This window comes from Triticum urartu, chromosome 6A, assembly GCF_056163025.1.
Source record: "Triticum urartu cultivar PI428250 chromosome 6A, HENAU_Tu73, whole genome shotgun sequence".
Taxonomy (NCBI): Eukaryota; Viridiplantae; Streptophyta; class Magnoliopsida; order Poales; family Poaceae; genus Triticum; species Triticum urartu.
The window spans coordinates 577,481,571-577,553,659 of record NC_141878.1 but is presented as its reverse complement, the minus strand read 5'-3'; the positions used below and the strand labels follow the sequence as shown (position 1 = coordinate 577,553,659).

The 72,089-nt window shown below is 44.2% G+C and overlaps 1 protein-coding gene and 1 long non-coding RNA gene across 2 annotated transcripts; one reads left to right on the top strand and one right to left on the bottom strand.

Moving 5' to 3' along the window:
- Nucleotides 1-29,372: 29,372 nt before the first annotated feature.
- On the top strand, nt 29,373-30,005 carry LOC147966571 (uncharacterized). Its single transcript, XR_015607800.1, has 2 exons — nt 29,373-29,617; nt 29,731-30,005. It is a non-coding gene; the product is annotated as an uncharacterized LOC147966571 (long non-coding RNA).
- Nucleotides 30,006-35,489: 5,484 nt separating this feature from the next.
- LOC147966570 (F-box protein At3g07870-like) lies at nt 35,490-36,056 on the bottom strand. Its single transcript, XM_087530877.1, has one exon. It carries the CDS (start codon nt 36,054-36,056, stop codon nt 35,490-35,492), a length of 567 nt encoding a protein of 188 aa, XP_087387003.1.
- Between the last annotated feature and the right edge of the window lie 36,033 nt (nt 36,057-72,089).

Sequence of the window (72,089 nt, the reverse complement as noted above, 5' to 3'; positions counted from 1 at the left end):
TCATATTAGTCTCCATCACTTTATTATTGCTTTGCTTTTACTTTTTACTTTGCATCTTTATACCAAAAATACCAAAAATATTATTTATCATCTCTATCAGATCTCACTTTCGTAAGTGACCGTGAAGGGATTGACAACCCCTAAGTGCGTTGGTTGTGTTGAGCTATTGTTTTTGTGTAGGTACGAGGGACTCGCGTGTAGCCTTCTACTGGATTGATACCTTGGTTCTCAAAAACTGAGGGAAATACTTACGCTACTTTGCTGCATCATCCTCTCCTCTTTGGGGAAATCCAACGCAGTGCTCAAGAGGTAGCATCGACGCAGACGCGTAGCTCAGCACCCTCACCTGGATGGTGAGCCGCACTCCGTGAGCGGCTGTCGCCGTGCATGGCTCTTGCGTCTTGTAGCTCTTGGATGGTCTCGGTGATGAACTCCTGAGCGGTGGGCACTCCTTGCCCTGTGCTCTCCTGAGGGTCGCGTGCCGCGAAGCACGCCTTCAAGTGGTGCCCAAGCGCCTCCCTCGTGAGGTTGACAAGGTCCGAGGCCCTCCAGAAGAGAGCCCCCGAGTCCTGCCTGAGGAGGGCGCCGGGTACGCTTTCCTATGCGGTGGAGGGAGGCGCCCCTAGAGTGGGCGCTGATCCTGACGAGGCTCCTGTCGTTACGCCATCTACTTGGGGTCCTGCGCGGCATGGCAGCTTCTTCTTGGGGATGGTCTCCCGAGGGCCTTCACTTCTGTTGTCAGGGTTGTCGATTGCTGCGGCTTGGAAGGCGCGCTCAAGGGAGCACACCGCATCCCTTTCTTCACATGGGACTGTGATGATTCCACCGCTTCCTGGCATCTTGAGAACATTGTAGCCGTGGTGAGTGACTGCCATGAACTTGGCCAGGGCTGGATACCCGAGGATGGCATTGTACGGCAGGCGGATGTGCGTGACGTTGAAGTCGATGAGCTTGGTGCGGTAGTTCTTGCGCTCCCCGAAGGTGACAGGCAGGCGGACTTGCCCTATCAGTGTGGTGGAACCGTCAGTCACTCCTGAGAAAGGCTTGGTTGGCTGGAGCTACTCATAGGGCACTTGGAGGTTGTCGAACGTGTCGACGGATAGGACGTTGAGCCCTGCGCCACCGTCGATGAGAGTCTTGGTGACTTGCACATTGCTGATGACTGGGGAGCACAACATAGGGAGTGCGCCAGCGGTGGCTGCGCACTTGAGCTGGTCTGCCGAGTCGAAGGTGATGGCACATTGGGACAACCTGAGCGGGCGCGTGGCCTCGAGCTTGGGGAGCACCTCGTTCACCTCGCGAGCGAACTGTTTGAAGATGCGCTGAGAGGCTGGGGCCTGAGCACCGCCCAAGATGCAAGCAATCGTACGCGGCTCCTGGAAGCCCCCAGCTCCCTCGTCCTGGTGGTGGTCCTCGCAGACGAAGGTGACGTGGTCAACGATGGCGATGGGGGCGTTGCCGACGGCGGCGATGATTCCGACGAAGATGATGACGATGCGAGCGAGTGACGCGTCCATGGACGATGCAGCGAGTGATATCTCTGGCTGATCCCATATTCTCCTGTTGTTTTATTCTGCATGCAAAACTCGGGTGTGGCCCTTGGAAAACTTGTAAGAGCATTTTGAGAGGGGGATCCCCTCATGTAAGCAAATCGCAGTTTTTACTTTCTTACGTGGCATGGGTATGTGTCCTCGTGAACTCATGAAGCCGGGGGTGTGCTCCCCAACGCGGTTTACCTTAACCAGCGCCAGCTTAGGGCAGGGTCGTGAGGCGGCGGGTTCCTGAGGATCCCGCAGAGCTTGTCGCCCCGTTCGAAGGGGCCCCGTAAGAGGTGAGCGCCAGGCGCAGTGTTAGCTCGTGCTTGACGAGCCTGCGCTCTCCGCGATCCGGCTTGCGAGGAGCTTGCGAGGGAAAGGCGATGGATGCGAGTCCCAAACCAAATGAGATCCAGAAGGCAAGAAATGGCTCGAACAAGAAAAGGCACCCCCGCGCGCGTGATAAAAATTCAGCTTCAACTTAAATCAAGATCCAGAAAGCAAAGCCACAGAAAGAGAGATCCAAAGAAAAAGGCCGCATCCGGCACCTATCTAGTCTTCTGGTCTTCAAGTCTTCTCACCAGCGCGGAGCTAAGTGCTGCCAGTAGGCGTGGGAGGGAGCCCCAGGGCCTGAGGCCGGCACCCCTGAGACTCCGGGGTGTGTACAACCCCAAATCATTATTACGTGAGAGTGTCATGGGCGGCGAGCTTCACAGGCATTGGCCTTCTTCACAGGTACCGGCTTTGCTTCATATCGCCAGACGAGGGCCCCGCCTTGCGCCACCCTTGACCTCCTTTGAGCCGACCGGAGACCAGGACGACACAAAGGAGGGAAAGAGGACACTAGGCGGTTCCCTCGGCGACCACGGGTCCTCTGCCAGGGGAAGGGTTCTTGAAGCCACCCCGGCAGAGGGCCTACCTCCGAGTGTCCCCTAGTTTCACGTGCCTTGGGGAGGGGCCTTGCTCTTGGCTCCCTCCCAGCGGCCCCCAGCGTGTCTCCCTTGTCGAAACGGGTTCCGCCGTGCCAGGGTCGTCGATCGATGCTGCAACCTAATTCATCTGCAGCCCATGGTTAGCATAAACCTGTTCCTGAGAGGTTAGCGGTACCCTGTAGTTGCCCCTGCTGGCGCGATCGTTGTGGTTCTCCGTTGGCTCTTGGAAGGCTTCAGCTCCCAGCGCCCCTTCTCCCCAATCTTCTCCAACAAATGAGCCAACGTCGTCCTCTAGTGCGTACCCTTGGTACATCATGCGGGGCACGTAGGCTTCCGGGGTCGTCACCACGAACACCTCGCCGTGGTGCCCCACGCTCCATGTTGCTCCGCCCGTGATGGCGTCCTGGGGATGATAATATGGCATCCGGCCGGGACCATGGGGGGTGACGCTTGCGCTCGTGTCTATCGAGGGCGGCATGGGGGGGGGGGGGGGTCGGAGCCCCCTATGCCGCCGGCCGTGCTGATGTTGACGGAGCCCACGGGCGTAGTCGATGGCGCGCAGATGTGGTGAGGCTCGCCACGCGACCTTGAAGTGGCCTGAAGGGAGTCGATAGCAGAAGGGTGGCGCTCCCGACGCTGCTGCGTCCAGCAGCTCAGCAACACACTCAAGCAGTGTGTCCCGGCCGCTCTCCATCAGCCTGCATCACAGCAGCTCCCTTGCCACTATGAGTGCCGCCCGCATGTTCGCTTGCTCCCGCCGTGAGTGCGGCGCTGTTGCTGCGGCGTGACTCGCTGCTCTCGCCGTGGCTTGTACCTGCCGCAGGGCGAGGGTGGATGACACCTGGCCGTGCTGTCCACGCCCGGCGGGGCTTGGTGGCACCCGTGCCGCTTGGGGTGCAGGTTCGAGACCCTCATGGGTAGGTGGCGCCGTTCGGGTCGGCCAGGCTGCCCAGCGGTCGGAGCCGGCCCTTGGGTCGCCAGACATCGTAGTCGGTGAACGTCGGAGAGCTGATCGGCGGAGAAGAAGCTCCGGCGCACCCCTACCTGGGGCGCCAAATGTCAGATGTGGGGTTCCGGCAAACCCTTAAGGTTCGAACACTGGGGTGCGCGCGAAGTCTTTCCATCCTACCGATCTATGCTCTAGCTCGCTAAGGTCTTGCGGGCGAACTCGATAAACTCACAACACAGAAATACACGGGGTTTATACTGGTTCGGGCCACCGTTGTGGTGTAATACCCTACTCCAGTGTGGTGGTGGTGGATTGCCTATTGGGCTGATGATGAACAATACAAGGGGAAGAACAACCTCCTGAGGTTGAGGTGTTCTTATGCGTATTAACTTGTGGTGTGTAGATTCCCTCAAGCTAAGATGAGATGCCCTCAAGCTAAAATCAGATGCCCGTACTATGGTGGTAGCTAGTCCTATTTATAGAGGCCCTGGTCCTCTTCCAAAATATTGAGCGGGAAGGGAGCCAACAATGGCGAGCTAATTTGAAGGGGGATAGCTAGTACAAGCTATCCTCACAAAAGCAGTCTTTGCCTGTGAAAGGCTTTGGTGGTGACGCCGTCTTGGGCTCCACGATGACCTCCGTCTTGCCGTCCTTCTGGTCTTGGTCTCGTTGCACCAAAATGGCAACCTTTGCCTGGGGCCTCGGTACTCTTCGCCTGCGCTTGCCTCCTTAGCACCAAATAGGAAATGAGGACGCTGCGCGCGCTGGCGCCCGCCTGGTATTGTGCGTCATGGCTCACGTCACAAGAGTCTCGTGAGGTTCGCCCCGCCTTGATATCTCCGCTCCTCGTGAGCCTGCCTGACCAGGCTGCTCCAGAGGAGGTCTTGCGTCGTCCGCCTCGCGAGGGTCTTGGGTGCCTTGTTGACGAAGATGGGCCGTACGGCCTGCTGGCTCAGCCACGCTGATACGTCTCCAACATATCTATAATTTTTGATTGCTCCATGCTATATTATCTACTGTTTTGTACTATATTGGGCTTTATTTTCCACTTTTATATTATTTTTGGGACTAACCTATTAACCGGAGGCCCAGCCCAGAATTGCTGTTTTTTTCCCTATTTCAGTGTTTCGAAGAAACGGAATATCAAACGGAGTCCAAGCGGAATGAAACCTTCGATAACGTGATTTTCTCACCGAACGTGATCCAGGAGACTTGGACCCTACACCAAGGCATCAAAGAGGCGGTCACGAGGGTGGGGGGCTCCACCCCCCCTAGGGCGCGCCCCCTGCCTTGTGGGCCCCTCGGAGCTCCACCAACGTACTTCTTACTCCTATATATACCTACGTACCCCCAAACGATCAGAGCAGGAGCCAAAAACCTAATTCCACCGCCGCAACTTTCTGTATCCATGAGATCCCATCTTGGGGCCCGTTCTGGAGCTCCGTCGAAGAGGGCCGTCATCACGGAGGGCTTCTACGTCATCATAGCCTCTCCAATGAAGTGTGAGTAGTTTACCTCAGACCTTCGGGTCCATAGTTAGTAGCTAGATGGCTTCTTCTCTCTTTTTGGATCTCAATACAAAGTTCTCCCCTCTCTTGTGGAGATCTATTTGATGTAATCTTCTTTTTGCGATGTGGTTGTTGAGACCGATGAATTGTGGGTTTATGATCAAGTCTATCTATGAATAATATTTGAATCTTCTCTGAATTCTTTTATGTATGATTAGTTATCTTTGCAAGTCTCTTTGAATTATCCGTTTGGTTTGGCCAACTAGATTGGTAGTTCTTGCCATGGGAGAAGTGCTTAGCTTTGGGTTCGATCTTGCGGTGCCCTTTCCCAGTGACAGAAGGGGCAGCAAGGCACGTATTGCATCGTTGCCATCGAGGATAACAAGATGGGATTTATTTCATATTGCATGAATTTATCTCTCTACATCATGTCATCTTGCTTAAGGCGTTACTCTGTTTTTAACTTAATACTCTAGATGCATGCTGGATAGAGGTCGATGAGTGGAGTAATAGTAGTAGATGCAGAATCATTTCGGTCTACTTGTCACGGACGTGATGCCTATATACATGATCATGCCTAGATATTCTCATAACTATGCTCAATTCTGTCAATTGCTCAACAGTAATTTGTTCACCCACCGTAGAATACTTATGCTCTTGAGAGAAGCCACTAGTGAAACCTATGGCCCCCGGGTCTATTCTCATCATATTAATCTCCATCACTTTAATCTTGCTTTGCTTTTTTACTTTGCCTTTTACTTTTCACTTTGCATCTCTATACCAAAAATACAAAAAATATTATATCTATCAGATCTCACTTTTGTAAGTGACTGTGAAGGGATTGACAACCCCTAATTGCGTTGGTTGCGAGTAGCTATCGTTTTGTGCAGGTACGAGGGACTTGAGCGTGGCCTCCTACTGGATTGATACCTTGGTTCTAAAAAACTGAGGGAAATACTTACGCTACTCTGCTGCATCATCCCTTCCTCTTCGGGGAAATCCAATGCAAGCTCAAGAGGTAGCACACGCCGTGGGTTGCAGGCAGGAAGGTCTGGGGACCCCCGTTCCCAGAACGCCGACAAGAACCACCAGATCCAATCTAGACACCATCACGGAGGGGTTCACCACTTCCATTGGTGCCTCTCCGATGATGCGTGAGTAGTTGTTTGTAGACCTTCGGGTCCGTAGTTAGTAGCTAGATGGCTTCCTCTCTCTCGTTTGATTCTCCATACAATGGTCTCTTAGAGATCCATATTATGTAACTCTTTTTGTAGTGTGTTTGTTGGGATCAGATGAACTTCGAGTTTATGATCAGATCTAGCTTTTTATATCCATGAAAGTTATTTGAGTTTCTTTGATCTCTTATATGCATGATTGCTTATAGCCATGTATTTCTTCTCCGATATTTGGTTTTTGTTTGGCCAACTTGATCTATTTATCTTGCAATGAGAAAAGGTGCTTTGTAGTGGGTTCGATCTTACTGTGCTTGATCCCAGTGACAGAAGGGGAACCGACACATATGTATCGTTGCTACTAAGGATAAAACGATGGGGTCTATCTCTACATTGATGGAACTTTTCTACATCATGTCATCGTTCTTATTGCATTACTTTGTCTCCCCATGAACTTAATACACTAGATGCATGCTGGATAGCGGTTGATGTGTGAAGTAATAGTAGTAGATGCAGGCAGGAGTTTGCTACCTCCTGAGCACTGTGTTGGTTTTCCCTTGAAGAGGAAAGGGTGAAGCACCAAAGTAGCGTAAGTATTTCCCTCAGTTTTTGAGAACCAAAGTATCAATCCAGTAGGAGACTACACGCAAGTCACCTCCCACCTACACAAACAAATAAGAACCTCGCAACCAACGCGATAAATGGGTTGTCAATCCCTTCACGGTCACTTACGAGAGTGAGATCTGATAGAGATAATAAGATAAATATTTTTGGTATTTTTATGATATAGATTGGAAAATAAAGATTGCAAAATAAAATAGATTGGAAACTTATATGATAAAAGATAGACCCGGGGGCCATAGGTTTCACTAGTGGCTTCTCTCAAGATAGCATAAGTATTACGGTGGGTAAACAAATTATTATCGAGCAATTGATAGAAAAGTGCATAATTATGAGAATATCTAGGCATGATCATGTATATAGGCATAACGTCCGTGACAAGTAGACCAAAATGATTCTGCATCTACTACTATTACTCCACACATCGACCGCTATCCAGCATGCATATAGAGTATTAAGTTCATAAGAACAGAGTAACGCATTAGGCAAGATGACATGATGTAGATGGATAAACTCAAGCAATATGATATAAACCCCATCTTTTTATCCTCGATGGCAACAATACAATACATGCCTTGCTGTCACTAGGAAAGGACACCGCAAGATTGAACCCAAAGCTAAGCACTTCTCCCATTGCAAGAAAGATCAATCTAGTAGGCCAAACCAAATTGATAATTCGAAGAGACTTGCAAAGATAACAAATCATACATAAAAGATTTCAGAGAAGAATCAAATATTGTTCATAGATAAACTTGATCATAAACCCACAATTCACCGGATCTCGACAAACACACCGCAAAAAGAATTACATCGAATAGATCTCCAAGAAGATCGAGGAGAACTTTGTATTGAGATCCAAAGAGAGAGAAGAAGCCATCTAGCTAATAACTATGGACCCGAAGGGCTGTCATAAACTACTCACACATCATCGGAGAGGCTATGTTGTTGATGTAGAAGCCCTCCGTGATCGATTCCCCCTCCGGCGGAGCTCCGGAAAAGGCCCCAAGATGGGATCTCTTGGGTACAGAAGGTTGCGGCGGTGGAAATAGGGTTTCGTGGTGCTCCTGGATGTTTTTGGGGTATATGGATATATATAGGAGGAACACGTAGGTCGGTGGAGCTACGAGGAGCCCATGAGGGTGGGGGCGTGCCTCCCTGCCTTGTGGCCTCCTCGCTCCTTTCTTGACGTCTACTCCAAGTCCCTTGGATCACGTTTGTTCCAAAAATAACTCTCCCGAAGGTTTCATTCTGTTTGATATTCCTTTTCTGCGAAACACTGAAATAGGCAAAAAAACAGCAATTTTCATTGGGCCTTGGGTTAGTAGGTTAGTCCCAAAAATAATATAAAAGTGTATAACAAAGCCCATTAAACATCCAAAACAGATAATATAATAGCATGGAACAATCAAAAATTATAGATACGTTGGAGACGTATCAAGCATCCCCAAGCTTAATTCCTGCTCCTCCTCGAGTAGGTAAATGATAAAAACAGAATTTTTGATGTTGAATGCTACCTAGCATAATTCTCAATGTAATTTTCTTTATTGTGGCATGAATATTCAGATCCGAAAGATTCAAGACAAAATTTTAATATTGACATAAAAACAATAATACTTCAAGCATACTAACTAAGCAATCATGTCTTCTCAAAATAACATGGCCAAAGAAAGTTCATCCCTACAAAATCATATAGTTTGGTCATGCTCCATTTTCGTCACACAAGAATGCTCTCATCATGCACAACCCCGATGACAAGCCAAGCAATTGTTTCATACTTTAGTAATCTCAAACTTTTTTCAACTTTCACGCAATACATGAGCGTGAGCCATGGATATAGCACTATGGGTGGATTAGAATATAATGTTGGGGGTTATGTGGAGAAGACAAAAAGGAGAAATTCTCACATCGACGTGGCTAATCAACGGGCTAGGGAGATGCCCATCAATTGATGTCAATGCAAGGAGTAGGGATTGCCATGCATCGGATGCACTAGAGCTATAAATGTATGAAAGCTCAACAAAAGAAACTAAGTGGGTGTGCATCCAACTTGCTTGCTCACGAAGACCTAGGGCATTTGAGGAAGCCCATGATATGTCTCCAATGTATTTGTAATTTATGAAGCATTCATGCAATTATATTATCTGTTTTGGATGTTTATGGGCTTTATTAAACACTTTTATATTATTTTTGGGACTAACCTATTAACCCAAAGCCCAGTGCCAGTCCCTGTTTTTCCCTTGTTTCAGTGTTTCGCAGAAAAGGAATATCAAACGGAGTCCAAACGGAGTGAAACCTTCGGGGGCGTGATTTTTGGAATGAACGCAATCCAGAAGACTTGGGGTGTACGTAAGGGAAGCAACGAGGAAGGCACGAGGTAGGTGACGCGCCCACCCCCCTGGATGCGCCCTCCACCCTCGTGGGCCCCTCATGGCTCCCCTGACGTACTTCTTCCTCCTATATATATCCACATACCCTAAAAACTTTGCGGAGCAGAATAGATAGGGAGTTCCACCACCAGAAGCCTATGTAGCCATCGAAAACCAATCTAGACCCATTCCGGCACCCTGCCGGAGGTGGAACCCCTCACTGGTGGCCATTTTCATCATCCCGGCGCTCTCCATGACGAGGAGGGAGTAGTTCACCCTCGGGGATGAGGGTATGTACCAGTAGCTATGTGTTTGATATCTCTCTCTCTCTCTCGTGTTCTTGAGGTGGTACGATCTTGATGTATCGCGAGCTTTGCTATTATAGTTGGATCTTATGATGTTTCTCCCCCTCTACTCTCTTGTAATGGATTGATTTTTCCCTTTGAAGTTATCTTATCACATTGAGTCTTTAAGGATTTGAGAACACTTGATGTATGTCTTGCGTGGGATACCCGTGGTGACAATGGGGTATTCTATTGATCCACTTGATATATGTTTTGGTGATCAACTTGCGGGTTCCGCCCATGAACCTATGCATAGGGGTTGGCACACATTTTCATCTTGACTCTCCAGTAGAATCTTTGGGGCACTCTTCGAAGTACTTTGTGTTGGTTTGAATAGATGAATCTGAGATTGTGTGATGCATATCGTGTAATCATACCCACAGATACTTGAGGTGACATTGGAGTATCTAGGTGACATTAGGGTTTTGGTTGATTTGTGTCTTAAGGTGTTATTCTAGTACGAACTCTATGATAGATTGAACGGAAAGAATAGCTTCGTGTTATTTCACTACGGACTCTTGAATAGATCGATCAGAAAGGATAACTTTGAGGTGGTTCCGTACCCTCCCATAATCTCTTCGTTTGTTCTCCGCTATTAGTGACTTTGGAGTGACTCTTTGTTGCATGTTGAGGGATAGTTATATGATCCAACTATGTTATTATTATTGAGAGAACTTGCACTAGTGAAATTATGAACCCTAGGCCTTGTTTCAATGCATTGCAATACCGTTTGTGCTCACTTTTATCATTAGTTACCTTGCTGTTTTTATATTTTCAGATTACAAAAACCTTTATCTACCATCCACATACCACTTGTATCACCATCTCTTCGCCAAAATAGTGCACCTATACAATTTACCATTGTATTGGGTGTGTTGGGGACACAAGAGACTCTTTGTTATTTTGTTGCAGGGTTGCTTGAGAGAGACCATCTTCATCCTACGCCTCCTACGGATTGATAAACCTTTGGTCATCCACTTGAGGGAAATTTGCTATTGTCCTACAAACCTCTGCACTTGGAGGCCCAACAACGTCTACAACAAGAAGGTTGTGTAGTAGACATCAAGCTCTTTTCTGGCGCCGTTGCCGGGGAGGTTAGCGCTTGAAGATATATCTTTAGATCTTGCAATAGAATCTTTTAGTTTCTTGTTTTATCACTAGTTTAGTTTATAAAAGAAAATTACAAAAAAATGGAATTAAGTTTGCCTCATACGCTTCATCTTTTTAATATCTTTCGTGAGTATGATGGAAAGGAAAATTGTGCCAAAGTGTTAGAAGAAGAATGCATTAAAATGTTTGGCACTAAATCTTTGAATGATGAGCATGATTGCAATGTTGTTAGTATGAACTCCTTGAATATCCATAGTACTAATGATGATTGCACTAGTCATGATGAAAATGTCTCTTATAAACATGTCAATTTTTGTGGAGTGCATTGGGTTTGCAAGTACACACCAAATAGGGAAGATAGATATTGCAAGAGGCATAAGCATTTAGAAACTAAATTGTTGCAAGAAAGGCTAGATGTTTGTGCTGAAAGATTCAATATTTATCGCCATCCTTGTGAACTTTGCAATGAACATGGTCATTTAAAGCTCCAATGCTATTTGTTTCATGATCAAGTCGTGTCCAAAAATTGTGATAACTTGATTACCGTTGAGCATCATAAAGAGATTAGTCTTCTTTTGGGTTATGAAGAAATGAAACATATAACTGAGGGTATTCCACAATTTAATCTCGATAAATTTCTTGATTTTGATCTAGAGGAATTTATATGTATTGTGCGGTGAATTGCATTGAAAACCCTTAAATTTCCAATTACATAAAGAAAAGAAAACAAATAGAGGATGAAGAGAATACTAACGAAAGGGAAGGGACTTCCCAATATCCTCCTATTATTTCTTATGATGAATCAGGTAACGAGGAAGAGCCTTCTATTCAACCAATCTCATTAATAAGGAGCTCCAAAAAGAGGATTGAACCCACACATGATGTGAAGAAAAAAAAGAAAAGACGGAGAAGCAAAGGTAGAAAGGTATCTCTCCCAAATGATGTTGCTCCTATTACTCATTGTGATGATGATAATTGCTATACTATTGGTGCCATCCATACTATTAATGATGAGAGTGATTATGCTTATGATATGAAAAGTCCCAAGCTTGGGGATGCTATGTTTGATGAAGATGATGTTTTTGAGAATATATTTGCTGCAATTAATGTTTGTCCCAAGCTTGGGGATGCTACAATTAATGAAGATGATATTTTTAGTCTCCCAAGTTTTGATATGCAAATTTATAATGATGATAGCATGCCTCCTACTTATGATGATTATATTGATGAAAGTGGGTTTGGAAGAGTGTCAACTTTATGAAGTAATGATCCCACTATTTTGGAGGATGTTGAATCTTATTGTGATAATTATGAAAGTGGATTTGGAGAGGTCATGACTTTATTTAGTAATGATTCCACTATCTTGGAAGAGGTTTCAATTGATTATGATGAGAACAAAGTTGCTACTTATGATGATTATTGTGATGACACGTATGCTATAAAAAGTAGTGATGATTATATTTATAAAACTTGCCATGAGTATGATTACCCCTTTTCTGAACATTACTCTTTTAATATGGAAACAATTTATAGTATTCGAGTTTCTTATGATACTCCCACTATTCCGAATAAGAAGAATTTTGCTTATGTGGAGAGTAATAAAATTTCTATGCTTCTAGATCATGAAAAGAATGCTCTATGTGATGGTTATACTGTTGAATTAATTCATGATGCTACTGAAAATTATTATGAGGGAGGAATATATGCTTGTAGGAATTGCAATAATATCAGGTTCCCTCTCTATGTGCTTAAAGTTTTAAAGTTATGCTTGTTTTGCCTTCCTATGCTAGTTGTTTATTGCTCCCATAAGTTGTTTGCTCACAAAATCCCTATGCATAGGAAGTGGGTTAGAATTAAATGTGCTAGTCATATTCTTCAAGATTCTCTCTTTATGTTACAATTCTTATCTTTTATGTGAGCATCGTTGAAATCATCATGCCTAGCTAGGGGCATTAAACAATAGCGGTTGTTGGGAGGCAACCCAATCTTATTCTTGTTCTTTACTTTTTTCTCCTGTTTAGTAATAAATAATTCATCTAGCCTCTTTTTATATGTGGTTTTATGTTTTAATTAGTGTTTGTGCCAAGTAAAACCTTTGGGAAGACTTGGGGGAAGTCTTTGTGATCTTGCTGTAAAAAACATAAACTTTAGTGCTCACGAGATTAGCTGCCATTTTTTACTGGAGACTGCTATTTAGTTAATTCTTTTTGCAGAGGATTAAAAGACAAATTCCTCAGGTCCACAAATTTATTTTGGAATTTTATTAGTTCCAAAAGTATACGTTTGATCCAGATTACTACAGACTGTTCTGTTTTTGACAGATTCTGTTTTCTATGCGTTGTTTGCTTATTTTGATGAATCTATGAGTAGTATGGGAGGGTATGAACCATAGATGAGTTGTAATACAGTAGATATTACACCAATATGAATCAAGAATGAGTTCATTACAGTACCTTGAAGTGGTGTTTTGTTTTCTTTCACTAACAGAGCTTATGAGTTTTCTGTTAAGTTTTGTGTTGTGAAGTTTTCAAGTTTTGGGTAAAGATTCGATGGACTATGGAATTTCCATAAGGAGTGGAAAGAGCTTAATCTTGGGGATGCCCAAGGCACCCCCAAGGAAATATTCAATTACAACCAAGAGCCCAAGCTTGGGGATGCCCCGGAAGGCATCCCCTCTTTCGTCTTCGTTCATCGGTAACTTTACTTGGAGCTATATTTTTATTCACCACATGATATGTGTTTTGCTTGGAGCGTCAATTTATTTTGTTAGGATTTGCTTTCTGTTATTTATAACAATGTTCTGCATCTTTTACTTCAATAAAAGTGGCATTGATAGCGTTTACTATGCCTATTTTACTAGTCCACATGTTGCTGTTTGAAAACAGAAAATTACCGCTGTTGCAAAAATTCCCTAGAAAATTCAGAATGTGATAAAATGTTGAAATCTTTTGCATAATAATCTCTGATAAATTTAATACAGTGGTAATTTTCTTTCATAATTTTTGGAGGTAGGGAAGTATGGATATTGCTGCACTCTTTACAGACTGTCCTGTTTAGGCAGATTGCTGTTACGTTTGCCTTGTTTGCATATGTTTGCTTCTTTAATGGTTATATTTGAGGATAGGACTATTAAATATGTAGAGGCATTTAGTATGCAATGTTGAATAATAATTTTAGTGATTTGCTACAGTAGAGTATGATACGTTTTTTGCATTGGTTTATAGTAACTTATCTCACGAGTCCTTGTTGAGTTTTGTGTGGATGAAGCCTTTGAGGTTTAGGGAGACCGTGATATGAGAGGAATTAAGGAGGCACAAAAGCTCAAGCTTGGGGATGACCAAGGCATCCCAAGATAATATTTCAAGAAGTCTCAAGCGTCTAAGCTTGGGGGTGCCCCGGTTGGCATCCCACCTTTCTTCTTCAACAGCTATCGGTTAGTTTCGGTTGATCCTAAGTTTTTGCTTCTTCACATGATGTTTGCCATTCTTAGAATATCATTTTACTTTGTTTTGATTGCTGTTTGAATTAAAATATCAAGATCTGAAATTCTTAAATGAGAGAGAGTCTTCACATAGCTACATAATTAATTAACTACTCATTGATCTTCACTTATATCTTTTTGGAGTAGTTTGTCATTTACTCGTGTGCCTCACTTATATCCTATGAGTAAATGGTTGAATGATTTGAATGTCATAAATCTGAAATTATATATGTTTCATATGCTTATCCCATGGGGAGTAATGACTTTACATATAAGAAGTAGAGGTGGTAAATTTATTGAAGGTTAGCAAACATTGTATTGGTCACTTGAACAATTCATGAAGAATATTGAAGGAAGAGAGATTTCACATATAAATATACTATCTTGGACATCTTTTGTAATTGTGAGCACTCATTAAAATATGACATGCTAAAAGGTTGATGTTGGACAAGGAAGACAACGTAATGGGTTATGTTTTCTTATATTCGAAATAAAGTATATTGTCATGGATCGCCCAACACGTTGAGCTTGCCTTTCCCCCTCATGCTAGCCAAATTCTTTGCACCAAGTAGAAATACTACTTGTGCTTCCAAACATCCCTTAAACCAGTATTGCCATGAGAGTCCACCATACCTACCTATGGATTGAGTAAGATCCTTCAAGTAAGTTGTCATCGGTGCATGCAATAAAAATTGCTCTCTAAATATGTATGATCTTTTAGTGTGGAGAAAATAAGCTTTATACGATCTTGTGATATGGAAGCAATAAAAGCTACAGACTGCATAATAAAGGTCCCTATCACAAGTGGCAATATAAAGTGACGTTCCCTCGCATTAAGATTTTGTGCATCCAACTATAAAAGAGCATGGCAACCTCTGCTTCCCTCTGCGCAGGGCCTATCTTTTCTTTTACCTTATGCAAGAGTCATGGTGATCTTCACCTTTCCTTTTTACATTTTATCCTTTGGCAAGCACATGGTGTTGGAAAGATTCTGATATATATATATATATATCCAATTGGATATAAGGCATCATGAGATATTATTGTTGACATTACCCTTGAGGTAAAAGGTTGGGAGGCGAATCTATAAGCCCCTATCTTTCTCTGTGTCTGATTAAAACTTTGAACCCATAAATATCGCGTGAGTGTTAGCAATTGTGAAAGACTAAATGATAGTTGAGTATGTGGAGTTTGATAAATCAAAGCTCTGACATAGACTTTCCTGAAAATAAGATGAATTGTAATTGTTTGATAACTAATAACATGGTTTCTTAGTTTTCAAGAAAATTTATGATCTATATTTTAACATGTGAATAGCTTGTTACTTGATCATGAGAAGCTTTATGAGATGAGCTACTGTTATGATATATAATGATGCTAGGAAAGGTGATTGAAATTATCATTGATCAAACTTGTGCACCTGCTAGAATTCACACTCCATAAATTATTTCTTTTATCATTTACCTACTCGAGGACGAGCAGGAATTAAGCTTGGGGGTGCTGATACGTCTCCAAATTATCTATAATTTATGAAGCATTCATGCAATTATATTATCTGTTTTGGATGTTTATGGGCTTTATTAAACACTTTTATATTATTTTTGGGACTAACCTATTAACCCAGAGCACAGTGCGAGTCCCTGTTTTTCCCCTTGTTTCAGTGTTTCGCAGAAAAGGAATATCAAACGGAGTCCAAACGGAATGAAACCTTCAGGAGCGTGATTTTTGGAACGAACGCAATCCAGAAGACTTGGGGTGTACGTAAGGGAAGCAACGAGGAAGGCACGAGGCAGGGGGCGCGCCCACTCCCCCTAGGCGCGCCCTCCACCCTCGTGGGCCCCTCGTGGCTCCCCTGACGTACTTCTTCCTCCTATATATATCCATACACCCTAAAAACTTTAGGGAGCAGAATAGATAGGGAATTCCGCCGCCAGAAGCCTCCATAGCCACCGAAAACCAATCTAGACCCGTTCCGGCACCCTGCCGGAGGGGGAACCCCTCACTAGTGGCCATCTTCATCATCCCTGCGCTCTCCATGACGAGGAGGGAGTAGTTCACCCTCGGGGTTGAGGGTATGTACCAGTAGCTATGTGTTTGATCTCTCTCTCTCTCTCTCTCTCGTGTTCTTGAGGTGGTACGATCTTGATGTATCGCGAGCTTTGCTATTATAGTTGGATCTTATGATGTTTCTCCCCCTCTACTCTCTTGTAATGGATTGAGTTTTCCCTTTGAAGTTATCTTATCGGATTGAGTCTTTATGGATTTGAGAACACTTGATGTATGTCTTGCGTGGGATACCCGTGGTGACAATGGGGTATTCTATTGATCCACTTGATGTATGTTTTGGTGATCAACTTGCAGGTTTCGCCCATGAACCTATGCATAGGGGTTGGCACACGTTTTCGTCTTGACTCTCCGGTAGAATCTTTGGGGCACTCTTTGAAGTACTTTGTGTTGGTTTGAATAGATGAATCTGAGATTGTGTGATGCATATCGTATAATCATACCCACGGATACTTGAGATGACATTGGAGTATCTAGGTGACATTAGGGTTTTGGTTGATTTGTGTCTTAAGGTGTTATTCTAGTACAAACTCTATGATAGATTGAACGGAAAGAATAGCTTCGTGTTATTTCACTACGGACTCTTGAATAGATCGATCAGAAATGATAATTTTGAGGTGGTTCAGTACCCTACCATAATCTCTTCGTTTGTTCTCCGCTATTAGTGACTTTGGAGTGACTCTTTGTTGCATGTTAAGGGATAGTTATATGATCCAACTATGTTATTATTGTTGAGAGAACTTGCACTAGTGAAAGTATGGACCCTAGGCCTTGTTCAACGCATTGCTATACCGTTTGTGCTCACTTTTATCATTAGTTACCTTGCTGTTTTTATATTTTCAGATCACAAAAACCTTTATCTACCATCCACATACCACTTGTATCACCATCTCTTCGCCGAACTAGTGCACCTATACAATTTACCATTGTATTGGGTGTGTTGGGGACACAAGAGACTCTTTGTTATTTGGTTGCAGGGTTGCTTGAGAGAGACCATCTTCATCCTACGCCTCCTACGGATTGATAAACCTTTGGTCATCCACTTGAGGGAAATTTGCTACTGTCCTACAAACCTCTGCACTTGGAGGCCCAACAACGTCTACAAGAAGGTTGTGTAGTAGACGTCAGCCCATTGTTGGAATATACAAGCCAAGTTCTATAATGATAAATTCCCACTAGTATATGAAGGTGACAAAAAAAGAGACTCTCTATCATAAATATCATGGTGCTACTTTGAAGCACAAGTGTGGAAAAAAGGATAGTAGCATTGTCCCTTTTATTTCTTTTTTTCTTCTATTTTTTATTTTTTGGGGCCTTCTTTTATTTGGCCTTCCCCCTTTTTTTATTTGGGACGATGCACTATTAATGATGATCATGACACTTCTATTTATTTACAACTCAACGATTACAACTCGATACTAGAACAAAGTATGACTATATGAATGCCTCCGGCGGTGTACCGGGAAGGGCAATGAATCAAGAGTGACATATATGATAAATTGTGCCTGGTGGCTTTGCCACAAATATGACGTCAACTACATGATTATGCAAGGCAATATGACAATGATGAAGCGTGTCATAAATGAAACGGTGGAAAGTTGCATGGCAATATATCTCAGAATGGCTATGGAAATGCCATAATAGGTAGGTATGGTGGCTGTTTTGAGGAAGATATAATGAGGTTTATGTGTGATAGAGCGTATCATATCACGGGGTTTGGATGCACCGGCGAAGTTTGCACCAACTCTCAAGGTGAGAAAGGGCAATGCACGGTACCGAAGAGGCTAGCAATGATGGAAAGGTGAGAGTGCGTATAATCCATGGACTCAACATTAGTCATAAAGAACTCACATACTTATTGCAAAAATCTACAAGTCATCAAAAACCAAGCATTACGCGCATGCTCCTAGGGGGATAGATTGGTAGGAAAAGACCATCGCTCGTCCCCGACCGCCACTCATAAGGAAGAAAATCAAAAAAAAACCTCATGTTTCAAATTTGTTACACAACGGTTACCATACGTGCATGCTACGGGACTTGCAATATTCAACACAAGTATTTCTCAAATTCAAAACTAATCAACTAGCACAACTATAATATCACCATCTTTATATCTCAAAAGATTTATCAAGTATCAAACTTCTCATAGTATTCAATGCACCTTTTTATGAAAGTTTTTATTATACCAATCTTGGATGCCTATCATATTAGGACTAATTTTACAACCAAGCAAAATTACCATGCTATTATAAAGGACTCTCAAAATAATATAAGTGAAGCATGAGAGATCAATAATTTCTATAAAATAAAACCACCACCGTGCTCTAAAAGATATAAGTAAAGCACTAGAGCCAAAATTATCTAGCTCAAAACATACAAGTGAAGCACATGGAGTGTTCTAATAAATTCCTATTCATGTGTGTCTCTCCCAAAAGGTGTGTACAGCAAGGATTATTGTGGTAAACAAAAAGTCAAAGACTCAAATCATACAAGACGCTCCAAGGAAAACACATATCATGTGGTGAATAAAAATATAACCTCAAGTAAAGTTACCGATTGACGAAGACGAAAGAGGGGATGCCTTCCGGGGCATCCCCAAGCTTAGGCTTTTTGTTGTCCTTGAATTTTACCTTGTGGTGCCTTGGGCATACCCAAGCTTAGGCTCTTTCCAATCCTTATTCCATAATCCATCAAATCTTTACCCAAAACATGAAAACTTCACAACACAAAACTCAACAGAAGATTTCATGAGCTCCGTTAGTATAAGACAACAAACCACCACTTAAGGTACTGTAATGAACTCATTCTTTATTTATATTGGTATTAAACCTACTGTATTCCAACTTCTCTATGGTTCATACCCTCCGATACTAGCCATAGATTCATCAAAATAAGCAAACAACACACGAAAAACAGAATCTGTCAAAAACAGAACAATCTGTAGTAATCTGTAGGTTTCGAATACTTATGTAACCCAAAAAATTCTTAAATAAATTGGTGGACGTGAGGAATTTGTCTATTAATCATCTGCAAAAAGAATCAATCTAATCGCACTCTCCAGTAAAAAAAGGCAGCAAATCTCGTGAGTGCTAAAGTTTCTGTTTTTTACAGCAAGATCGCAGAAACTTCCCCCAAGTCTTCCCAAAGGTTCTACTTGGAACAAACACTAATTAAAAGCATAAAACCACATCTAAACAGAGGCTAGATGAATTATTTATTACTAAACAAAACCAAAAATCAAGAAACAAAAATAAAATTGGGTTGCCTCCCAACAAGCGCTATCGTTTAACGCCCCTAGCTAGGCATAAAAGCAAGAATAGATCTAGGTATTATCATCTTTAGTATGCAATCCATAGGTGGCTCTCATAATAGATTCATAAGGTAATTTAATTTTCTTTCGAGGAAAGTGTTCCATGCCTTTCTTAACGGAAATTGGAATCTAATATTCCCTTCTTTCATATCAATAATTGCACCAATCGTTCTAAGGAAAGGTCTACCAAGAATAATGGGACATGTAGGATTGCAATCAATGTCAAGAACAATGAAATCTACAGGCACATAATTCCTATTTGCAACAATAAGAACATCATTAATCCTTCCCATAGGTTTCTTAATAGTGGAACCCGCAAGATGCAAATTTAAAGAACAATCATCAAATTCATGGAAACCTAACACATCATACAAAGTTTTTGGAATCATGGAAACACTAGCACCCAAATCACATAAAGCATAGCATTCATGATCCTTAATCTTAATCTTAATAGTAGGTTCCCACTCATCATGAATTTTTCTAGGAATAGAAACTTCTAATTCAAGCTTTTCTTCATAAGATTGCATTAAAGCATCAACGATATGTTTGGTAAAAGCTTTATTTTGACTATAAGCATGCGAAGAATTTAGCACGGATTGTAACAAGGAAATACAATCTATCAAAGAGCAATTATCATAATTAAATCCCTTAAAATCAAAAATAGTGGGTTCATTGCTATGTAAATTTTTGACCTCTTCAATCCCACTTTTATTAATTTTTGCATCAAGATCTAAAAACTCCGAATCATTGGGACGCCTTTTAACTAAAGTTAACTCATCTCCAGTCCCATCATTATCAAGATTCATATTGCAAAACAAAGATTTAATAGGAGACACATCAATAACTTTTAGATCTTCATCCTTATTATCATCAAGACTAGAAGAACACGCTTTTATAAAGCAAACTTTTTTAGCACGCATCCTAGCGGTTCTTTCTTTGCACTCATCAATGGAAATTCTCATGGCTTTGAGAGACTCATTGATATCATCCTTTGGTGGGATAGATCTAAGTTTCAAAGAAGCAACATCAAGAGAAATTCTATCCACGTTCCTAGCCAACTCATCAATCTTAGACAATTTTTCTTCAATCAAAGCATTGAAACTCTTTTGCGAACTAATAAATTCTTTAACACTAGATTCAAAATCAGAGGGCATCTTATTATTATTTCCATAAGAATTGTTGTAGGAATTACCATAATTATTAGAGGAATTGCTAGGATACGGCCTAGGATTAAAGTTTCCTCTATACGCGTTGTTATCGAAATTGTTCCTACCAACAAAATTCACATCCATAGATTCATTATTATTTTCAATCAAACTAGACAAAGGCATATCATTAGGATCATAAGAAACACTCTTATTAGCAAACAATTTCATAAGTTCATCCATCTTTCCACTCAAAACATTAATTTCTTCTATAGCATGAACCTTTTTTACTTGTAGATCTTTCGGTGTGCCATTGAGAATAATTAACCATAATATTATCTAGGAGTTTGGTAGCTTCTCCTAAAGTGATTTTAATAAAAGTGCCTCCCGCGGCCGAATCTAAAAGATTTCTAGAAGCAAAATTCAATCCAGCATAAATTTTTTGTATGATCATCCATAAATTCAAACCATGAGTAGGGCAATTGCGAATCATTAATTTCATCCTCTCCCAAGATTGTGAAACATGCTCATGATCTAGTTGCTTAAAGTTCATAATATCGTTTCTAACAGAGATGCTCTTAGTGGGAGGAAAATACTTAGAGATAAAAGCATCTTTGCACTTATTCCAATAATCAATACTATTTTTAGGCAAAGAAGAAAACCAAGTTTTAGCACGATCTCTAAGAGAAAATAGGAATAGCTTCAATTTAACAATATCATTATCCACATCTTTCTTCTTTTGCATATCACACAAATCAACAAAGCTGTTTAGATGGGTAGCAGCATCTTCACTAGGAAGGCCCGAAAACGGATCTTTCATGACAAGATTTAGCAAAGCAGTATTTACCTCACAAGATTCAACATCGGTAAGAGGAGCAATCGGAGTTCTAATAAAATCATTATTGTTGGTATTGGAAAAATCACACAATTTAGTATTATCTTGAGCCATCGTGACAAACAATCCAACACACAAGCACACAAGAAGCGAGCGAAAAAGAGGCGAACAGAAAAAGAGGGCGAATAAAACGACAAGGGTGAGGTGGGGGAGAGGAAAACGAGAGGCAAATGGAAAATAATGTAATGCGAGGGATAAGAGTTTGTGATGGGTACTTGGTATGTCTTGACTTGTGCGTAGATCTCCCTGGCAACGGCGCCAGAAATCCTTCTTTCTACCTCTTGAGCACTGCCTTGGTTTTCCCTTGAAGAGGAAAGGGTGATGCAGCAAAGTAACATAAGTATTTCCCTCAATTTTTGAGAACCAAGGTATCAATACAGTAGGAGACTACACGCAAGTCACCTCGCACCTACACAAACAAATAAGAACCTCGCAACCAACGCGATAAAGGGGTTGTCAATCCCTTCACGGTCACTTACAAGAGTGAGATCTGATAGAGATAATAAGATAAATATTTTTGGTATTTTTATGATATAGATTGGAAAATAAAGATTGCAAAATAAAATAGATTGGAAACTTATATGATAAAATATAGACCTGGGGCCATAGGTTTCACTGGTGGCTTCTCTCAAGATAACATAAGTATTATGGTGGGTAAACAAATTACTGTCGAGCAATTGATAGAAAAGTGCATAATTATGAGAATATCTAGGCATGATCATGTATATAGGCATCATGTCTGCGACAAGTAGACCGAAACGATTCTGCATCTACTACTATTACTCCACACATCGACCGTTATTCAGCATGCATCTAGAGTATTAAGTTCATAAGAACAGAGTAACGCATTAGGCAAGATGACATGATATAGAGGGATAAACTAAAGTAATATGATATAAACCCCATCTTTTTATCCTCGATGGAAACAATACAATACATCCCTTGCTGCCCCTACTGTCACTGGGAAAGGACACCACAAGATTGAACCCAAAGCTAAGCACTTCTCCCATTGCAAGAAAGATCAATCTAGTAGGCCAAACCAAACTGATAATTCAAAGAGACTTGCAAAGATAACAAATCATACATAAAAGATTTCAGAGAAGAATCAAATATTGTTCATAGATAAACTTGATCATAAACCCACAATTCATCTGATCTTGACAAATACACCACAAAAAGAATTACATCGAATAGATCTCCAAGAAGATCGAGGAGAACTTTGTATTGAGATCCAAAGAGAGAGAAGAAGCCATCTAGCTAATAACTTTGGACCCGAAGGTCTGTGGTAAACTACTCACACATCATCGGAGAGGCTATGGTATTGATGTAGAAGCCCTCCGTGATCGATTCCCCATCCGGCGGAGCTCCGGAAAAGGCCCCAAGATGGGATCTCTTGGTTACAGAAGGTTGCGGTGGTGGAAATAGGGTTTCGTGGTGCTCCTGGATGTAGGTCGGTGGAGCTGCGAGGGGCCCACGAGGGTGGGGGGCGCGCCCAGGGGGGCAGGCGCGCCTCCCTGCCTCGTGGCCTCCTCGCTCCTTTCTTGATGTCTACTCCAAGTCCCCTGTACCATGTTTGTTCCAAAAATAACTCTCCCGAAGGTTTCATTCCGTTTGGATTCCGTTTGATATTCCTTTTCTACGAAACACTGAAATAGGCAAAAACAGCAATTTGCACTGGGCCTTGGGTTAGTAGGTTAGTCCCAAAAAATATTATAAAAGTGTATAATAAATCCCATTAAACATCCAAAACAGATAATATAATAGCATGGAACAATCAAAAATTATAGATACGTTGGAGACGTATCAGAGCCGGTCTACTAATCTTGGACGTGATGCCTATGTAATGATCATTGCATGGATATCGTCATGATTATTTGAAGTTCTATCAATTGCCCAACAGTAATTTGTTTACCCACCATTTGCTATTTTTCTCGAGAGAAGCCACTAGTGAAACCTACGGCCCCCGGGTCTCTTTCTCATATCATTTGCCTTTGCGATCTACTTTTCCTTTGCTTTTATTTTTAGATCTATTAAACCAAAAATACAAAAATACCTTGTTGCAATTCATTCTTATTTATTTTATTTGGTGTTCGATCTATCAATCTACTACAATTTTATTCACGCCCGTTTGCCCATCTTGGGGCGCCGCTACCCGAATGGGATTGGCAATCCCTTTTACACGTCGGGTTGCGAGTATTTGTTATTTGTGTGCAGGGGATATTTATGTTGTGTTGCTTGGTTCTCCTACTGGTTCGATAACCTTGGTTTCATATCTGAGGGAAATACCTACCGCTGCTGTGCTAAATCATCCCTTCCTCTTTGGGGAAATACCGACGTAGCTTCAAGCCGCCATCAGTCAGGTCCTGACGTAGGTCGTATGTGTAACCCGGAGCCGCTGACTCCTTGCCTCTATGGTGAGGGGGCGCGGGCCGTTGTTCGGCATAATTAGCCGTTTTGTCCCGTCCATGTGGTGGTCGGTCCTGTTGATCAGCCTGATTGTATTTTGACGGTATTGGCGCAAGGGCCTCATCGTCGAATTGTGACAGTAGCCTGCATTTTGGATAACTCTCTGTCAAGCTCTCAAAGCCATATCCTTCTTCGGCGTCTAGGACCTTAGTCCATCTGTCATTGAGCGTGTCCTGTTCGGCTTTAATCTGTTATTGTTTCTTTCTCAGGCTTTGCGCGGTGGCGATGAGCTATCGCTTGAAGCATTCTTGTTTGAGGGGTTCTCTGGGACAATGAAATCTTCGTCACTGAGGCTGACATCCTCTTCGGAGACAGTTAAGTAGTTACTATCTTCTGAATCTTCGCGATCGGCGAATTCTTCGGGGTGAATTGACCCTCTTCCCTTTCATCCTGATCGAACGCAGGCTCCACGGGGTTTTGGGGGTCTTCGGCATTATCCGGAGTGTCATTGTCTCTGGTGTCGGTGTTGCTTTCCCTTTCTCGACACGATCGTGAGCGGCGCTGCTGACGCTGACGTTTTGGTGGTTCATCGACGGGCTTATCCTCATCTGGATCCTGAATGCCAACATCGTCCTTCCTCTCAGGGGTGTCCACCATGTATACATCGTAAGTAGAAGTGGCCGTCCAACGCCCGGTGATGGGAGGGTTTTGACCTGGTTCGGCTTCGACATCATCGTCCATGCCATCGATGTCTTCAGAAGTGTAGTCTAGCATGTCAGTTAAATCCTCGACAGTGGCTATTAAGTGGGTGGTGGGTGGGACGTAAAATTCCCCAGTCTCAGCCCCCCAGTTCGCACTGGACGTAGTTCAGGGGTGACACCTCCGTGATGGCGAGATATTGCATTAAGTCCAACGCCTCGTTTAAGAGCGAGAGTTGGACAGGCGTCTGAGGATCTGTGGAGCTAGGTTTGGTGGTAACCGATTGACCGAGCCCGAAGGACGCAGACCTCAAGAGTTCAGAGTTGGTGCCCTGAGGCGAGTCCGACTTCCCGATGATGGGGAGAGTCCCATTTGATTCTGGGTCCGCCGACGAATTGCTCGCATCTGGGTCTCCGGCTAGAAGCTCCATGATGGTAGAGAGTCCGGCGGGATTCACCCTCCCGTCTTCGGACGAAGTAGTCCGGCCCGGATCTAAGGCCGAGGCGGACACAAGCGTCGACCCTTGGGCGGGATCTGCTAGTAGAATCTAAGGGCCTCCTTCGTGCGGGTGGGGAGCGGCAGCCGAAACCGTGAACCCCTTGAAGATGAGGTCTCCTCGGATATCGGCAATGTAGTTTAAACTTCCAAACCCGATCTGATGACCAGGGGTGGAGCTATCGACCTGCTCGAGGTGATCGGTCGAGTTGGCACATAGCACGAAGCCACCAAACAGAAAGAGTTGACCAGGGAGAAAGGTCTCCCCGGAAACAGCGTCGTTGTTAATGACGAGGCGAGCCATCAATTCTTCTATTGAAAAAACAAGAGAACTCCCAATGAAAGCACCAATGTTGGTGTCAAAACCGGCAGATGTCGGGTAGGGGGTCCCAAGTTGTGTGTCTGAGGATCGATGGTAACAAGGGACAATAGGGACACGATGTTTACCCAAGTTCGGGCCCTCTTAAAGGAGGTGAAACCCTACATCCTACTTGATTATATTCGGTATGTGTATAGGGGTTACAAGAGTTGATCTACCTCGAGATTGTAATGGCTAAACCCTAGCTGTCTAGCCTATGGTTGTTCTGATAGCCTCTACGGACTAAACCCTCCGGTTTATATATACACAGGAGGGGCCTAGGGTTATACATAGTCGGTTTACAAGGGAAGGAAATAATACATCTGGACACCAAACTTGCCGTCCACGCATATAGGAGTCCTATCCGGACACGGGGGATAGTCTTCTGTTTTATCTTCATGGCCCATTAGTCCGGCCCATATCGAATAGACCGGACACCCGATGACCCCCTGGTCTAGGACACCCTCAGCAGGTGACGGGCATTGGTGTCAAGCTCAGAGATGTTCTGCTATCTTTTTAGTTTTGTCATGTCGGTCTTTACGTGACTTATACTTTGTTTTTTATGATATGAATGAGACATATTACCATGCAAAACACACACACATAGAGATAGAGATTCATTTTGTGAGAGACAAGGTAGCTCCGAGAGGTATGTGTTCTTCATGTTCCAACCAACGCTCAGTTTGCTGGTATCTTCACCAAGGGGCTTTGAATGGCATCCTTCATCGACATTTGTGCAGTCTTAATGTTGCCGAGCCCGCCGTTGACACTGTGCGGGTGTGGGGGGGTATGGGGTGTACCACGATCGGCAACACTTATACCACGATCACCCACATTTTCCACTAGTCTTTAGACTTCGGTTGTACTCGGCTACTATATGTAATCCCTCCCTGTACTCTGAATCGACGAGGAGACCATTCTCTGAAATTACACTAATTAGGGTCACAATAGACGAGCCAGACCAGCGCCGGCGGGAGGCACAGGAAACCCTAGCAGATGGGTGTCCTCGTGTATGAGCGAAGGGGTATGAGCCTGGGTTGATTGCGAAATCATTGGTATACACTTTTTACCGGAAAGTGCTCTTCTGCTCTCAAGCTCAAATGCTCCCTGATGAACAGTAAAATAAAAATAGTAAAAAATACAAAAAAATGTAAATGTTTTTTGTGGTAAATTTTGACAAATGTTTTATGCGCTTGACAAATTTCAGCATGAAAGGACATTCGTGGACGCCATGGAAAAAAAGAATCAACGCTCCAAAATGCTTTCAAAACTAGCATTTTTGGAGCATCGTTTGTTTTCACGACTTCCATGAATGTTATTTCTTGATAAATATTTGCAAGCCCACAAGACACTTGAGAATGTTTACCACAAAAATATTCAGATTTTTTTCATTTTATGTACTATTTTTAATTTAATTTTCATCAAGGAGCATTTGATCTTGGTATCAGATACTCCGTGTCCTTTTTACCTCATTTCCCTTTTTATTTTCATGTTTTTTTTCATGTGTTTCACCAATGGATGTGCCCTTGATGTATATTAGATACCGTTCATATTTTCCTTTACACCTATGGCATACCGATGTAATGCATGCTTTTCTTGTGGTATAGACATCGTCAACGGATCTGACATTTAAGTTCGTTTGTATCTTGCATATCCTTATACGTTTCCATGTTGTACAAAATTCATTGATTATGTGGAATTGACTTTGTATATGTTTGAATCACTGATAGGACATTTAGTTCCATAGCTGGAACTATGGCGCCAGTATCCTCGACAGTGTTCCATTGGCACCAACAAAGTTTTGATCTAAACGCCCTCCATTGCCACTTTCAAAGTGGCGATATACTTAGCCTCTGTTGTAGAATTCACCACAATATCCTGCTTGGAACAATTCCAACTTACTGTGTCACCACTATGTGTAACCATAAAACCCCGATTGAAATCAAAATTGACCGGATCAATGATGAAGATTGTAACTACTTACATGGTTGGTCCTAATCTTCATTATGTCAAATGCACTCTTGATCATGGTCTGTCCATCACTCCGTCTGCTCCTACCTCTCTCACGTCATACATTGATGCGATTGGGCAGGATGCCCGGACACTCGTTGGTCCACTTCTAGTTATTGTGTGTACTTGGGTGATAATTTGGTTTCTTGGTCTTCAAAAAGGCAAATAACCGTTTCCAGGACATCTGTGGAAGCAAAATATCGCTCTCTCGCTCATACAGTTGCCAAAACAGTTTGGCTTTGTCAACTTCTCACCGAGCAGCATCGCCATCTTCATCAAGATACCATCGTTTATTGTGACAATGTACCAGCTGTGTATATGTCTTGTAACCATGTTCAACAGGTAGAAACTAAGCACATAGAGATAGAGATTTATTTTGTGAGAGACAAGGTAGCTCGGAGAGGTACCTGTTCTTCATGCTCAAAACAATGCTCAGTTTGCTGATATCTTTACCAAGGAGCTTTCGATAGCATCTTTCATCGATATTCATGCAGTCTTAATGTTGTCGAGACCACAGTTGACACTGCGCGCGGCGGCGGGGGGGAGGGGGGGTGTTAGTCAGCATAACGCCTCGGTCAAGCAGCACCATCAGCAACAATTATACCACGATCACCCACATTTTCCACCATTCAAGTTAATCTTTGCAATCCAAACGTTCTCCTCAATGGTCTGCTTGACGCTTCAATGCCTTCTTTGTTGGGCATCAAAGATAAGGGCTGTCAATCAGTTCTGAGCTTTCAGGGTTCCTCTGCCTCCCACCGGTGCCGGCGCCAGTCCGCCTCGTCTCTGGTGGCCTTAGGGTTATGGGAGCGCGGCGGATCCCGGCCCTTGCCGGTGGGAGGGCTCCGTTTTTAGATGTGCCTTCACGATTTGTTAGGATTTGTGTTCGGCTCGGAAAGGCGAGACGGCGGCGGCTTATTGAAGATGGAATAAGGTACTCTCACCTAGCCCCCGTTCCGGTGGTGCGTTTAGCATCGTCGGTGGGCGTGTGTCTCCGGCAGATTTGTCCTTGGTGGATTTGCTCGGATCTGTTCGTCTACGTTCGTGTGTTTTCAGGTTGGATCTTTCCGATTTACGCTACTCTTCATCTACGACGGTTGCTGTTCTGGTGCGCTGGTCCTATGGGGCCTTAGCATGACGACTTTCCGACTTTCTACTACAACAAGTTTTGCCCGGCTCCGGTGATGGAGGGGCGATGACGACGGCGCGCCTTCGGCTCGCTTCAGTGCTTGTAGTCGTCGCTAGGTGATGTATGGATCTGGATGTAATTTTTATTATTTCTGGTGTTTGTTGTACCGCCATCTTCGAAGATGAATAGATGGGATGTTTTCCCGCAATAAATAAATAAATAAATCGGTTTTGAGCTTTGCAGCCACGGTGATTTTCAAAATGATGTTGTCTCTCCATTGCCAAAGACAATGGCAGTGCAAGCTTAAAATAGGTCCATGTTCGCGCTATTGCACAGTTTTGCCCTTGTCGGCCCAAAATTTTAACCACTTCTTCCATTTCAACCATGGCCATCTCAACCGCAAAGCCCTCGAAACTTTTCAAGGTCAAGGTTAAGAATCCCCAACGCCCACGATTGGTGGAGAGACGGACGGTCTCCTAATTAATCCTGTAAAACTTCTTTCATATTACTGTACAGCGGACAGCACACCACCACACACGCGCACATGTGCAACATTTTCTTGGCAGACTTGGCTAACTTGTGCCGAGATGGTTATGCCAGACTAGAGGCTAGCTAGGTGGTGTGCCTTGCCCGCAGAGCTACAAGATACTGATTCCTCCTTTCATATGCTACAAGATACTGACTCCTCCATTCATATCCTACAAGATACTGATTCCTCCTCTCCGGGCTACGGTTGATTGATAATCAAACCCCATTGCCTAACTAGGCACTAGCAGCCGTTAATCTCTTTGATGCCACATGCACGGATGTATATCCAATTTGCTATATATACACCCCGGCCGAGTTGTGTCTGCACAGAGCACCACATAGGCAGAGAATCACGCAATCAAACCAAAGTGAGAGACCAAGAGAGATGGCGTCCAAGGCATTCCCTGCTCTGGTCCTTGTGGCGCTCGTCTGCGGCCAGCTTGTGGTCGGCGGCCATGCCCAGACCTACGTCGGCGGCGGCCGCATCAGGGGAGGAGGATCTGCTCCCGGAATGCAGCCACCGACTTACCCTCCTGCCCATGGCCACTCTTCCACCATTGGTAATCTACCTCTGTTGTTTCTCCGTTTGCTTGCCATTGATAAACCATTTCATTTTCCTGTCATTTCCCTGGTTCTGACTGTTGTTTGTTTGCATGGTCTGTGAATATGGCAGGAGAATACGAAGGAGCTGGAAGGCCTTCAGCCGTGGAAGAAGACAAGGCCTTCATGGTCAACAGCCTGCCGGCGCACGACCGCCCGCTGCCTGTCCCGCCTACCGGTCACTAGTCCGTCTAGGCAACGCAGTCGAGCTTGAGATCAGCGGCCCAGTGGCCAGCACTAATAATAAGAATAAATTTGTGTGAAGTTGTCCTGTGGTGACTCTGTTCCTGTCATCAGGGGTGTAAAAGCAGAGTACACCGAACTACTAATAAAAGTACTGTTGAGAAAGTTGGGACTTCACAGTGGTTTCAAGAGAACATATATAAGTTTGTTCCGAAATTCCGTTTACATCTTACCATGAACATAATATGGATGTATCTAAATCGTGCATGAACGTTTTCGATCTTGCACTGTTGTAATTAAAACCATACATGGTTGAAACTACGACGACGTCTCGAACGAAACGATCCTAATCACTTGTCCTTGAGTTAGGTAAAGACTGCAAGCATATCGCAAAAAGAAGAACCGATATATACATCCCGGTTCCTCACTTTTGGCCAGACACCGCAACCATCGATCTCTCTAACTAGAGATAATAATATGTCAACATGCCCTGCGGTAGTTAGCGTTTTTTCTGTGCTGATCCCTTTTAGCTAAGAATCAATCTTGTATTTATTATGTAAACATCGTAAATATTTATATTTTGTATTTTTTCTAGCCATGTGTTCATGCGGTCCACTTGTGCTTTGAATTTTGTTTCCAAGAGAAAACGGAGACCTGCCCATTTGTTATCTTGATAGAGAGGGGATTCTCTAACTTCTACTTATATGCAACCCTCGTCTGTACATAGTACACAATGAACAAAAAAACTGTGTATAGAGTAAAAAATGTGTCAAACAAATTAAGTTTACAGTATGGTTTGATCTAATATAATCTAATCAACAGCTGCATCCTCCAAACAGCATACAGTAAAAGTAGAAGACCTGTGGTAAAAAAACTAAAAATGATGTAAAGAACTGAATGTACATAAACCATCTAGAAACAGCAGCGGCAATAACATCAGTACCAGGTCTGATAATTGCAATCGGTCACTAAAATAACATCAGTACCATGTAACTAATACTGAATACAATGATCACCAAGAGATACAGGACAATTGTTTTCACTAGTGAGTATATAATGTAGCAAGGGACACTCCAAACAGCCAGAGTGTTACCGAAAAAGGCTTTCGCCCTGCTTTATAAATAAAGCAACCACCGAGCACAAAGGTATCAAGGTTCCAACCACACAACACACACACACACAGCCACCGCAAGCAGGTCCGACAAACACACACACAGACGAAACCCAGGTTCAACAGAGTGTTCACCCCATTGAGCTCTTCAGCAAACATTTAGGCCAAGAATTGTAACCCGGTACATTATTTGCCCTAGTGGATATGCTGGGCATGCTATCAGAAAGGTGGTGGTGAGCCGCCTGGCCCAGGGAACCTTGGAGCAGGCAGAAACAACAGAGGTAGAAACTGCACAGAAACATTCTTCAGTTGCAGAGAATCAGAGATATCTGATTCAAACAGAGAGAAAAAAAAAACTTCGAGCGAAGAAAGCTAAACCACTAATGTACACCTCGCCACTTATACTATCTGGATGAATTGTTTCTTCTTTTCCTTTTGAGATGTTAACTTAACAAACTGATGATTCCGGTGGAAAAAAATTGTGAATTCTCAATTTCCATTTGCTAACTGAGGATTCAACTTACCAGGATACAAAGAAGCCACCAAAGCCAGCCCGACAATAAGCAGAGCGAGTACCACCCAGAAATCGAGGGCCTCCCAAACCTGGTCCTCCAGGCCCATGAGGATCCATTCCACTACAGTTTCATATGAACTCAATCAATACACAGTTTTTTTCCCAGAAAATATGCAAGACTTGATGCGACAGTACAAACAAGAATCAGAAAAACTAAAATGGGCTTTAGCCATTAACTTGCAAACAAGAATTAGAAAATTTTAAATGTGTCTTCCTCCAGGCCATAACACCAGCATGTTACATGTCCCTCATGTCTTGCAAATTACCATGAAGGTTTCAGTGTAGTCACATAAGACACAATGTTCTTTCATGTGAAGTCTTGCACATACAAAATTCAGGAGGCAGTTCCATGTTTATGTTGTGTTAGATTTCCATATTTATCTTGTGTTGTGGATCTATTTCGTCAGAAAAAAAACTGCAACTCCTAGTAGCATGTGTTTAATGATGTGCAGGCTGCAATGTTGGTCGACTCATCTGAAAAATACACTGGTTACTAAACCTTGTTCAGATGGTTTTGGACACAACTAGGTTACTACCAGTGTCAGTAGCCTGCCTGTATAGAACAGCTTCTACATTGTATAGAACCACCCAAAGTGTCTTCTGCCCTTGTGGACTTAACCAACCTTAGGTTTCTTCCTCCTGGGCAAGTTTTCATTGCGTGTTTGAGTTCGATATTAGCAAGAGAAAAACAAGGCATGTTTCTGCATTTTTTTCTACTCTGGTCGATAACAATCTATGAACTATTAGTTTGTATTTGATTTCACACGCCGGCTTGTAAAAGTCACCAACAAGGTGCAACGTAGACTAGAGTCCTGATAACGACATTCAGGTACTGAAATAACATCAGTGTCAGGTAACTAGGTAAGGCTGCATACAATGACCTCCGAGAGAAATATAACTAGGTGAAGAATGCATAGATGTACAGTAAGAACTAGTGCCTGTGCAACTACTACTCTGCAATGTTCCAACTACTATGCATCCTCAGCTTACTCTTACAGAACATTTGAGTTCAATGTGATTGGTTACAGATCGTTGAAAAATAGAGGATGTAAACTTGGACCAAACATCACCCAATACAGTTTAAGGTGAAGAGGCTTCTTGATCCATCGCCAGTTACACGCACCAGATCAATTAATCTGGATGATGGAACTTACTTTTACACCTTACTTCTAAATTCTAAAGTAATCTACAGCTGTATTGCCACACAACAGGCCTGTGCTATCCTGCTCGAGACATGAACAAAAAATTATGGAACCTGGGCCTGACAATGACCAACATTTCTTGTGCTTATCCGTACAGGTTTTGCTTCTTCAACTTATGTTCAGATTGTGCATCACAAGAAGCACCAATCCTTAAATGTATAGTAGGATATGGGAAATAGTAAGAGGTCATTCCAAATAACATAATAGAAAAATAGTGTCCTGATGAAAGCACAAAATGGTATCCATAGATTTTTCAGGTTACGGTACCAGTCATTCCTAGAAAATACTAAATCTCCTTGATTGAGAGAAAGATAACCAGCTTAAAGTCTCCATAAGCTCTACCTGACCAGATGCAATGGATGCATGAAAAACAATGAATTACGAGAGAACATTTCATTGAGTAGTCGACTAGGGTCAACTATTTAATTTAACTACTAGTACTCCAAGGTCTTCTAAAATATCAGATGCGGCATGCAAGTCAACAAATAATCTGCCTATGTTCATCATCAGTTTCAATGAAATGTAGAAACAGACTACCATGTTCTTACTATTGACTATTAAGAAGACCACTAGATAGAAATGGTAATGTCAATTCTTCAATTCAAGAAAAAGGGCACCAATAGTGAAGTCAATTCCTCAGCCAAGAAAATAGACACATTAGGCAAATTGGGTGGCAAATATTTCGAAAGCAGGGCAAAATAGTTTCAAAAGCAGAGCAAAGCATCAACATAACATCTTTCACTTCAGCCAAGGGAGACAGGCATATAACAGTCAGAGCTTCTGATCATAATTTATATACATCAATGAACAAAAAAGAAGAGGCCAACAGACACATGGTTGATCCAATTCATAGATATTGCAACCTATAAGGTGGGAACCGAGGCTGTTAAGAAGCACCACCTCACTCAACAGCCATCAGACTCAGAGGAAAGGCCAAGGTGTTCACAACATAACCTTCAAGAGCCGGAAAAAAGGTATGCTGAACAAGGCTTTGCTTGAGCCGACATTCATAAATATGGAGGTCTAGGAGACCACGATGGGTTGATGTGAAGTGCCCACTGACCACATAATTTTGCTGAACAAGGCTTTGCTTGTTCACAACATAATTTTTCCATGAGTATCGATGTGAAGCGCCCACTGACCAAAACTGACAAGCAAGAGCATACCACCATGCCTAGAAGAAGCAGTGTTCACACTCCAAAGTTTAACATCCCAAGAGTCATCACAACCTTCAAACCGCCCACTGATTTCTTTGACCGGCAATCTGTTCCGGTACTTTAAGCTCCAAACCTCGCTCTCGTAGTTCTTCAACAACCATATACCAACAGTGTGGTTGTCATCATCATGGCAATAGATGGCGAGCGTGTCATCCATCTCAAAGATATATGACTTGGTGGGAACAATTAGAGCATGCATGTGCTAGAACGACTCAACTATGATGTCGTATACTATTATGGGCTTGCTTTCACTCAGGTGGTGATATAGTGGGTACCAATGTAGGCTATCATGCACTTGGACAGGTAGGTTGAAGACCTCTGACTCTGTTCCCGGCCACCCGATGTACCTCGTGGCTGGTCGGAGCTATCGGCGTTCTGGGAACGGGGGTCCCTAGACTTGCCTGCCTGCGGCCTGCGGCGTGGCTCAAGTGGGTGCCCAGCGCGGCCCATCTTCATCAGCTCAAACTCAAAACCCTCACGAGGGGCCAAGCCTCGTGGGGCGGACGACAGAAAGCTTCCTCACAGGCAGCCTCATCAGGCAGGCTCGCGAGGAGGCGGAGAGATCAAGGCAGGGATACCTCGCGAGAAGCCCGTGACACAAGCCATGACGATCGAGACCAGGCGGGCGCCAGGCGGGCGCCGGCCTGCGCAGTGTCCTTGCTTCCCCTTTGGTGCAAAGGGGGCAAGCACATGCCAAGGCATCGGGCAAAGGTTGCCATTCCGGTGCAACGAGACCAAGACCAGCAGAGCGGCAGGACGGAGGTCACCGTGGAGCCCAAGACGGCGTCATCACCAGTACTTTTGGCAGCCGAAGACCACCTTTGGTCAGGATAACTTGTACTACATGTTCCCCTTAAAAATGGCCAATTGTTGGCGCCCTTCCCGCTCATTATTTGGGGAGAGGCCCAGGGTCTCTATAAATAGAGCTAGCCACCACAGAGTAGAGGGGGATCGACACATAGAGACATCTAGAGATCTGATAGAGCCCTAGCAGAGAGAGAGAGAGAGAGGTCACCAAAGTAGTTCATCGCACCAGCCCAAGAACACCTCTCGCGAGGCTGTTCTTCCCTTGTACTGTTCATCATCAGCCCCTGAGGCAATTCACCACACCACACACTGGAGTAGGGTATTACACCACAACGGTGGCCCGAACCAGTATAAACCTCGTGTCCCTTGTGTTGTTCGTTGTTTTCAGCTTAGATCACGCGAGGAGATTGGACGTAGATTGGTAGGGGAGAGATCTCCGCGCGCACCCCAGTGTTCGAACCTCAAGGGTCTGCCGGAACTTGAAATCCGACAGGAGCCCAACGGAAGGACATACTCCCTCTGTTTCTTTTTAGTCTGCATATAAGGTTTGGTCAAAGTCAAGCTTTGTAAAGTTTGACTAATTTTATATTAAAAAATATAATCATTGACAATATGAAATCAATATTATCAGATGCACCACAAAATGTATTTCATACTATGTAGTTTTAATATTGTAGATGTTCATATTTTTTTATATAAATTTAGTCAAACTTTGTGTAGTTTGACTTTGACCAAATCTTATATGCGAAGTAAAAAGAAACGGAGGGAGTACCCGTCAATTTGGTCTTCAAATGTGCCCATATCATACCGTTGCAGTAGCAGCCGGTACTCGCTAGTAGGTGGATGCAGGTACATCCCCAAGACGGCGAAATCCCACAGTGGCTCCGGGAGGGAGGCGTGCTCGCACGTGGCTGGGTTGCAGATAAAGATGTAGGATCCAGAGGCAGTCCTGGCGATATTGGAGAGGATGAGGAGGCCGTCGCATGAGGCTTCCAGATAAAAGTACCCGTCAAGCCGGACGACGGTATGGAGCTGCATGGAATCAGCGGCCCGGTGGTCGAAGGCGAGGATGTCAAGGAAGTGGACGCCGAGGGCTAATTGGCTGCCGGCCAAAATGGGTAAGGCGGGCTGGCGGGCGTGGTGCGCCAGGAGGAAGCAGCGAGCGGAGGTGACGCGACACCAGGCGCGGCAGCGGAGGAGCGATTTGGGGTCGAGGCGGACGAGGATCTCCCAAATGACGACGATCTCGTCTAGGAGTCCGATGAGGAGAGATGTCACTGCTGTTGCTGGCACGACGTCCGCCATGGCCGCCGGCTGGGAGCTCATCCTCGAGTAGTGCGGGTGGCGACAGAGGGAGATGGAAATGGAGAGCAATTAGTTAACGAGCGCTCCTTTGGAAGCCTCGTAACAATTAGCGCTACTTGGCGCGCTCTCAGCCATTCGCCACATATCGCGTTCTCAGCCATTCGTCACATGTCGCGCTCTGGGCGTTCCCTTCGGATTTTTTTATTTTTCCGCACGCGTTTTCGGCTTTTTAAATGGTTTTTTCTAGTTTTTTTTGATATTTTGGTTTTCTACCGGTCTTCTTTACCTTTTTGATAAAAAAATTGAAAAAAAAATTTGCACGAAAAAATACATTTTCTTTTTTTTCTTTTTTGCGAGAGTCACGGTCGTGCTTCTCGGAAACGGAAAAAAACAAGTTTTCTGTTTTTTTTCTTTTCGCGAGAATCACGGTTTTGCTTTCGCGAGAGGCATGGGTGTGCTATCGCGAGAATCACGGCCGTGCCTCTCGGAAACGGAAAAACGTGTATTCTGTTTTTTTCCTTTCGCGAGAGTCATGGTTTTGCTTCCGCGAGAGGCACGGTTTTTCTTTTCGCGAGAGTCACGGCCGTGCCTCTCGAAAACGAAAAAAAGCGTGTTTTCTGTTTTTTCCTTTCGCGAGAGTCACGGTTTTGCTTCCGCGAGAGGCACGGGTGTGCTTTCGCGAGAGTCACGGCCGTGCCTCTCGGAAACGGAAAAAAACATGTTTTTTTCTTTCGTGAGAGTCACGGTTTTGCTTGCGAGAGGCATGGTTGTGCTTTCGTGAGAGTCACGGCCGTGCCTCCTCGGAATAAAAAAAACACGTTTTCTCTTCTTTTTTCCTTTCGCGAGAGTTACGGTTTTGCTTCCGCAAGAGGCACGGTTGTGATTTCGTGAGAGGCACGGGCGTGCCTCTTTCGGAAAGGGAGAAAACCCGTGCTCCCGGTTCGGTTTTTTCGTGAAAAAAAGTTCATTAAAATCTATCAACATGAGATCTAGTTTTGAAGATCTCGACGCGAGGAATCCAACGGTGAAAGCGGTTCGAGATTAGATAAAAGGTTTTGAATAATCAGATCTACAAAAAAGGGAAAACTCCAAGATTACAACAAGTGGCGTGATGCATGTGTGTCACTTGTCGCAACCAAGGGAGTTGGAGTGATCTTTGCAACAAGTACTTCTCAATTAGTGATTTCAACGGAAATGGGCACGGCGCAGGTTCCCAACCCTACGGAGAGAGATCTGGGATGAGCTTAAGCCCAGAACCGGGCTGGGCTTAGCCCGAAAGCAGATCACTTCCCCTAAAAAAACAGATTTTATTTTCTATTCTCTAAAAGAAAAAAAACAGATATTTTTTCCTTGCCACCGGAAAAAGGGAATTTTCCTGGAGACTGGAGTACAACTGTTTGGAAATACATAATAAGGTGTTCATAACATTCAAAGGGCATCAATCAGACAATGTTACATGAAGCCTTTCGTGTGCTCATATATGGTACCAATTTTGTTTTCTTCAACTTATATTAAAGATGCTGCATTTTGTTACTGAGTTCACGACAACCTCTAACAGAACATTGTCACGAATACAGTTGAGAGAAATATGAAACCACGTCTTACAAAGTTTATATTTTCAAAAGGTGTAGAGAAGGTGGCCACTATGGTGGTGGCGTGATTCCTTATATTCCTCTGAAAGCATGTCATGCCACAAGTTGAAGACGGCCCCAGGGCCCGGAAGAGATAAAGTAGCCATGCTAGCCTCCCTAGTCCAGGACCTAATGTGATTCGAGACCGTGATTGTAAAAAGGGCAATTGTTATAAAGGTCGGTCACAATCCCCTGGCCTGAGGCCAACATTGTCAACAAGGATAGTGATGCCATCCCCTCACTGCGAGCATGTCAACTGTGAGTATCCTGCTGTGAAGCACCTGTGAAGAGAAGAATTTGCACTTTGGCTCAGAATGGGCAAAGATACTTTTGCATTACTTCATCATAGTCTAGATATTGAGTTGTGCTTCAAATCAGAGAATTGCAATTTTAAGCTTGACATAATTAAAAAATCTAAAAATGACACATGGGCCCCATGGTATTGGGAGAGGCCCAACTTCCCCTCTATATATTGGGAGTTGGGTCGTTTTATTGATGATCACCAATAATTTATTGGAGATATGTAGGATGTCCGAGCTCGTTTTTTGGCCCAAATTCCCCCAATACAAAGAATGGGGATGGCAAGGCAAAGTTGTTTGAGATGATCTAAGATATTTGTTGAACTCCACGCTTTATATATCCTTGTCCTCGGATATTTAAGAATATTGAAATATACAAATGCACACACATATATACAGTACAATTTTGTTTTTGTTGTGGTTGTTTAATTCTTAATTGTTACTACTTTAGTTGTTTGAACTTGATACCTGCACTTTGTTTAATAAATGGTTGTGTACATCGAAATAATGCAAAGGTCGAGGGTATGCCTCTATTTCAAAATAAAAACAGACACTATGATTTACACAAGTTTGATAGACTAACCTGTGAAAGGATTAAAATTTGTTCTTTACTAATCGAGTTTGAGGAAATATTGTATAATCTTATATAGGGTATTGTTTAAAATAGAAATTATTTCTGCTACAACACAAAATTTAGTTTGGCATGGTGTGCATATATTTTTGATGACTGCTGTTAGAAATGTAAACAAAGAATTTTATATTAAATTTAGCAACCTTTGTATATGGTTCTTAGACAAAAAATATGCTACTTGATGTTGTACTTATAATTAAGTACTGAAGTTTAGTATAAATAAAGTTTGTTTAAACTCGCTCTGGACCTAGAAAATGTTTATGACATCACTAGATAATCCCCGGGGAGGTGTGTGTATGTCGCGCGAGTGCACCAAGATTCTACTGGCAAATGAGCAGGAGGACGACTCCACTTCAACTCCGACATCATGTCTTATTACAATGTCTGTGTTCATCAACTGCATCAAAAAATTATCATGCCCATTCTGCTTCAATATACCATTAAGAATGTCATCAACTAATGTAACTGTTTTTTGCATTGGAGCACACACGAGGACTGATTTCGTCAACGACATCTGTACTGGTGCAACTGATGTAAGAGATTTGGCGGAAACCTCTTGTTCAACAATGTACACACAATTTAAAAATGATTTATAATGGAAATTTTATTAATCTCAAAATTAGATCAAATAGATACAACACCACAAGTGTTTTTATAATATATTGTGTTTTGTTAATACATTGAACAAATCAAATGATGAAATTGTTTTTAAAACATAAGACATCAAAGGGTGAACACTTAAGGATGAATGCGTGTGCTAGGGGATCTGCACAATCACACTTGGAAGCCACACCTAAAAATACCCTTCGGACCAGTGGAGATGCCACCATAGAGAATGGCTACCTTTATTTATAGGTACACACTGATCTGATCATCAACGTACAAGATTCTACTTCTTCTTGCAATTTCTTCATGAGAATATTAGCTAATGATTTAGTATGGGATGTTTTATGTTTAGGACTCATCTATGGAGATGTTCTTGTCAATGTTCATCTGCTTCTGATTCCGCGTGGGGCTCTAGAATATGAAACTCGCCTAGATAAAGCAGAGCTTCTTGGAGCACAATAGAGTTGTCACCCCACAGTAGTAGATGCATTTCCACAATGGTTCAAGATACTTTCTAGATCGTTCACCGACCAGCCCCTCAGTTCCGGTGGACACAACATCATCTATAGAGGTGTTCACAAGGTCAAGACCATAGAGGCCATCAAGAAGTCCAAGATGATGGAGTAGGACAAGACCAATGACTTCGCGAGGGAGATGCATATTCTCTCCCAGGACAACCACCAAAACGTCTTGAAGCTTCTCGTCTGCTGCCTTGAGGTGGAGTACCCAATGCTGGTCTATGAGTATCTCAAACGACACCTCTTCCACTTCATCCACTACAAGTAGCTTAACACTGACATGCCCATGGATAGTCGGTAGAGGCATTGGCATACATGCACTGAAAGACCTACCTGCCAATCCTCCATGAAGATGTCAAGAAGGCCAACATCCTCCTCCAGAGCAATTTCACTACAAAGTATTGGACTTAGGGGCGTAGTCAGCATCAAGTGGCAACGCTAAGATTGCAACAATAGTGTAGGAGACCCACGGTGAAAGGATCGATACGGTCGACTAGAGGAGGGGTGAATAGGAGACTACAAATTTTAATATTTCTTGTCAATTTTAAGGCTTAGCGGATAAATAGGGTTCACTAGATATGCAACTACATGAATGCAACCTTTATGACAAGCAAGTTCCAAGCTAAATATGCTAGGCAAAAAAATAAGTAGCAAGCCAACAAGCATACAAAGCAAAGTAAGGTGCGGGAAAGGATTAACCACAAGTGAGACGAGGACGCATATTTTATCCTGAAGTTCAGTCTTCCTTGGGGAAGAGCTACTCTCTGTTTGGAGCGGTGCCGGAGCCAAAGCTTGCGGAACGCCACCGAAGGCTCACCGTAATCTCCTTCGAGTCACCCCCAACGGATGAGCCTCGAATCACTCGGGGTTGGTCTTGAAGGCGACCACCACACCTTTACAAACTTCTCCGGAGCACACCACAAGCAAGGAAGCTTCTGAAGGAACTTCTAACCGCCTAAGAGCCCAAGCTCCAAGATTAACAAGTCAATGGGGAAGAAATATTGCGGGGAACGCGATTTGGTTTGGTAAAGATGTAGATCGGGTCTTGCTCTCCCAATCCCCAAAGTTACAACAAGTTTGGGTGGAGGGATTGAGAGTATTGAGCAAAAAGAGTTGTAGCAATGGTGGAGCTCAACAAGACATTAGGGTTAAGGGTTGGAGGTGGAAGAAGGGGTTTTATATAGTGTTCTTGGCGGGGTGGGGATTTCTGCCCGTTGGACCCCGTGCGCACGGGCTAAGTCAGCCCCGTGCGCATGGGGTACTCAGAGACTTTCACACCACCCCGTGCGCACGGGGTTCCCATAGAGTTTACGCAGTACCCCATGCGCACGGGGGCCAAAAGACTCCGTGCGCACGGGGTACCCAGAGAGTTACGCAGTACCCCGTGCGCACGGGGGTCAAAAGACCCCGTGCGCACGGGGTACCCAGTAACTTTCTACCACAAGATTTCTGAGTACCACAAGCACACACACTAGGATTTTAGGTGGTAGGAATGGGTAGGCTAGTGTATATGGTTCGGCAATGGCATTCCCACACAACTTTCATCCACACAAACCCCTCTTAATAGTGCGGTCTTTCCTACGACTCGAAGTAAACCAAAAACTAAACCTTCGATTTGCTGGAAGACCACACCTTTGACCTTTTTGAATTGGGGGTCACACACCTCCATCACGACGCACTTGGAACCAATATCCTGAGATAAACTTTAATAACCGATATTAGTTCAACTAACCACATTGTCATCACACCGAAATATAGTATAAGTGCCACTTGCACTTTCAATCTCCCTCTTTTTGGTGCATTGATGACAACGTGGTTAGAGCATGACATAGAGAATATATAGATAATTGAATAGCCATGGGACAGAGGAATGATCATGATAGCTCCCCCTATATGTGTGCCTGAAAAAAATGAATGCTTGAGAATGCATCAAGTACACACATAGGAGGCATTGTCAAGACATGAGATCAACATAATAAACCTATAACGGTGCCTAGATCTCATGAATTGGTGTGGTGAGCAAATATCATGAGACACATAATAAGCATAATATGATCATAGCATTAGGTTCAAAGATAAAGCACGAGTCTCACAAGCATAAATGAGTGGCTCACCACCACACAAGCGGAACACAAATAAGAGTATCTCAAGCCAGCTAAAGGCAACCAACAAAGAGAAACACAAGGCTTGAGATCTCAACACACACCAACACCCACGAAACACCAACACCCACCACGTCTCCCCCTTTGTCATCAAGACAAAAAAGGAGACAAATGGCGACACACAGACCCACTTGACAAGAGGAGGAGCACTCGAGGCATCATCATCATCATCAAAGTGCCATCCTACCATCAGAAAGGACCGAGCTATGGCCTCACTTTCATTGTCCTCAGACCCTGGACTGACCTCCTCACCGGCTGCAACCCTACCTGCCTCTTGCTCATGCCTCATAAGCTTGTCCTTGTTGATTTCCTTAATCTGACGGCGCTGGATAGACTGGCACATTTTGAACATGTTGCTCAAGGTCTTGAATAGAGACTTCTTCTCACCTCTGGAAAAAACGGCCACAAAACCAACAGACTTGGCCTTACCACGAGGGATCCATGTAGTGGAGGACATGCCTGGAGTGAATGTAGCACGATCCTCAGGCCTAGGATTGCGCCCCTTCTTGATAGGAACATATGGAGCAGGAGCAGCTGGGGTCCAGTTAGAGTTGCACTTGGGAATGGAAGTCTTGTATGGATCAATGTACTTGGCTGGGCAGACAGTCTCAATCAAGGCCTAAATGAACGGAGCATAGATCAAGGACTTGTTCTCTTGAACACACTGACGGAGGAGCTCATAGAACATGAAATCCAGAACATCCACCCTCTTCTTCTGATGCAGGTACACAAAAACATCCACTAGTATATGAAAGTTACAACATAAGAGACTCTCTATATGAAGAACATGGTGCTACTTTGAAGCACAAGTGTGGTAAAAGGATAGTAGCATTGTCCCCTTTTTTGGCCTTTCTTTTTTTATTTGGCCTTTCTCTTTTTTTATTTTTTTATTTGGCCTTTTTTTGCCTTTTTTTGGGACAATGCTCTATTGAATGATGATCATCACACTTCTATTTATTTACAACTCGATGATATAACTCGATACTAGAACAAAGATGACTCTATATGAATGCCTCCGGCGGTGTACCGGGATATGCAATGAATCAAGAGTGACAAGTATGAAAGAATCATGAACAGTGGCTTTGCCACAAATACTATGTCAACTACATGATCATGCTAAGCAATATGACAATGATGAATGTGTCATGATGAACTAGATGGTGGAAGGTTGCATGGCAATATATCTCGGAATGGCTATGGAAATGCCATAATAGGTAGGTATGGTGGCTGTTTTGAGGAAGGTATATGGTGGGTTTATGGTACCGGCGAAAGTTGTGCAGTACTAGAGAGGCTAGCAATGGTGGAAGGGTGAGAGTGCGTATAATCCATGGACTCAACATTAGTCATAAAGAACTCACATACTTATTGCAAAAATCTATTAGTTATCGAAACAAAGTACTACGTGCATGCTCCTAGGGGGATAGATTGGTAGGAAAAGACCATCGCTCGTCCCCGACCACCACTCATAAGGAAGACAATCAATAAATAAATCATGCTCCGACTTCATCACATAACGGTTCACCATACGTGCATGCTACGGGAATCACAAACTTCAACACAAGTATTTCTCAAATTCACAACTACTCAACTAACATGACTCTAATATCACCATCTCCATATCTCAAAACAATCATCAAGCATCAAACTTCTCATAGTATTTGTAGGATCGAAAGTATGTCTAGAGGGGGGGGTGATTAGACTACTTGACCAAATAAAAACTTAACCTTTTCCCAATTTTATTTCTTGGCAGATTTTAGCTATTTTAAGACAAGTCAAGCAATCATCACATAATTCAAGCAAGCATGCAAAGAGTATATGAGCAGCGGAATGTAAAGCATGCAACTTGCAAGAATGTAAAGGGAAGGGTTTGGAGAATTCAAACGCAATTGGAGACACGGATGTTTTTCCCGTGGTTCGGATAGGTGGTGCTATCCTACATCCACGTTGATGGAGACTTCAATCCACAAAGGGTAACGGTTGCGCGAGTCCACACAGGGATCCACCCAAGGGTAACGGTAGCGCGAGTCCACACAGGGCTCCACCCACGAAGGGTCCACGAAGAAGCAACCACCCACAAAGGGTCCACGAAGAAGCAACCTTGTCTATCCCACCATGGCCATCGCCCACACAGGACTTGCCTCACTAGTGGTAGATCTTCACGAAGTAGGCGATCTCCTTGCCCTTACAACCTTCTTGGTTCAACTCCACAATCTTGTCGGAGGCTCCCAAGTGACACCTAGCCAATCTAGGAGACACCACTCTCCAAGAAGTAACAAATGGTGTGTAGGTAATGAACTCCTTGCTCTTGTGCTTCAAATGATAGTCTCCCCAACACTCAACTCTCTCTCATAGGATTTGGATTTGGTGGAAAGAAGATTTGAGTGGAAAGCAACTTGGGAAGGCTAGATATCAAGATTCATATGGTAGGAATGGAATATCTTGGTCTCAACACATGAGTAGGTGGTTCTCTCTCAGAACATATGAGTTGGAATGGTGTATGTGTTCTGATAGCTCTCTCCACGAATGAAGAGGAGGTGGAGGGGTATATATAGCCTCCACACAAAATCCAACCGTTACACACAGTTTTCCAATCTCGGTGGGACCGAATCAACAAACTCGGTCGGACCGAAAATGTAAACCTAGTGACCGTTAGAGATTTTCGGTGGGACTGACATGCAACTCGGTAGGACCAATATGGTTAGGGTTTGGGCATAACGTAATCTCGGTGAGACCGATTACACAAACTCGGTGAGACCGAATTTGGTAATTAGCTAACTAGAGAGTTGGTCAGGCAAACTCGGTGGGACCGATTTGCTCTTTCGGTGAGACCGAAAGTTACAAAGGGGAAACACTGAATTTACATTGCAATCTCGGTGGGACCGATTCGCTCTTTCGGTGAGACCGAAAAGTTACGAAAGGGAAACAGAGAGTTTGCAACCCCATCTCGGTGAGACCGAGATCCCTATCGGTAGAACCAAATTGCTAGGGTTTGGCAGTGGCTTATGACAAGTGAAACTCGGTGGCGCCGGATAGGAAGAATCGGTAGGACTGAGTTTGGCTTAGGGTTTAGGTCATATGTGGATATGGGAAAGTAGTTGAGGGTTTTTGGAGCATATCACTAAGCACATGAAGCAAGAGGCTCATTATGCAACACCTCATCCCTCCTTGATAGTATTAGCTTTTCCTAAAGACTCAATGTGATCTTGGATCACTAAAATATAAAATGAAGAGTCTTGAGCTTTTGAGCTTGAGCCAATCCTTTTTCCTTAGCATTTTGAGGGTTCCACTTTCACATCCATGCCATGCCAGTCATTGAGCTTTCCTGAAATAATCATCTTGGAATAGCATTAGCTCAATGAGCTATATGTTGTTATGAATTACCAAAACCACCTAGGGATAGTTGCACTTTCAATCTCCCCCTTTTTGGTAATTGATGACAACATATAGATCAAAGCTTCGACAAATGATAATAAGCATGAAATATATCGTCGCTTTGAGAAGTATGTGATAAGTAAGAGCTCCCCCTAAATTTGTGCATATTTAAAATTTTCTTTGGACTGCAAATGCACAAGGAGTTAGAGTCATGGGTTACTCTTCCATGTCACATACATCTTAGTGGAGCGCTTAAAATGATAAGAATGAAATACATGCACTCATCACCAAGAATAGTGAATGATCACATAAGATAGATAGGATAATAGCATTAAGCAAGCATTAAGTGTAGCTTATGATCAAACACATGATCATCAATGTCTCACAAATAATGACGTAGTATCTCAAGCACTCAAAAGCAAACAAGTTTGAAAAACCACCAAATAAAGCAAGAGAGAAAAGCAACACTCTCTCTCTCGAAGCCTATGATCTATACATCTTCTCCCCCTTTGGCAACAAGTTACCAAAAAGTTCCTAGAAAATGCATAGTACTAGATCGAAGCTCAGGCTTGATCTTCAGGTGGTGGTGGAGTCCGGATCACTCCAAGGACGAAGGCTTCGGTAGATGCTGAAGTAGACGCTGGAGTTGGAGCTGAAGTAGATGCTGGAGCTGGTGGAACTGAGGCTGTGGCTGGAGCTGATGCAGTTGCTCTCGTGTCAGGAACTGGCACTGCAGACGACCTCGGACCTCTTGGCACTCTGGCAAAGGCATGAGTGGTAGTCCTGCCTCTCCTCTCCTGTATGTCGTCTTGGAGCTGCTCCACTGCAGTCTGAATCTCCGTTACCTTGACATCCAAGTCATAGAACTTTTGTTCCATGATTCTCTCTAGGCTTGCCTGGTTTTGAGTTAGGGTGGCTAGTCCTTGCTCAATCCGCAGGGTGGATGCAATCAGGTAACCAAGCTGCTCTTGTTTGGTCTTCAAGAAATACTCAGATGCCTCCTCTTGGGTTGGCATCTTGGCAGCTTTCTCCTTCCTTGCCTTCTCCTTCTTTGCGTATGCTTGGGTAGATGATGGCTCGTTCTCAGTCATGACAACTTGATTGTCCTCAAAATCTGGACGGATGGGCAGGTGTTCCTTGTCCAATAAATATATGCCCGTGCCCATCTTGGAGTTAATGAGCTCCTGGATCTGAGGGGCATATCCGCAACTCCTTTTCTGATCTGCTGCAGTCCTTTTGATAGTTTCCACTATGAGGCTCATCACCTTGAACTTCTGAGGCACATCAAATACATGTAGCAAGTTGATAGCATGGCCTCTGATCATCTTGTGATCTCCAGACTTGGGCAATAAGGTGTGCCTTAATATCCAATTGATGGTTGGCAATCCTGACAGAAGATAGTGCACTGAGCCAAATTTGAACGTGTCAAGTGCTTCATTTGGAATTTCCTTGTACATATTGGACATAGAGTTATGGTCCATCTTCTTCTTGGCATAAATGTCCAAGTCATCATCCTCCTCCTCTGGGGCATTAATGATCTGTGCCCACTCAGCAACTGTGGATTGGTACCTTGTACCCTCAGACATCCATGTGATCCTCCCATCTGGATAAAAATGTGCCGTGGAGTAGAACTGCATTATAAGCTCCTCATTCCACTTTGTGAGCTTCTGCCCAACAAAGTCAGCTACTCCACAAGCTATGAAGCTGTCTTGCACTCCAGGATAGTGCTCTTCGTTTTCCTTGATATATTCCCAGTCGACCCATCTCATATCACATACAATGGGCTTCTTATCTAGCAGCACAGTCTCATAGAAATCTTGCTGCTCCTTGGTGTGAAATCTGTAGTCCACAGCATTCCTTCTCCTTGAAGCATATGGGTCTACTTCTCTCCACTTCCTCAGCCCTGAATCCCTCCTAAGCTTCATGTCCTCAGCCACAGGATGAGCATCGTTGTGGTCTGGGATCTTGGGCTTGAGCTTTCTCAGAACTTGCTCTTCGTCCTCTTCTTCAGCAACAGTCTCAGGCACTGGGGCCTTGTTCTTCTTAGCTACAGGAATGCTCCTTATATTCCTCTTTGGTTTTGGCTTGGAGGAAGCTTTGGGCTTAGATGCAGTAGCCCCTGACCTTATGGCATCACCCATCAGCTTGGGTGCCTTGGGTGCTGGTGCAGCTACCTCTTCTTCCTCTTCCTCTTCCATGATGGAAGCCTTTCCTAGCACTCTGGCTACGGTCTTCTTGACCCTTTCCTTTCTTTTCTTTCCCTCAGCAACAATTGGCTCTTTGGGAGTGGGCTTCTCAGTTGAGGCTCTTGCCTTTGACATGGGCTGCCTGCCTGCTGGCCTTTTGATTTTCAGGCCTGGCTTTGTGCCTTGAGCTGGCTCAACTCTCTTGGAAGTGGCCTCTTCCTCTGCCACATAATCTTCATCCTCGGAGTCTGAAGTTTTCTTCTTCCTCTGTCTCGTGGCAGCTTTTGGCAAGTTGCTAGGGGTGCTCCTGCTGCCCTCATCTGAAGAACTTGAGGTACTAGTGCCCTCACTCATCACCACTTGCTGTTCTGACAGATTCTGGCTATCACTTTGATCAGACATGCTGCAAACTCTGACTGCTGACCCTGTGAATAGGTTATAGTTGAGATAGAGTGGATGAGCATCACGAAATGCAGAGATTTTTGCAAAAGAATGATCCAAAAACTTAGTTTTAGTTTCCCACTGAAATCATCTCGGATCTACCGATTTTCAAACTCGGTGATACCGAAGCAGTTTTGGAACCTAAACTAGTGAACTCGGTTGGACCGAGTCACAGTTCGGTGGCACCGAGACTGCTAGGGTTTCACAGAGTTCCAAATTGGTCACACCGATAAGTAATTCTCGGTCAGACCGAGTCTCACTTGTGCAATGGCATAAGCCAAATCGGTGGGACCGAGTTTTTCAACTCGGTGGGTCCGAGATGGTTTTGGCGGAAACCTAACCCTAAAATTTCTGAATCAAAGCTAATCTACGGGCGTATTGACTGGATAGGAGTGTTTCAATCATGGCAAGAATTATGAAGAACACAATGTGCTAGGAATCGGACGGGGAATAGCACCGTGATCGAGTCCATACCCTAGTTTGGCGGAGACTCGCTACGGCGGCAACGGCAGAGCAGAATTCCCGTTGACGGCGACGGAGACCAGCGGCTGGAGGTGGCTGGCGGCGAGGAGACGATCCAGAGACCACGTTGGCAGAGCAGGCTATCGCGCGGGCGAAGGGGTTCGGAGAAATTTCCAAAAATTTGCCCGTGACTATATATAGCCCGACCCTGTCGGTGTGACCAAGTGGAACAACTCGGTGGCACCGAGATTCATAATTGTGTGCAGTTACTGAAACTCGGTGTGACCGAAATGTTCAAATCGGTTGCACCAAGATCGAAAACCTAGATCAACTTAATGATCTCGGTAGGACCAAAAGTGGGGTATCGATCAGACCGAGAATCATAAAGAGGTTTTGGAAATTTAAGTCTATGACGAATCGGGGACTCCGAGCGCTCCTCACACAGAGTGGTTCGAATCTGACTTGATCAAATTTTGTGATGCAGCATGAATAGAGTTTGAGACGAGAAAAGCATAGATAGCGAGAGGAGGTACTTAGGAATTCTTGTCCATCCACTTGGCAAAAGAAAGTAAAACCAAACAATCAAAACAACAAGTGGATGTCCTTGAATGAGTAAAATATGGAACCAGCATGCTCACACAATAAGATGGCAAATGAAATATGTGGCAAGGCATGCACAACCAATTCTAGCATCTATCAAGCAATTTGCGATGACAAGGTCATCTATATATGAGTATATTGACTTAGGAGTCAAGTGAGAGCACTTGATCATAGGTCATACTCATCGTTTAAGCTCTAGTGGGGTTACCACTTTTACATAAAGCATTGTTGTGTTCACATCTTTAGAGTTGCTTTAGCTCAAGTCTTAGAGTAAAGCTCCCCCTAGATGTGATATCCCCCCTAAGAGGGATGAACTAACCTTGGGTTTTGTCGATGATGACTTCATGTAGATGTTGAAGATGTGGATGCTCAATGTTGATGTAGATCACTTGGAGCTATCCATTTGAGTGAATTGCACTTTCAACACCTACATGGGTTAGTCCCACAAGGAACAAACAAGGATATCCATAGACATAGAGTGATGCACACAAAAGATGATGTCCATGAAAACTTTTAGGTTACCTTGTCCCTTGTCTTACCAACAAGAGGGTTTGTGACTCCTTGAACTAGTGCAAGATGTGGAAGTTGATTGCACTTGTTCTTGCCAAAATGATAAGAGTGAAGTATGTTGGCGGAGTCACCCTCAAGAACTCTCTAGTTCTTCTTCTTTTGGATCCACATCATCTTGATGGGAATCCTTGGAGTTGTAGTCGTACTTGATGAAGTGGAACTTGAAGTAGTCTTGGGAATCCACTTGACTAAGGTCTTAGGAGCTTCTTCAAATGCGTCAATTTCTTCTTGAAGCTTGTCCTTGCCTTTTTTGCTTGTAGTCTTGTGGTGGAAGATCATCTTGAGCTTGTGTCCCCTTGAAAGAAGTATCATACTTCTCTTGTTGAGAAACAAACTTTGTCTTGGGGTATTGATCTTCTTCCCACTCAACTCCATTGGCATTGAACTTTCGTTCAAAACCAACACCTTGATTCTTCCGGTGCATTCCTTGCTTCCGCACAATTTCCTCGAATTGCTTACTCCCGGCAAGGCTTTTGTACACTCCTTTCTCTATAATTCCCTTCAATAAACTATTTTCTTGCTCAAGTGTAACTTGGCTAAGAGAATCATTAGTGGAATCAAGAGAACTACTAGAAGCAACATTATTGGATTTAGCATGATCATTGTTACTGCTAGAGGAAGAATCTTTCTTGTTCTTGTTACTAGACTTGACTTGAGGCATGTAAGTGGATAAGAGTAAGCGCTTGGCAATGTAAGAAGAGCTTTTCTTGCGGAGATCATCATTGATTGCTTTTAAGAACTCATGCTCTTGCTCAAGATTGAGCTTTTCAAAGCGTAATTTCTCATGAGCTCTTAAAAGTTCTCGATGATCTTCGAAGATAGTTTCATGAGCTAACTTAAGAGTGTTTAGTTCTTTAGTTAGAGCCTCAATCTTCTCCTTATCATTGTCATTCGTTTTATCTTGATTAGCATGTTTAATTGACGTTTCATCATAGTATTCATCACTAGAGTTGTCAACAAGCAAATCATCACCTAACAAGTCATCTTCATCACTATTGAAATCAACATACTCGGGGTGTGTTACCTTAGGACCTTTGGCCATGAAGCATCTTCCAATTCCTTCATTTGGCGAGTCAAATATGTCGTAGGAGTTGGTTGACACAAGTGCTAGACCGGCAACACCTTCATCTTGAGTATCTTCGAAGTCGGAGTGATAACTTCTCTCGGAGTGGCTGTCGGAGTCGGAGCCGGATACCCATTCACCAACATGAGCTTGATGTCTTTATCTTGTGTAGCTCCTTGATGATTTTTCCTTCCTTTCCGAATCCTTGCTTCTCCGTGAGTATCTTCGTTCATAATGATCATCTCTACTCCTCCTCTCTCTTGGTGGTGATTCTTTGCTTCTTTTTTTTGGAGAATCTTCTCTTCTCTTGTAGGGAGCCGTACACTCATTGGAATAGTGTCCGGGTCTTCCACAACTGTAACAGTTTCGCTCCCGACTAGAAGATCTTTTGTCATTGTAGGACCTTGACTTGAAGCTTCTATCTTTGCTTCTACTCTTGTAGAACTTGTTGAAGTTCTTCACCATTAAGCTCAATTCTTCATTGAAGTCTTGTTTCTCACTTGATGATGTAGGGGCTTCACATGAGGCTTTATAGGCACCACTTGATTTGTTGTGAAGTTCCTCTTTATCCTTAAGTGACATCTCATGAGCAACAATTTTTCCAATCACCTCCGTTGGCTTGAGATCTTTGTAATTGGGCATCATTTGGATCAATGTGCACACGGTATCATATTTTCCATCCAAGGCTCTTAGAATCTTCTTGATGATGAATCTGTCGGTCATCTCTTCACTTCCTAAGCCGGAAATCTCATTTGTGATGAGAGCAAGCCTAGAGTACATTTCAGCGACACCTTCACCATCCTTCATCTTGAACTTGTCAAGTTGGCTTTGAAGCACATCCAACTTGGATTCCTTGATGGAGTCGGTACCTTCGTGCATATCAATCAAAGTGTCCCAAATTTCCTTCGCATTCTCAAGACGGCTGATTTTGTTGAATTCTTCGGGGCACAATCCGTTGAAGAGAATATCACAAGCTTGAGCATTGTATTGAAACATCTTCAACTCATCCGCGGTAGCTTCACGGTTTGGTTCTCTCCCATCAAAGAAGTCACCTTGCAAACCAACACACACAATAGCCCAAACGGCGGGGTTATGTCCAAGAATATGCATTTTCATTTTATGCTTCCAACTAGCAAAATTAGTACCATCAAAGTAGGGACCTCTACGGTGGTAATTTCCCTCGCTAGACGCCATACTCTCCTAGGTTGTGAAACCAAGGCTATGACCACCAAAGCTATGGAGATCAAAGCAAATGGAGACCAAAGCTCTGATACCACTTGTAGGATCGAAAGTATGTCTAGAGGGGGGGTGATTAGACTACTTGACCAAATAAAAACTTAACCTTTTCCCAATTTTATTTCTTGGCAGATTTTAGCTATTTTAAGAAAAGTCAGGCAATCATCACATAATTCAAGCAAGCATGCAAAGAGTATATGAGCAGAGGAATGTAAAGCATGCAACTTGCAAGAATGTAAAGGGAAGGGTTTGGAGAATTCAAACGCAATTGGAGACACGGATGTTTTTCCCGTGGTTCGGATAGGTGGTGCTATCCTACATCCACGTTGATGGAGACTTCAACCCACAAAGGGTAATGGTTGCGCGAGTCCACACAGGGCTCCACCCAAGGGTAACGGTTGCGCGAGTCCACACAGGGCTCCACCCACGAAGGGTCCACAAAGAAGCAACCACCCACAAAGGGTCCACGAAGAAGCAACCTTGTCTATCCCACCATGGCCATCGCCCACACAGGACTTGCCTCACTAGCGGTAGATCTTCACGAAGTAGGCGATCTCCTTGACCTTACAAACTTCTTGGTTCAACTCCACAATCTTGTCGGAGGCTCCCAAGTGACACCTAGCCAATCTAGGAGACACCACTCTCCAAGAAGTAACAAATGGTGTGTAGGTAATGAACTCCTTGCTCTTGTGCTTCAAATGATAGTCTCCCCAACACTCAACTCTCTCTCATAGGATTTGGATTTGGTGGAAAGAAGATTTGAGTGGAAAGCAACTTGGGAAGGCTAGAGATCAAGATTCATATGGTAGGAATGGAATATCTTGGTCTCAACACATGAGTAGGTGGTTCTCTCTCAGAACATATGAGTTGGAATGGTGTATGTGTTCTGATAGCTCTCTCCACGAATGAAGAGGAGGTGGAGGGGTATATATAGCCTCCACACAAAATCCAACCGTTACACACAGTTTTCCAATCTCGATGGGACCGAATCAACAAACTCGGTCGGACCGAAAATGTAAACCTAGTGACCATTAGAGATTTTCGGTGGGACTAACATGCAACTCGGTAGGACCGATATGGTTAGGGTTTGGGCATAACATAATCTCGGTGAGACCGATTACACAAACTCGGTGAGACCGAATTTGGTAATTAGCTAACCAGAGAGTTGGTCAGGCAAACTCGGTGGGACCGATTTTCTCTTTCGGTGAGACCGAAAGTTACAAAGGGGAAACACTGAATTTATATTGCAATCTCGGTGGGACCGATTCGCTCTTTCAGTGAGACCGAAAAGTTACGAAAGGGAAAAAGAGAGTTTGCAACCCCATCTCGGTGAGACCGAGATCCCTATCGGTAGAACCGAATTGCTAGGTTTTGGCAGTGGCTTATGACAAGTGAAACTCGGTGGCGCCGGATAGGAAGAATCGGTAGGACCGAGTTTGGCTTAGGGTTTAGGTCATATGTGGATATGGGAAAGTAGTTGAGGGTTTTTGGAGCATATCACTAAGCACATGAAGCAAGAGGCTCATTATGCAACACCTCATCCCTCCTTGATAGTATTGGCTTTTCCTAAAGACTCAATGTGATCTTGGATCACTAAAATATAAAATGAAGAGTCTTGAGCTTTTGAGCTTGAGCCAATCCTTTTTCCTTAGCATTTTGAGGGTTCCACTTTCACATCCATGCCATGCCAGTCATTGAGCTTTCCTGAAATAATCATCTTGGAATAGCATTAGCTCAATGAGCTATATGTTGTTATGAATTACCAAAACCACCTAGGGATAGTTGCACTTTCAGTATTCAACACACTCATAAGAGAATTTTATTATTCTTGAATACCTAGCATATTAGGATTTTAAGCAAATTACCATGCTATTTAAGACTCTCAAAATAATCTAAGTGAAGCATGAGAGTTATCTATTTATTCAAAATAAAACTACCACCATTCTCTAAAAGATATAAGTGAAGCACTAGAGCAAATGACAAACTACTCCAAAAGATATAAGTGAAGATCAATGAGTAGTCAAATAATTATGCAACCATGTGAAGACTCTCTAACATTTAATAATTTCAGATCTTGGTACTCTATTCAAACAGAAAGCAAAGCAAAAGAAAATGACATCTAAGAATAGCAAACATCATGTGAAGAAGCAAAAACTTAGGATCAACCGATACTAACCGATAGTTGTTGAAGAAGAAAGGTGGGATGCCAACCGGGGCATCCCCAAGCTTAGATGCTCGAGACTTCTTGAAATATTATCTTGGGGTGCCTTGGGCATCCCCAATCTTGAGATTTTGTGTCTCCTTAATTCCTCTCATATCACGGTCTCCCTAAATCTCAAAAGCTTCATCTACACAAAACTCAACAAGGACTCGTGAGATAAGTTAGTATAAACCATTGCAAAAACCTTATCATACTCTACTGTAGCAAACCGCTAAAATTATTATTCAACATTGCATACTAAATGCCTCTGCATATTTAATAGTCCTATCCTCAAATAGAATCATTAAAGAAGCAACCATATGCAAACAATGCAAACATAACAGCAATCTGCCTAAACTGGATAGTCTGTAAAGAATACTGCAACATCCATACTTCCCTAGCTCCAAAAATTATGAAATAAAATTCCCACTGTAGTAAATTTATCAGAGCTTAATATTAAAAAGGTTACAACATTTTATCACATTCTGACTTTTCTAGGGAATTATTGCAACAGCGGTGAACTTTCTGTTTTCAAACAGCAACATGTATACTTGTAACATAGGCATAGTAAAGGCTATCAATGCTACTTTTATTGAAATAAAAGATGCAAAACATTATTCTAAATAACAGAAATCAAATTATAACAAAATAAATTGACTCTCCAAGCAAAACACATATCATGTGGCGAATAAAAATATAGCTCCAAGTAAAGTTACTGATGAACGAAGACGAAAGAGGGGATGCCTTCCGGGGCATCCCCAAGCTTAGGCTCTTGGCTATCCTTGAATATTACCTTGGGGTGCCTCGGGCATCCCCAAGCTTAGGCTCTTGCCACTCCTTATTCCATAGTCCATCGAATCCTTACCCAAAACTTGAAAACTTCACAACACAAATCTTAAAGTAGAAAACTCGTGAGCTCCGTTAGTATAAGAAAATAAATCACCACTTCAAGGTACTGTAATGAACTCATTCTTTATTTATATTGGTGTTAAACCTACTGTATTCCAACTTCTCTATGGTTTATAAAATATTTTACCAGCCATAGATTCATCAAAATAAGTAAACAACACATGAAAAACAGAATCTGTCAAAAACAGAACAGTCTGTAGTAATCTGGATCAAACGTATACTTCTGGAACTCATAAAATTCTCAAATAACTTGATGGACCTGAGGAATTTATCTATTAATCATCTGAAAAATAATTAACTAAATATCACTCTCCAAATAAAAATGGCAGTAGTTCCCGTGAGTGCTAAAGTTTCTGTTTTTTACAGCATGATCAACAAGACTTTCCCTAAGTCTTCCCAATGGTTCTACTTGGCTCAAACACTAATTAAAAGCATAAAACCACATATAAGCAGAGGCTAGATGAATTATTTATTACTAAACAGGAGCAAAAATCAAGAAACAAAAATAATATTGGGTTGCCTCCCAACAAGCGCTATCGTTTAAAGCCCCTAGCTAGGCGTGTTGATTTCAATGATGCTCACATAAAAGATAAGAATTGAAACATAAAGAGAGCATCATGAAGAATATGACTAGCACATTTAAGTCTAACATACTTCCTATGCATAGGGATTTTGTGAGCAAACAACTTATGGGAACAATAATCAACTAGCATAGGAAGGCAAAACAAGCATAGCTTCAAAACTTTAAGCACATAGAGAGGAAACTTGATATTATTGCAATTCCTACAAGCATATATTACTCCCTCATGATAATTTTCAGTAGCATCATGAATTAATTCAACAATATAAACAGCACCTAAAGCATTCTTTTCATGATCTACAAGCATAGAAAATTTACTTCTCTCCACACAAGCAACATTCTTCTCATGAATAATAGTGGGAGCAAACTCAACAAAATAACTATCATGTGATTGAAAATTAAGATCAAGTTGACAAGTTTCATGGTTATCATTATTCTTTAAAGCATACTTGTCATCACAATAATCATCATAGATAGGAGGCATGCTTCCATCATAATAAATTTTCTCATCAAAACTTGGGGGACAAAAAATATCATCTTCATCAAACATAGCTTCCCCAAGCTTGTGGCTTTGCATATCATTAGCATCATGGATATTCAAGGAATTCATACTAACAACATTGCAATCATGCTCATCATTCAAATATTTAGTGCCAAAATTTTTATAGATTTCTTCTTCTAGCACTTGAGCAAAATTATCCTTTCCATCATACTCACGAAAGATATTAAAAAGGTGAAGCGTATGAGACAAACTCAATTCCATTTTTTTTGTAATTTTCATTTATAAACTAAACTAGTGATAAAACAAGAAACTAAAAGACTCGATTGCAAGATCTAAAGATATACCTTCAAGCACTCACCTCCCCGGCAACGGCGCCAGAAAAGAGCTTGATGTCTACTACACAACCTTCTTCTTGTAGACGTTGTTGGGCCTCCAAGTGCAGAGGTTTGTAGGACAGTAGCAAATTTCCCTCAAGTGGATGACCTAAGGTTTATCAATCCGTAGGAGGCATAGGATGAAGATGGTCTCTCTCAAGCAACCCTGCAACCAAATAACAAAGAGTCTCTTGTGTCCCCAACACACCCAATACAATGGTAAATTGTATAGGTGCACTAATTCGGCGAAGAGATGGTGATACAAGTGGTATATGGATAGTAGATAATAGTTTTTGTAATATGAAAATATAAAAACAGCAAGGTAGCAAGTGATAAAAGTGAGCGTAAACGGTATTGCAATGTGTGGAAACAAGGCCTAGGGTTCATACTTTCACTAGTGTAAGTCCTCTCAACAATACTAACATAATTGGATCACATAACTATCCCTCAACATGCAACAAAGAGTCACTCCAAAGTCACTAATAGCGGAGAATGAACGAAGAGATTATGGTAGGGTACAAAACCACCTCAAAGTTATTCTTTCCAATCAATCCGTTGGGCTATTCCTATAAGTGTCACAAACATCCCTAGAGTTCATACTAGAATAACACCTTAAGACACAAATCAACCAAAACCCTAATGTCACCTAGATACTCCAATGTCACCTAAGTATCCGTGGGTATGATTATACGATATGCATCACACAATCTCAGATTCATCTATTCAACCAACACAAAGGACCTCAAAGAGTGCCCCAAAGTTTCTACCGGAGAATAACGACGAAAACGTGTGCCAACCCCTATGCATAGGTTCATGGACCCGCAAGTTGGTCACCTTAACATACATCAAGTGGCACACGGTATCCCATTGTCACCACAGATATCCATGGAAAGACATACATCAAGTGTTCTCAAATCTTTAAAGACTCAATCCGATAAGATTACTTCAAAGGGGAAACTCGATTCATTACAAGAGAGAAGAGGGGGGAAGAAACATCATAAGATCCAAATATAATAGCAAAGCTCGAGATACATCAATATCTTATCATCTCAAGAACACGAGAGAGAGAGAGATCAAACACATAGCTACTGGTACATACCCTCAGCCCCGAGGGAGAACTACTCCCTCTTCGTCATGGAGAGCACCGGGATGATGAAGATGGCCATCGGAGAAGGATTGCCCCCTCCGGCAGGGTGCCGGAACGGGTCTAGATTGGTTTTAGGTGGCTACGGAGGATTCTGGCGGTGGAACTCCCGATCTAATGTTCGTTCTGGAAGTTTTAGGTCACGTGGGTATATATGGGTGCGGGGAGGACGTCGAGCCGCGGGGGTCCCACGAGACAGGGGGCGCGCCCTAGGGGGGACGCCCCCCACCCTTGTGAGCACCTCGTGTCTCCCCTGACGTGGGGTCCAAGTCCATCAGGTGTGTTTCCTTCCAAAAATAACTTCTCCAGTTGATTTCGTTCCGTTTTGACTCTGTCTGATATTCCTTTTCTTCGAAACACTAAAATAGGCATAAAACAACAAATCTGGGCTAGGCCTCCGGTTAATAGGTTAGTCCCAAAAGTAATACAAAAGTGGATAATAAAGCCCAATATTGCCCAAAACAGTAGATAATATAGCATGGAGCAATCAAAAATTATAGATACGTTGGAGACGTATCAGCCTTCTCTTGCTACAAATGAGGGAGGGGGGCCGAGCCCCCGTTGCCCATCTCTTCCTCGCTTGCCCGCATCTCTGCTCCATTGCTTGCGGTGCTGACAACAATGGCGCCCATCAGAAGGTTTTCCGCCGAAGGGAAAGGGAAAGCTCCCCATGATGATCCGGGGCCACTTCCGCCGAAGAAGAGGTCGATCCATCACCGTGACGAAGCGGCGATGCAAGTGGTGACGGGGTCTTGGTACGAGCGGCCTCCACTGGGGTACCCGTTACCCTTGCACGCCCGAGCAGGGGGCTCGGGAGGTAGGAGCGATGAGCAGCGCCGCATCCGGGGTCGCCGCGCCACGACGACGCGTGCCATCCACGCTCTCCTTCAAGGTCTTCGACGCCGCGGGCTGCCGCCAGGAGTGCTGCTTCGGAGAGGAGCGCGAGACTGATATGCGCTCCGCTCGCGACTACTCCAGCAGCAGCAGCCCTTGGGAGTCCAGCAGCTCTCCTGAGCTCTATGGGACTCCGGAGACGAGCGACGACAGCTACGTGCCCCCGAGCTCTCGCCGCGCTCGGAGCAGGGCTGCAGCGTCCGGCCGCCGGTGATCTGGATGGGGTTGGCGCCAGCCTCCCATGGCCCACTGTTGATGATGGCGTCCGCCACGGGAGGGTGTAGATAGGATTCCCCTTAGTATAAGCTTTTGTTTCCTGCGAAGAATCATGAATCACCCCGTGGGGGCATGTAAGGATCTGTAATGCCTTTGCACTTATCTTCCTTATTATGAAGATTTGATGAATGTGTGTCTCGTTAAGGCTCGGTTCCCCTTCCTTTCCTTGCGATAGCTTGTTGCTCTACGCTGACGGGTCCCGGTCCCAAGGCGGCTATAGCCGTCGCTGGTATGCCAGGTCACGATGCCGTGGTCAAGGCCAGGAGGTGCGCGGCCCGAGGTCCAGTAAGAGCCCCTGAGGCGCGATGCTCAGGAGGTCCCCCTTAGCGCCCAAGCGGCCATGGTAAGGAAAGAAAGGAAGATGACTTGGCCGCAACGGGGTTGCGGCATGGTGTGAGCGACTACTAGGCCCAAATATTTAGCCGATCCGAGGACGAGACTTATCTTGCTGACTTCGCGGTGATTCTTGATGTTGCGCTAGGGCTGCGCGCCAACTTATGCGACATAGCTAGGCCGGTCCGTACGAGTTTTCCTTCCCCCGAGCTCTTCTTAGTTCTCTACGTCCTCAGGTCCCGGCCCTCGAGCGAGCTCAGCCGCCACTGGTATGCCAGGTTGCGATGCCGTGGTCAAGGCCAGGGGTGAGGGCTGGAGAGCCAGTAAGAGCTCCTGAGTCGTGATGCTCAGGAACCCCCCTTTTAGCGCGCAAGCGATTTGCACGAGAGGAAAGGAGATTCGCGGTGCCGCCTGCTATCCTTCCCGCGGGGTCCCTATGGACAGGCACAAGAAGAAACATGGTTTGCCGTTACTACCACCTGCCTGCCGCTGGTTGGTCCAGAGGAAGTGAAGGCACTGAGGGCCTGGTGAGGTGACGGGCGCGGGGCGTGCCGCGAGCCAGAGCTCGACCACTCAGATTTGTCAACGTGGCAAGGACAGACCCATGCACCAACGCCGTGCCTGTGAGGAGTCCCCGTGGGAGGCGATGATTGAGCAGGTGATAACCATAGGCAGGTTAAGCAGGGAGAGCAGATCAACTTAGGTAAATGCAGGAAGATACATGCCACCGGGTCCGGCCCGAGCGGCTTGGGGATGATGTAGCCCGAGGGGCGCGCCCAACAAGGTAAACTATAGACTTAAGCAAAATGGATACATGCCACAGGGACGGACCCGTGTAGCCTGGGAATAATGTAGCCTGAGGGGCGCTCCCACCTTAAATGAACTTGGTAGATGTCACCTGGTTCTGTAAACGAAGTAGAGTTGGTGTAGCTAAAGCCACGCGTTGAAGGAATGGCTCCTCATGAGCCACCGGGACCCTGAGCCTCGGGAGGCTCTGGGGGCTCAGGAGGTTCCCTGAAGACCATCCCCATCTCCTCCAGAACTGCGTGGAACCTGGCCTCCTGAGCCGCCAGGGCTTGCCGCATGTTGCGCTGATAGGCCGATGCCACGCTCGGCAAGCCGAAGGGCATGCGAACATAGCTGTGTGGTGGACCCTCACAGCGGCCTGCACGTGATGGCCAGACGCGTTCCTGCGGTGCGGCCCTGTTGAGCCCTGGGACGTCGACTGATACGTCTCCAACGTATCTATAATTTTTGATTGCTCCATGCTATATTATCTACTGTTTTGGACTATATTGGGCTTTATTTTCCACTTTTATATTATTTTTCGGACTAACCTATTAAACGGAGGCCAAGCCCAGAATTGCTGTTTTTCCCTATTTCAGTGTTTCGGAGAAACAGAATATCAAACGGAGTCCAAACGGAATGAAACCTTCGGAAACGTGATTTTCTCATCAGATAAGATCCAGGAGGAGACTTGGAACCTCCATCAAGAAAGCCACGAGGCGGCCACGAGGGTGGAGGGCGCCCCCCTAGGGTGCGCCCCCTGCCTCGTGGGCCCCTCGAAGCTCCACCGACGTACTTCTTCCTCCTATATATACCTACATACCCCCAAACGAACGGGGACAGAGCCAAAAACCTAATTCCACCGCCGCAACTTTCTGTATCCACGAGATCCCATCTCGGGGCCTGTTCCGGAGCTCCGCCAGAGCGGCATCGATCACGGAGGGCTTCTACATCATCATCCAAGCCCCTTCGATGAAGTGTGAGTAGTTTACTTCAGACCTATGGGTCCATAGTTAGTAGCTAGATGGCTTCTTCTCTCTTTTTGGATCTCAATACAATGTTCTCCCCCTCTCTCGTGGAGATCTATTCGATGTAATCTTCTTTTTGCGGTGTGTTTGTTGAGACCGATGAATTGTTGGTTCATGATCAACTCTATCTATGAATAATATTTGAATCTTCTCTGAATTCTTTTATGTATGATTGGTTATCTTTGCAAGTCTCTTCGAATTATCAGTTTGGTTTGGCCTACTAGATTGGTTGTTCTTACCATGGGAGAAGTGCTTAGCTTTGGGTTCGATCTTGCGGTGTCCTTTCCCAGTGACAAAAGGGGCAGCAAGGCACGTGTTGTATCATTGCCATCGAGGATAACAAGATGGGTTTTTTATCATATTGCATGAAACTATCCCTCTACATCATGTCATCTTGCTTAAGGCGTTACTCTATTTTTAACTTAATACTCTAGATGCATGCTGGATAACGGTCGATGAGTGGAGTAATAGTAGTAGATGCAGGCAGGAGTCAGTCTACTTGTCTCGGACGTGATGCCTATATACATGATCATACCTAGATATTCTCATAACTATGCTCAATTTTGTCAATTGCTCAACAGTAATTTGTTCACCCCCCGTAGAATACTTATGCTCTTGAGAGAAGCCACTAGTGAAACCTATGGCCCCCGGGTCTCTTTCTCATCATATTAATCTCCATCACTTTATTATTTCTTTGCTTTTACTTTGCTTTTACTTTTTAATTTGCATCTTTATACCAAAAATACCAAAAATATTATTTATCATCTCTATCAGATCTCACTTTCGTAAGTGACCGTGAAGGGATTGACAACCCCTAAGCGCGTTGGTTGCGTTGAGCTATTGTTTTTGTGTAGGTAAGAGGGACTCACGCGTAGCCTCCTACTAGATTGATACCTTGGTTCTAAAAAACTGAGGGAAATACTTACGGTACTTTGTTGCATCATCCTCTCCTCTTCCGGGAAATCCAACGTAGTGCTCAAGAGGTAGCAAGAAGAATTTCTGGCGCCGTTGCCGGGGAGTCTGCGCAAAAGTCAACATACCAAGTACCCATCATAATCCCTATTCCCCGCATTACATTATTTGCCATTTGCCTCTCGTTTTCCTCTCCCCCACTTCACCCTTGCCGTTTTATTCGCCTTCTCTCTCTATCCTCCCTCTCTATTTGACTCTTTTGCCCGTTTGCTTTTTGATTGCTCGTGTGTTGGATTGCTTGTTTGTCGTGATGGCTCAAGATAATACTAAATTGTGTGACTTCACCAATACCAACAATAAAGATTTCCTTAGCACTCCGATTGCTCCTCTTACTGATGCTGAATCTTGTGAAATTAATGCTGCTTTGCTGAATCTTGTCATGGAAGATCCGTTTTCCGGCCTTCCTAGTGAAGATGCCGCTACCCATCTTAATAGCTTCATTGATTTGTGTGACATGAAAAAGAAGAAAGATGTCGATAATGATATTGCTAAATTGAAGCTATTTCCTTTTTCGCTTAGAGATCGTGCTAAAGCTTGGTTTTCATCTTTGCCTAAAAATAGTATTGATTCATGGAACAAGTGCAAAGATGCTTTTATCTCTAAGTATTTTCCTCCCGCTAAGATCATCTCTCTTAGAAACGATATTATGAATTTTAAGCAACTTGATCATGAACATGTTGCACAAGCTTGGGAGAGAATGAAATTAATGATACATAATTACCCTACTCATGGCTTGAATTTGTGGATGATTATACAAAAAATTTATGCTGGATTGAATTTTGCTTCTAGAAATCTTTTAGATTCGGCCGCGGGAGGCACTTTTATGGAAATCACTTTAGGAGATGCTACTAAACTCCTAGATAATATTATGGTTAATTATTCTCAATGGCATATTGAAAGATCTACTAATAAAAAGGTGCATGCGATAGAAGAAATTAATGTTTTGAGTGGAAAGATGGATGAACTTATGAAATTATTTGCTAATAAGAGTGTTTCTTCTGATCCTAATGATATGCCCTTGTCTACTTTGATTGAGAATAACAATGAATCTCTGGATGTGAATTTTGTTGGTAGGAACAATTTGGGTAACAACGCGTATAGAGGAAATTTCAATCCTAGGCCTTATCCTAGTAATCCCTCTAATAATTATGGTAATTCCTACAACAATTCTTATGTAAATTATAATAAGATTCCCTCTGATTTTGAATCTAATATTAAATAATTTATTACTTCGCAAAAGAATTTTAATGCTATGATTGAAGAAAAATTGCTTAAGATTGATGATTTGGCTAGGAACGTTGATAGAATCGCTCTTGATGTTGATTCTTTGAAACTTAGATCTATTCCACCTAAGCATGATATCAATGAGTCTCTCAAAGTCATGAGAATTTCCATTGATGAGTGCAAGGAAAGAACCGCTAGGACGCGTGCTATGAAAGATGCCTTTATTAAAGCGTGTTCTTCTAGTTCCTATGAAAATAATGATGAAGATCTAAAAGTTATTGATGTGTCCCCTATTAAACCTTTGTTTTGCAATATTAATCTTGATAATTATGGGACTGAATATGATCCACCTTTACCTAGAAGGCGTTCTAAAAATTCGGAGTGTTTAGATCTTGATGGTGAAATTGATAAAAGTGGGAATAAAAGAAATAAAACCCTAGATGATGCTAAACCCACTATATTGGATCTCAAGGAATTTAATTATGAAAATTGCTCTTTAACTGATTGTATTTCCTTGTTTCAATCCTTGCTAAAATCTCCTCATGCTTATAGTCAAAATAAAGCCTTTACCGAACATATCGTTGATGCCTTGATGCAATCTTATGAAGAAAAACTTGAGTTGAAAGTTTCTATCCCTAGAAAACTTTATGATGAGTGGGAACCTACTATTAAAATTAAAATTAAAGATTATGAGTTTTATGCTTTGTGTGATTTGGGTGCTAGTGTCTCTACTATTCCCAAAACTTTGTGTGATTTGCTAGATTTCCGTGATTTTGATGATTGCTCTCTAAACTTGCATCTTGTGGATTCCACTATTAAGAAACCTATGGGAAGAATTAATGATGTTCTTATTGTTGAAAATAGGAATTATGTGCCCGTAGATTTTATCGTTCTTGATATAGATTGCAATCCTTCTTGCCCTATTATTCTCGGTAGACCTTTCCTTAGAACGGTTGGTGCAATTATTGATATGAAGGAAGGGAATAGATTTCAATTTACATTAAAAAAGGACATGGAAAACTTCCCTATAAATAAAATAAAATTACCATATGAATCTATCATGAGAGCCACTTATGGATTTCCTACCAAAGATGGCAATACCTAGATCTATTCTTGCTTGTTATGCCTAGCTAGGGGCGTTAAACGATAGCGCTTGTTGGGAGGCAACCCAATTTTATTTTTATTCCTTGATTTTTTTATCCTGTTTAGTAATAAATAATTTATTTAGCCTCTGTTTGGTTGTGTTTTTTGTGTTTAATTAGTGTTTGTGCCAAGTAGAACCGTTGGGAAGACTTGGGGAAAGTCTTGTTGAACTTGCTGTAAAAAAATAGAAACTTTAGCGCTCACGAGAACTGCTGTCATTTTTATTTGGAAAGTGTTATTTAGTTAATTATTTTTTAAGATGATTAATAGATAAAATCCTCACGTCCAGAAATTTATTTTAGAATTTTTGGGGTTCCAGATCTTGCGCTAGCTACAGATTACTACAGACTGTTCTGTTTTTGACAGATTCTATTTTTCGTGTGTTGTTTGCTTATTTTGATGAATCTATGGCTAGTAAAATAGTTTATAATCCATAGATAAGTTAGAATACATTAGTTTTAACACCAATATAAATAAAGAATGAGTTCATTACAGTACCTTGAAGTGGTCTTTTGTTTTCTTTCGCTAACGGAGCTCACAAGTTTTCTACTTTAAGTTTTGTGTTGTGAAGTTTTCAAGTTTTGGGTAAAGATTTGATGGATTATGGAACAAGGAGTGGAAAGAGCCTAAGCTTGGGGATAACCATGGCACCCCCAAGATAATCTAAGGACACCTAAAATCCAAAGTTTGGGGATGCCCCGGAAGGCATCCCCTCTTTCGTCTACTTCTATCGGTAACTTTACTTGGAGCTATATTTTTGTTCGCCACATGATATGTGTTTTGCTTGGAGCATCTTTTATGATTTGAGTCTTTGCTTGTTAGTTTACCATAACCATCCTTGCTGTACACACCTTTTGAGAGAGCCATACATGATTTGGAATTTGATAGAATACTCTATGTGCTTCACTTATATCTTTTGAGCTTTATAATTTTGCTCTAGTGCTTCACTTATATCTTTTAGAGCACGGTGGTGGATTTGTCTTATAGAAACTATTGATCTCTCATGCTTCACTTAGATTATTTTGAGAGTCTTAATAGCATGGTAATTTTCTTAAAATCCTAATATGCTTGGTATGCAAGATTAATAATAAAACTTTCTTATGAGTGTGTTGAATACTAAGAAAAGTTTGATGCTTGATGATTGTTTTGAGATATGGAGGTAATAATCAGTTTGGTTTGGTTTGGTTTGGTTTGGCCTACTAGATTGGTTGTTCTTGCCATGGGAGAAGTGCTTAGCTTTGGGTTCGATCTTGCGGTGTCCTTTCCCAGTGACAGAAGGGGCAGCAAGGCACGTATTGTATCGTTGCCATCGAGGATAACAAGATGGGGGTTTTATCATATTGCATGAAACTATCCCTCTACATCATGTCATCATGCTTAAGGCGTTACTCTGTTTTTAACTTAATACTCTAGATGCATGCTAGATAGCAGACAATGAGTGGAGTAATAGTAGTAGATGCAGGCAGGAGTCGGTCTACTTGTCTCGGACGTGATGCCTATATACATGATCATACCTAGATATTCTCATAACTATGCTCAATTATGTCAATTGCTCAACAGTAATTTGTTCACCCCCCGTAGAATACTTAAGCTCTTGAGAGAAGCCACTAGTGAAACCTATGGCCCCGGGTCTCTTTCTCATCATATTAATCTCCATCACTTTATTATTGCTTTGCTTTTACTTTTCTTTTACTTTTTACTTTGCATCTTTATACCAAAAATACCAAAAATATTTTTTATCATCTCTATCAGATCTCACTTTCGTAAGTGACTGTGAAGGGATTGACAACCCCTAAGTGCGTTGGTTGTGTTGAGCTATTGTTTTTGTGTAGGTACGAGGGACTCGCGTGTAGCCTCCTACTGGATTGATACCTTGGTTCTCAAAAACTAAGGGAAATACTTACGCTACTTTGCTGCATCATCCTCTCCTCTTCGGGGAAATCCAACGCAGTGCTCAAGAGGTAGCATCGACGTAGACGCATAGCTCAGCACCCTCACCTGGATGGTGAGCCGCACTCCGTGAGCGGCTGTCGCCGCGCATGGCTCTTGCGTCTTGTAGCTCTTGGGTGGTCTCGGTGATGAACTCCTGAGCGGTGGGCACTCCTTGCCCTGTGCTCTCCTGAGGGTCGCGTGCCGCGAAGCACGCCTTCAAGTGGTGCCCAAGCGCCTCCCTCGTGAGGTTGACAAGGTCCGAGGCCCTCCAGAAGAGAGCCACCGAGTCCTGCCTGAGGAGGGCGCCGGGTGCGCTTTCCTATGCGGTGGAGGGAGGCGCCCCTGGAGTGGGTGCTGATCCTGACGAGGCTCCTGTCGTGACGCCATCTTCTTGGGGTCCTGCGCGGCATGGCAGCTTCTTCTTGGGGATGGTCTCCGGAGGGCCTTCACTTTTGTTGTCAGGGTTGTCGATTGCTGCGGCTTGGAAGGCACGCTCAAGGGAGCACACCGCATCCCTTTCTTCACATGGGACCGTGATGATTCCCCCGCTTCCTGGCATCTTGAGAATGTTGTAGCCGTGGTGAGTGACTGCCATGAACTTGGCCAGGGCTGGATACCCGAGGATGGCATTGTACGGCAGGCAGATGTGCGCGACGTCGAAGTCGATGAGCTTGGTGCGGTAGTTCTTGCGCTCCCCGAAGGTGACAGGCAGGCGGACTTGCCCTATCAGTGTGGTGGAACCATCAGTCACTCCTGAGAAAGGCTTGGTTGGCTAGAGCTGCTCATAGGGCACTTGGAGGTTGTCGAACGTGTCGACGGATAGGAAGTTGAGCCCTGCGCCACCGTCGATGAGAGTCTTGGTGACTTGCACATTGCTGATGACTGGGGAGCACAACATAGGGAGTGCGCCAGCGGTGGCTGCACACTTGAGCTGGTCTGCCGAGTCGAAGGTGATGGCACATTGGGACCACCTGAGCGGGCGCGTGGCCTCGAGCTTGGGGAGCACCTCGTTCACCTCGCGAGCGAACTATTTGAAGATGCGCTGAGAGGCTGGGGCCTGAGCATCGCCCAAGATGCAAGAAATCGTACGCGGCTCCTGGAAGCCCCCAGCCCCCTCGTCCTGGTGGTGGTCCTCGCAGACGAAGGTGACGTGGTCAACGATGGCGATGGGGGCGTCGCCGACGGCGGCGATGATTCCGACGAAGATGATGACGATGCGAGCGAGTGACGCATCCATGGACGATGCAGCGAGCGATATCTCTGGCTGATCCCATATTCTCCTGTTGTTTTATTCTGCACGCAAAACTCGGGCGTGGCCCTTGGAAAACTTGTAAGAGCATTTTGAGAGGGGGATCCCCTCATGTAAGAAAATCGCAGTTTTTACTTTCTTGGCATGGGTATGTGTCCTCGTGAACTCATGAAGCCGGGGGTGTGCTCCCCAACGCGGTTTACCTTAACCAGCGCCAGCTTAGGGCAGGGTCGTGAGGCGACGGGTTCCTGAGGATCCCGCAGAGCTTGTCGCCCCGTTCGAGGGGGCCCCATAAGAGGTGAGCGCTAGGCGCAGTGTTAGCGCGTGCTTGACGAGCCTGCGCTCTGCGTGATCCGGCTTGCGAGGGAAAGGCAATGGACGCGAGTCCCAAACCAAACGAGATCCAGAAGGCAAGAAACGGCTCGAACGAGAAAAGGCACCCCCGCGCACGTGATAAAAATTCAGCTTCAACTTAAATCGAGATCCAGAAAGCAAAGCCACAGAAAGAGAGATCCAAAGCAAAAGGCCGCATCCGGCACCTGTCTAGTCTTCTGGTCTTCAAGTCTTCTCACCAGCGCGGAGCTAAGTGCTGCCAGTAGGCGTGGGAGGGAGCCCCAGGGCCTGAGGCCGGCACCCCTGAGACTCCGGGGTGTGTACAGCCCCAAATCATTATTACGTGAGAGTGTCATGGGCAGCGAGCTTCACAGGCATTGGCCTTCTTCACAGGTACCGGCTTTGCTTCATATCGCCAGACGAGGGCCCCGCCTTGCGCCACCCTTGACCTCCTTTGAGCCGACCGGAGACCAGGACGACACAAAGGAGGGAAAGAGGACGCCAGCGGTTCCCTCGGCGACCACGGGTCCTCTACCGGGGGAAGGGTTGTTGAAGCCACCCCGGCAGAGGGCCTACCTCCGAGTGTCCCCTAGTTTCACGTGCCTTGGGGAGGGGCCTTGCTCTTGGCTCCCTCCCGGTGGCCCCCAGCGTGTCTCCCTTGTTGAAACGGGTGCCGCCGTGCTAGGGTCGTCGATCGATGCTGCAACCTAATTCATCTGCAGCCCATGGTTAGCATAAACCTGTTCCTGAGAGGTTAGCGGTACCCTGTAGTTGCCCCTACTGGCGCGATCGTTGTGGTTCTCCGTTGGCTCTTGGAAGGCTTCAGCTCCCAGCGCCCCTTCTCCCCAATCTTCTCCAACAAATGAGCCAACGTCGTCCTCTGGTGCGTACCCTTGGTCCATCATGCGGGGCACGTAGGCTTCCGGGGTCGTCACCACGAACACCTCGCCGTGGGGCCCCATGCTCCATGTTGCTCCGCCCGTGATGGCGTCCTGGGGATGATAATATGGCATCCGGCCGGGACCATGGGGGTGACGCTTGCGCTCGTGCCTATCGAGGGCGGCATGGGGGGGTCGGAGCCCCCTACGCCACCGGCCGTGCTGATGTTGACGGAGCCCACGGGCGTAGTCGATGGCGCGCAGATGTGGTGAGGCTCGCCGCGCGACCTTGAAGTGGCCTGGGGGGGAGTCGATAGCAGAAGGGTGGCGCTCCCGACGCTGCTGCGTCCAGCAGCTCAGCAACACACTCAAGTAGTGTGTCCCGGCCGCTCTCCATCAGCCTGCATCGCAGCAGCTCCCTTGCCACTGTGAGTGCCTCCCGCATGTTCGCTTGCTCCCGCCGTGAGTGCGGCGCTATTGCTGCGGCGTGACTCGCTGCTCTCGCCGCGGCTCGTATCTGCCACGGGGTGAGGGTGGATGACACCTGGCCGTGCTGTCCACGCCCGGCGGGGCTTTGTGGCGCCCGTGCCGCTTGGGGTGCAGGGTCGAGACCCTCATGGGTAGGTGGCGCCGTTCGGGCCGGCCAGGCTGCCCAGCGGTCGGAGCCGGCCCTTGGGTCGCCAGACATCATAGCCGTTGAACGTCGGAGAGCTGATTGGCGGAGAAGAAGCTCCGGCGCACCCCTACCTGGCGCGCCAAATGTCGGATGTGGGGTTCCGGCAAACCCTTAAGGTTCGAACACTGGGGTGCGCGCGAAGTCTTTCCCTCCTACCGATCTATGCTCTAGCTCGCTAAGGTCTTGAGGGCGAACTCGACAAACTCACAACACAGAAAGACACGGGGTTTATACTGGTTCGGGCCACCGTTGTGGTGTAATACCCTACTCCAGTGTGGTGGTGGTGGATTGCCTCTTAGGCTGATGATGAACAATACAAGGGGAAGAACAACCTCCTGAGGTTGAGGTGTTCTTATGCGTATGAACTTGTGGTGTGTAGATTCCCTCAAGCTAAGATGAGATGCCCTCAAGCTAAAATCAGATGCCCGTACTATGGTGGTAGCTAGTCCTATTTATAGAGGCCCTGGTCCTCTTCCCAAATATTGAGCGGGAAGGGAGAGCCAACAATGGCGGGCTAATTTGAAGGGGGACAACTAGTACAAGCTATCCTGACAAAAGCGGTCTTCGCCTGTGAAAGGCTTTGGTGGTGACGCCGTCTTGGGCTCCACGATGACCTCCATCTTGCCGTCCTTCTAGTCTTGGTCTCGTTGCACCGAAATGGCAACCTTTTCCTGGGGCCTCGGTACTCTTCGCCTGTGCTTGCCTCCTTAGCACCAAAGAGGAAATGAGGACGCTGCGCGCGCTGGCGCCCGCCTGGTATTGTGAGTCATGGCTCACGTCACGAGAGTCTCGTGAGGTTCGCCCCGCCTTGATATCTCCGCTCCTCGTGAGCCTGCCTGACCAGGCCGCTCCAGAGGAGGTCTTGCGTCGTCCGCCTCGCGAGGGTCTTGGGTGCCTTGTTGACGAAGATGGGCCGTACGGCCTGCTGGCTCAGCCACGCTGATACGTCTCCAACGTATCTATAATTTTTGATTGCTCCATGCTATATTATCTACTGTTTTGTACAATATTGGGCTTTATTTTCCACTTTCATATTATTTTTGGGACTAACCTATTAACCGGAGGCCTAGCCCAGAATTGTTGTTTTTTCCCTATTTCAGTGTTTCGAAGAAACGGAATATCAAACGGAGTCCAAGCGGAATGAAACCTTCGAGAACGTGATTTTCTCACCGAACATGATCCAGGACACTTGGACCCTACGCCAAGGCATCAGAGAGGCGGTCACGAGGGTGGGGGCGCCACCCCCCTAGGGCGCGCCCCCTGCCTCGTGGGCCCCTCGGAGCTCCACCGACGTACTTCTTACTCCTATATATACCTACGTACCCCCAAACGATCAGAACAGGAGCCAAAAACCTAATTCCACCGCCGCAACTTTCTGTATCCACGAGATCCCATCTTGGGGCCCGTTCCAGAGCTCCGCCGAAGAGGGCCGTCATCACGGAGGGCTTCTACATCATCATAGCCTCTTCGATGAAGTGTGAGTAGTTTAACTCAGACCTTCGGGTCCATAGTTAGTAGCTAGATGGCTTCTTCTCTCTTTTGGATCTCAATACAAAGTTCTCCCCCTCTCTTGTGGAGATCTATTTGATGTAATCTTCTTTTTGCGATGTGGTTGTTGAGACCGATGAATTGTGGGTTTATGATCAAGTCTATCTATGAATAATATTTGAATCTTCTCTGAATTCTTTTATGTATGATTGGTTATCTTTGCAAGTCTCTTCGAATTATCCGTTTGGTTTGGCCAAATATATTGGTAGTTCTTGCCATGGGAGAAGTGCTTAGCTTTGGGTTCGATCTTGCGGTGTCCTTTCCCAGTGACAGAAGGGGTAGCAAGGCACGTATTGCATCGTTGCCATCGAGGATAACAAGATGGGATTTATTTCATATTGCATGAATTTATCTCTCTACATCACGTCATCTTGCTTAAGGCGTTACTCTGTTTTTAACTTAATACTCTAGATGCATGCTGGATAGCGGTCGATGAGTGGAGTAATAGTAGTAGATGCAGAATCATTTCGGTCTACTTGTCACGGACGTGATGCCTATATACATGATCATGCCTAGATATTCTCATAACTATGCTCAATTCTGTCAATTGCTCAATAGTAATTTGTTCACCCATCGTAGAATACTTATGCTCTTGAGAGAAGCCACTAGTGAAACCTATGGCCCCTAGGTCTATTCTCATCATATTAATCTCCATCGCTTTAATCTTGCTTTGCTTTTTTACTTTGCCTTTTACTTTTCACTTTGCATCTCTATACCAAAAATACAAAAAATATTATATCTATCAGATCTCACTTTCGTAAGTGACCGTGAAGGGATTGACAACCCCTAATCGCGTTGGTTGCGAGTAGCTATCGTTTTGTGCAGGTACGAGGGACTTGAGCGTGGCCTCCTACTGGATTGATACCTTGGTTCTAAAAAACTGAGGGAAATACTTACGCTACTCTGCTGCATCATCCCTTCCTCTTCGGGGAAATCCAACGCAAGCTCAAGAGGTAGCACACGCCGTGGGTTGCAGGCAGGCAGGTTTGGGGACCCCCGTTTCCAGAACAACGACAAGAACCACCAGATCCAATCTAGACACCATCACGGAGGGGTTCACCACTTCCATTGGTGCCTCTCCGATGATGCGTGAGTAGTTGTTTGTAGACCTTCGGGTCCGTAGTTAGTAGCTAGATGGCTTCCTCTCTCTCGTTTGATTCTCCATACAATGGTCTCTTAGAGATCCATATTATGTAACTCTTTTTGTAGTGTGTTTGTTGGGATCGGATGAACTTCGAGTTTATGATCAGATCTAGCTTTTTATATCCATGAAAG

What these genes read in the sequence shown, in the direction of transcription:
- LOC147966570 (XM_087530877.1), bottom strand. Translation starts at nt 36,056, where the DNA reads ATGGCGGACGTCGTGCCAGCAACAGCAGTGACATCTCTCCTCATCGGA.